Source organism: Mytilus galloprovincialis, chromosome 9 (genome assembly GCF_965363235.1).
Source record: "Mytilus galloprovincialis chromosome 9, xbMytGall1.hap1.1, whole genome shotgun sequence".
NCBI classification, from domain to species: domain Eukaryota; kingdom Metazoa; phylum Mollusca; class Bivalvia; order Mytilida; family Mytilidae; genus Mytilus; species Mytilus galloprovincialis.
Genome location: NC_134846.1, coordinates 89,141,348 through 89,199,966, shown reverse-complemented (window position 1 = coordinate 89,199,966; position 58,619 = coordinate 89,141,348). Strand labels below are relative to the sequence as shown.

Here is a 58,619-nt window from a genome sequence, read left to right as displayed (position 1 = left end):
TTAGGGATGTCAACACGGCGAACACTAACTTATCTAGTTATAATCTAGTTGTAACGAGTGATACTCGAGTATTCGCACGGGAATATCTAGTTATAATCTAGTTGTAACGAGTGATACTCGAGTATTCGCACGGGAATATCTAGTTATAATCTAGTTGTAACGAGTGATACTCGAGTATTCGCAAGGGAACACTAACTTATCTAGTTATAATCTAGTTGTAACGAGTGATACTCGAGTATTCGTACGGGAACACTAACTTATCTAGTTATAATCTAGTTGTAACGAGTGATACTCGAGTATTCGCACGGGAATATCTAGTTATAATCTAGTTGTAACGAGTGATACTCGAGTATTCGCACGGGAATATCTATTTATAATCTAGTTGTAACGAGTGATACTCGAGTATTCGCCCCTAACTTATCTATTTATAATTTAGTTGTAACGAGTGATACTCGAGTATTCGCCCCTAACTTATCTAGTTATAATCCAGTTGTAACGAGTGATACTCGAGTATTCGCCCCTAACTTATCTAGTTATAATCTAGTTGTAACGAGTGATACTCGAGTATTCGCCCCTAACTTATCTAGTTATAATCTAGTTGTAACGAGTGATACTCGAGTATTCGCCCCTAACTTATCTAGTTATAATCTAGTTGTAACGAGTGATACTCGAGTATTCGCCCCTAACTTATCTAGTTATAATCTAGTTGTAACGAGTGATACTCGAGTATCTAGTTATAATCTAGTTGTAACGAGTGATACTCGAGTATCTAGTTATAATCTAGTTGTATATATCGAGTGATACTCGAGTATCTAGTTATAATCTAGTTGTAACGAGTGATACTCGAGTATTCGCACGGGAATATATTTGCAACACGGAAACACAAAATACGTATTTAACATTCTGTAGTTTGTTGTTAACCCATCTATGCCAAGAAAGTACAAACCGTAATTAATAGCTCATTACTTATCATAATTGAGTAAAAAACTATAATTCAATCAACTTAATGATGTACTTAGGTGAGGGTAGGTGAAAATTTAATAAATTAAGAAGTCAAAATTGATACTTTAAGCTGGTAGAGCATCAATTAAGGATAAAAATAAGCTAAAAATATTGATAGGTCATGGACCTCCTTTTCGAGATATTTGAGATTTAAAATATGGCGGGAAAAGGCTGACTCAGAATTTTACCTTATATTTGCATTGGTATTATTAGTCTCAAAACAAAAGAAAGAAAATTAAGAATCTTTTAAAATTTTGGTAAATGACCTTTCATGGGCTATTAAGTCTTATATGAAAAAATAAATGGGTGTAATGGGGCAAAATATTTTACATTGTATTGTATGGAAAAACACCAAGGAGTCCGAACATTTGACACAAATTCCAAAACCTCACCTAAGTACATCCTTAATTTAAAGAACACATATTTGAAAATTATACATAGAAAACCCATATCAAACAATAGTTTTTTTGAAAATTGTAAAAAAATGTTTACAAAAAAGTCAGCATTAGGAGTTTCACTGTTTACTGGGTATCATGAGAGGATGCAACGAATTTATTAAAATTTAAACCATCTTCGTGTCAACTATTATTGGGGACAGTAAGGCTCTATGTTCTTGTTCTCTTAAATTCTTCTTGTCGCTTATTAGTAAGACTGGGGTATCTTTGATAAGTGATAACAGCACAAGATAAACTCATCATAGATACCAGGATTGACATTTTAAATTCGTGCCAGACTCAAGTTTCGTCTGCAAAAGACTCATCAGTGACATTGGAATCCAAAAAGGTTTAAAAAAGCCAAATAAAGTACGAAGTTAAGGACCATGGCATTAAAACAATAAATTTTCGTCAGTGATACTCCATTCGCATCAGAAGCTCCAAATTTATAAAAATGTTATTTGTAATTTCTAGTGCTGCGTCGAAATCGCTTCTTATTGACTGAAAATCCAAGGGACTAGCTTTGGGTATTCAATGTTTTGGTACGGATAAACCCTTAATCAGGCAAATTAACCTCAGGTGGATTTGATTACGTGAATGTTTTTCCCATTTTTACCTTGAAGTTCCTTTAAAGTCCAGACCTGGCTGACATCATCTGAGAAACAAACTTATCTAGAAAAACCTAACTCTAAGTTCAGTATTGTTTTGATTTTACTATGTGTGCCAATGAACTTCATCTATTGCTGATAGTTTCTGGGAAAACTTCAATACATATTCTTTACATTGTCAATACTAAGGATTTTCAACCAAAGTAATAGATCATAGATAACCTGTAGTCGACAAAAAGCTAACTTTTTGAATTCGGGATTGTTAATGCTCTTTGTGTTATTTTGGCCTTTTTTTACTCGAGAGGTTTTGGTGAGTATTTTGAAGAAGAAACGCATGTCTGGAATACAAACTTTTAATCTTACTAATATCTATGATAAGATAAGGTGAACAAATCAAACAGACATAATAGGTATAATGTCACTAATTAGGGTACAGTTATTACATTGTGTTATAATCTTAATCATTATAAAAACAAACAAATAAGTGACAAATAAGCACTAAAAGAAATATAAACAAAAGTATATTATCAACAATGAAAGACACTACTAAGTATTACAAAATTTACAATAGCACAATATTACAATGTATGTATAAGTACATTGCCACGACATATGTTTAAAAGAATACACAAAAGGGCATATAGACAAAGCACATTAAAAAAGAAAGACAAGGAAGACACGAATACAAAAATTATCATAGAACAATAACAAAATGACGGGATGTATAAGGACAACTGTGACTGTTTTACACATTAAGAAACTAAATATTTGCTTAACTGAAACTTATTTATAGTCTTCACCAGTTCATTCTTTTCTCTTTTTCTTTTCTGGGCAGTAAGAGTTATCCTTCGTTCCACATATACAATGTAGGCAACTGACTCTCCTCATAAAAAAAAATAAAAATACATTTGTGTCTGTATTTTTATCTGTATTTTATTTTCCATTTACATGTTGTACTGTTAAATCAATCATCCTTAATCAGAACGATAGTTGTATGTGTGAGTGTATGCGAGTGGGAGAGAAAGGCTTTTTATTTTTACTGTATGTGATTACATACATGCTTGTTAAGGAAGGATAAGGAAATAAAATTTCTTTATCTTTATCTTTATAATACAGAGCCACGCCAAATGGATATCATAAAAAAACAGACTAAACAATAAAAGTTATATTCATAAAGACAAATAAAAGAACAACGCGTTATTTATATCATAAACAACGTCTGTGCCCAGAATTTTTACCATCGTGTATTATTTGTGAAGTAGATACAGAATATTTATCAACAAGGTCTTGGTACCTTCCAATGAACTTTTTTTTAGAAAAAGGTCGAGACGTTCTTTGACATACCCCTGGTTCATCAACTTTTCACTCAGACACTGGTGACGTTAATGCCCGAGTCACACTATCCCGATTTTTACGCCGATGGCAACACGATTATGGAAATTTTCAAAATCGGGACTGATCGTATCCAGATCGGGCTATTCGTAGTGCCATCTTTAACCATCTTTAACCATCGGCCACTTTTTCTAGCCTTCGGGGACAACTTCGGGAAAGGTTCTAAATTTTTTAACATGTTAAAAAATCCCCGAAGGTGCGTCCGATGTTGAGGGTTCGTATTGAGTTCGTATCACCATCGTAATGTCACCGGGAATGCTTCTTTGAACATCGTATTGCATTAGTGTTTTCATCGTTTCCATCGCGCAGTTTTGACATTACGATGTCTACACGAATGAATCACGAAGCTACCCGAAGGTCTTACGATGGCAACTCGACTTCGTGAAGACCTCGTAATCCCGTCGTGTTGCCATCGAATAAAAGTACGAAGACGACAAGATGGAACTACGACGGCAATACATGCAGCTAAATGTAAGTTAATTTTCGCGCTAAAATACATTTTAAGTGCCATGCGCGATATGCACTGGTCAGTCTTATACGACAGTTAAGAAAGACGTTCACAAAACATGGAGCTCATATCATATGATTCTATGAGAACAAGAAAGGTGACAGCGTTGTTTATATTAATTCAAATGGAACAAGAAGAGCAGCTATTACAGGCTCAGGATTTACTTTTACAAGTAAAATATTATTTTTTGTCAATTTGTCATATCAAGTAACATAATGAAAGTCATAAACGCGCCTCGTACACCAACACTGCAGGTACACGTATATAGGGAAACCAATTTTTTCTTTTTTCTTCATTATTCTGATTTTTTATGTATCGTCCGAGTTGTTGTCATACGAATGTTTACTCCATAACAATTTTGTTTTCTATATAAAATTGAGAATGGAAATGGGGAATGTGTCAAAGAGACAACAACCCGACCAAATAAAAAACAACAGCAGAGGGTCACCAACAGGTCTTCAATGTAGCGAGAAATTCCCGCACCCGGAGGCGTCTTTCAGCTGGCCCCTAAACAAATATATACTAGTCCAGTGATAATGAACGCCATACTAATTTCCAAGTTGTACACAAGAAACTAAAATAAAAATAATACAAGACTAACTATATGTCATATTTTGCCGCATTTGTTGCTTTCCCCACATCCTTCCTTTTGTCTATATTATTATGATATTCTCCTGGAAAGAGGTCTTTTTGAATAAAAGGGATCAACGAACCCATTACCTTACCTTTAAGATAGATCAGTAAACATGGCCATAATTATGGGTGATTATTCAGACTAGTGCACACATTTTACTGTTCAAACAAGGCAATGCCGAGCGTTGCATCCCCTCGTATGTAACATATTGGGGACAAATATGGACACTATATTTGTATATGACACATATGCAGAAAATGGTAAATTGAATATGCGTATTTGATACATAAATTTTTTTTTTTAGAAATCAACCAAAATATTCAGTAACTGGAAATGCATCGTAAGCTGTACACGTCTTTTAGACATCGTATGGCCATCGCGCCATCATCGTAATCCATCGTGTAGCCTTCGTAATCCATCGTGTAGCCTTCATGATCTATCGTGTAGGCTTCGGCTGAGATATGAAGCTTAAATACCCGTCTTCGGTTAACCTTCGTATGTCCATCTTTTGCTATCGTATATAATTTCGGCACCATCGTATAGACTTCGTTATTCATCAGACTTGCTTCGGTCACTTTTTGGTATTTTAACGAGATCGGGACCAACTTCGTACGAACTTACAATTTTCGCATTCGGGTATCCATCGTATATAAAAATCGGGACAGTGTGACGCGGGCATTAACAAAGTCTGATTAGGAGCTGCAAGCTCGTAAATATCGAATAAGTTGGGAAATGTATATCCCGCATGCAAGCATATTGATAATTTCAAAATTGAAATCGTCTTCTTATGATCCTGGTACCTTTGATAACAATTTACACCACTGTGTCGATGCCACTGCTGGTGAACGTTTCGTCCCCGAGGGTATCACCAGACCAGTAGTCACCACTTCGGCGTTAACATGTATATCAATTATATGGTCATTTTAATAAATTTCCTGTTACAACACTTTGGACTTTTCGAAATACTAAGGATCTTCTTAACGTAGGAACAGATTACCTTAGTCGAATTTTGCACTTTTTGGAATTTTGAGTCCTCAATTCTCTTCAACTTTGTATTTGTTTGGCTATACACATATTTGTGATCTGAGCATCACTGATGAGTCTTATGTAGACGAAACGCGCGTCTGGCGTTTTTTTTTAATCAATTTTAAATTATAATCCTGGCACCTTTGATAACAATTGTCATAGATTCTGGTACTGCGATGATAGTGTATGTCCATTTGGATGTATACTTCTAAAAATGAAGTGGAGGAAGTCGTGTCTGTTGTTTCTTTAATTTCTAGTTCTGGAGATATTTATGGAACCCAATCAGAAAAGTTTGGATTGTAAATGGTAAGATCATCATCAATATATCTGCCTACATGTTCGTGTGATTACAGGACAATAGTGATAACAGTTGTTTTCCTGTATTTTGACGTGAGAGGAAATATGTTTGGATGGGATTGTTTTCGAATGAAGAGGATAGCTAAAATGTTTTGAGTTGTTCTAGTGTATGCCGTGTGTTTGTATTTTAAGTAACGTCTGTATAATACATTTATCTTGTACAAAGATGGTCTTAGTTTGTTATGAATAAGAAACGCTTTGAATTCTACGTTTACAACAATATCTGAATGTGAAATTAAATGACCTGGCTTCTTAGATCTTCTTGTTTTTGACAAGTGTCATTAGGAACTCCGATTCATATAAAAATAAAAAGAAGTCTTCCTCCAAATTCACCAAATATGTTGTTAATAAGAAACTCCAGCATACTGATTACTTGTTCTTCTGTGCAGCATGTTTTACATTTTTGTTCAGTATTAACAAAATATGAAGTACAGGTTTCAAAAGGAATAAATTTATAGCGTATCCTACCATTTTTATGTTGAAAAGCACTGTGGATTATTTTTTTCACTCTGAGCTATGTGTTATTTATATATGGAATTTGATGAGACTATCATCAAAGTGAGAGGGTTAGTGCTATAAAACCAGGTTTAATCCACCATTTTCTACATTTGAAAATGCTTGTACCAAGTCAGGAATATAACAGTTCTTGTCCATTCGTTTTTGATGTGTTTTGTTATTTGATTTTGCCATGTGATTATGGACTTTCCGAATTGATTTTCCTCTAAGTTCAGTATTTTTGTGATTTTACTTTTTGTCCCATGTAGTTATACTGTTTAACCAAAGCAAAACAGAATTATAGCAACACCAAAACCAAATTATAAAAGTCAAAACAATAAGTCTTTGGTCAGCTTAGCTTTTCGATGAATCAAAGCAATACTTCTTTGGTAAGCTTGACAAAACAATAACTATGTGGTCATCTTAACAAAACAATAAGTCTCTAGTCAGCTTGAAAGATATTTAATGCAGTAACAAGTATTTTGACAAAATATAAATATATATTCATATAAATTATAAATTATCACAGTTATTATTCATACATTTTTTCATAGAACATGCAAAATATTACAAAATAGATACAATATAAAATATAACAATATTAATTCTCTAGAAAATAGACGAAGAGATTGTACCTCAGAAAGTATAACTCTCAAATGTTCTATTAATATGATTAACAACTACTTTTGATTGTTGGTTAAAAGTGTTTGTTATAATCTTCCTTACAACTCAAATTATTTCCGAATTTCATCTTTAATATATAAAAAAAAAAACAACTCCCTTAATAACTGAAGGTTAAAAAAATTCAGGGAAATGGGATCATTTGATTTACAACCTGGTGAACAGAGATTGTCAAATATGTTAAAACTTAACCAGAAAGTCAATCTGGTTTAAAACTTGACTTCCCATTACCATGCAGACATACTATAGTTTAGTCCAAACTGTTGTTTCAGCATTTTAGTTGATCCAATTTAATAAAATAGATATATTTACATTCAAACATATAAATTTTCGTTTGTGAAAAAGAACATATCAGCATGTATTTTTTCATTAAATTCTTTCAAATCTAAAGGAATAATGCCACTGATTATCAAATAAAAAACACACACATATTTAAAACAAGTGAGTGCAGATTGAAACAAGATATCATTATCAGTGTTGTATGTTACTGATTACTAGTGCAGTGATCAAAACTATAACTAAACCTAATTCACAAATATTTCCAAATGTTTCTTTATCCTTTAAATTAGTTCAAAATGTAAAATTTCAATAAAATAAAAAATAATATTTGTGATTTTTCATTCATTTTTAAAGGTATGATAAAATCATATTGTTTTGTTTCCCATGAATATTAAGTTCAGTTAAAATTATTCACATGAATGTAGAATTCTACTAAGGGGAGATAACCTATAACTTTGTGCACACCTAGCACCATATGGAAAGTGTTTTAATAAATACTGTCTACAGAACAATGTTTGCTTGCTTGTTATGTCAAGAGTAGGAAAATATATGCACTACTATCTACCTTCATGTTCTACCTAGGTTTAACATTCAAAATTCAGTTTATTGAATGTATTCCAGATTGACTGAGGAAACTGTCAAAATAGAATAATCATGTTTTTTAGAATAACAGGGGTTCAGCATGACCTAAGAAAAATCAAAGAGATCACTGATTGATATTTATAGGTAAATATAAAATGCATGGTGGACCACTGGTTTTAATCCATGTATCTTACTAAACGGAAGTAATTGTTCATAAAGTTTTGGACAACATTTAACCAGATGCTCCGCAGGGCGTAGCTTTATACGACCGCAGAGGTTGAACCCTGAACGGTTAGGGCAAGTATGGACACAACATTCAAGCTGGATTCAGCTCTAAATTTGGATTGTGATTAAATAGTTGACACAGCATAGGTTTCTGACACAGAATGAATGTGTTCTAATGAACTTAAAATTTTTGTTTCTCTTAGAGCAATTCACTATGCTGTTGAATATTAATCCTCTCAAAAAAATGTTTGAAGAAATTTTCTTTTTTATTTATGAAATTTCAAATGAGAAAAATTGAACCCAATTTTTTTAATCACATCCCCCTTTCCCTTATTCCAAAACTAATCTCAATTAAAATTTCTAATGGAGTTTGCAACAATAACTACTCGTTTAAATACATCATAAAATATTAAGATGTAAAAAAACTGCTTGTTATCACTGAATGGTAAAGATTATTTTAATTTATCAGTTGGTAGTAAAAAGTGAATATACATTGTATATTGTATATAACAAAGATTTAAGTTGATTCTGGACAAAGAAAGATAACTCCAATTAAAAAAAAATCTTGCTATTGCACAATATTTTGCAATTAGATATTTCTTGCTTACTATTCTGGACAAAGAAAGATAACTCTAATTAAATTTTTTTTTGATATTTCACAATATTGTGCAATTAGATATTTCTTGCCATTGCGCAATACTGTGCAATTGAAAAGACTTGCTATTGCACAATACTTAATATAATAATTTTAGATCCTGATTTGGACCAACTTGAAAACTGGGCCCATAATAAAAAATCTAAGTACATTTTTGGATTCAGCATATCAAAGAACTTCAAGATTTCAATTTTTTTTAAAATCAGACGTAGTTTAATTTTGGACCCTTTGGACTTTAGTGTAGACCAATTTGAAAACAGGACCAAAAATGAAGAATCTACATACACAGTTAGATTTGGTATATCAAAGAACCCCATTTATTCAATTTTTGATGAAATCAAACAAAGTTTAATTTTGGACCCCGATTTGGACCAACTTGAAAACTGGGCCAATAATCAAGAATCTAAGTACATTTTTAGATTCAGCATATCAAAGAACCTAACTGATTCATTTTTTGTCAAAATCAAACTAAGTTTAATTTTGGACCCTTTGGACCTTAATGTAGACCAATTTGAAAACGGGACCAAAAGTTAAGAATCTACATACACAGTCATGACAGTTAGATTCAGCATATCAAAGAACCCCAATTATTCAATTTTGATGAAATCAAACAAAAGTTTAATTTTGGACCCATTGGGCCCCTTATTATGTTTGGACCAAAACTCCCAAAATCAAACCCAACCTTTCTTTTATGGTCATAAACCTTGTGTTTAAATTTCATAGATTTCTATTTACTTATACTAACGTTATGGTGCGAAAACCAAGAAAAATGCTTATTTGGGTCCCTTTTTGGCCCCTAATTCCTAAACTGTTGGGACCTAAACTCCCAAAATCAATACCAACCTTCCTTTTGTAGTCATTAACATTGTGTTTAAATTTCATTGATTTCTATTTACTTAAACTAATGTTATTGTGCGAAAACCAATAATAATGCTTATTTGGGCCCTTTTTTGGCCCCTAATTCCTAAACTGTTGAGACCAAAACTCCCAAAATCAATCCCAACCGTTTTTTTGTGGTCATAAACCTTGTGTCAAAATTTCATAGATTTCTATTAACTTAAACTAAAGTTATAGTGCGAAAACCAAGAAAATGCTTATTTGGGCCCTTTTTGGCCCCTAATTCCTAAAATGTTGGGACCAAAACTCCCAAAATCAATACCAACCTTCCTTTTGTGGTCATAAACCTTGTGTTAAAATTTCATAGATTTCCAATCACTTTTACTAAAGTTAGAGTGCGAAAACTAAAAGTATTCGGACGCCGGACGACGACGACGACGACGACGCCGACGCCGACGCCGACGCCAACGTGATAGCAATATACGACGAAAATTTTTTCAAAATTTGCGGTCGTATAAAAACACTGCTTACCTTTGAAAGTGATGAATATGTATGAAAACATTAATTCATTACATTTCTCAACTATGACCTCTTTGCATTATATATTGTGTCTTTTAAAACAAATAAAAAAGATAGAAAGTAGGAACTCATTATGTAAAAAGAAAGTGGGTTTAGGCACACAGAACTGGTTAAACCACACCACATTTCATACCTGTACTTAGTAAGGTTTTCTAGACTGTCTTGCTAACTTTCTTTTTCTTTAATTGTTCACTGTTCGTGGCTTGGTTTCAAATTTCACTCTAATTCTGATTATTTATGATAGTCAGTGAGGTGCAAAAACCCTACTTCCTAAACCCAGTTTACATGTATATACAGTTTTATTGTAAGGAGCCTCATATAACTGTGTCTATTATTTGGAAAACAAACTTAAACTGCACACCACAATAAACAAAGGGTGATTAAGGATGTACTTAGGTGAGGTTAGGTGAAAATTAATAAATTAAGAAGTTAAAATTGATACTATAAGCTGGTAGAGCATCAATTAAGCATAAAGATAAGCTAAAAATATTGATAGGTCATGGACCTCCTTTTTGAGATATTTGAGATTTAAAATATGGCGGGAAAAGGCTGACTCAGACTTTTACCTTATATTTGCATTGGTATTATTAGGTCTCAAAAAAAAATAAAAAAAAATTAAGAATCTTCTAAAATTTTGGTAAATGACCTTTCATGAGCTATTAATTATATATAAATCTTATATGAAACAAGAGGCTCTCAAGAGCCTGAATCGCTCACCTTAATTCTTTTGGTTAAATCTCTCATCAATGATTATTTTGGCTTTTCAATTTATTTAAATGATTTTTGGATCGTCCTATTTTCTTCAAAAGCCAAAAAAAATAATCATTTTCTCCTATGTTCTATCTTAGCCATAGGAGCTATGTTTCTTGACATACAAGGAAATAAAATATAAAATTTATACTAGATACTCTGAAACTCATTTAGCCTTAGTTTGGCTGAAATTGATACAGCAGTTTCAAAGGAGTAGATTTTTTAAAGTAAGTCAACATGATGAACAAATTGTGAAAAAAGTCTTTAAAGGGCAATAACTCCTTAAGTGGTCAATTGACAATTTTGGTCAATTTGACTTAATTGAAGATCTTACTTTGCTGAACATTATTGCTGTTTACAGTTTATTTCTATCTATAATTATATTCAAGATAATAAACAAAAACAGCAAAATTTCCTTAAAATTATCAATTCAGGGGCAGCAACCCAACAACAGGTTGTCTGATTTATCTGAAAATTTCAGGGCAGATAGATCTTGACCTGATAAACAATATATACCCAACGTCAGATTTGCTCTAAATGCTTTGGTTTTTGAGTTATAAGCCAAAAACTGCATTTGACCCCTATGTTCTATTTTTAGCAATGACGACCATGTTTGTTGATAGATCATAACTTCGGATACAATTTACAAACTAGATACCCTAAGGAACATTCAGTTAAAGTTTGGAAGTATTTGGCCCAGTAGTTTCAGAGGAGAAGATTTTTGTAAAAGATTACTAAGATTTACGAAAAATGGTTAAAAATTTACTATAAAGGGCAATAACTCCTAAAGGGGTCAACTGACCATTTCTGTCATGTTGACTTATTTGTAAATCTTACTTTGCTGAACATTATTGCTGTTTACAGTTTATCTCTATCTATAATAATATTCAAGATAATAACCAAAAACAGCAAAATTTCTTAAAAAATTACCAATTCAGGGGCAGTAACCCAACAACAGGTTGTCTGATTCATCTGAAAATTTCAGGGCAGATAGATCTTGACCTGATAAACAATATTACCCCTTGTCAGATTTGCTCTAAATGCTTTGGTTTTTGAGTTATAAGCCAAAAAATGCATTTGACCCCTATGTTCTATTTTTAGCAATGGCGACCATGTTTGTTGATAGATCAAAACTTCGGATACAATTTATAAATTAGATACCCTAAGGAACATTCAGTTAAAGTTTGAAAGTGTTTGGCCCAGTAGTTTCAGAGGAGAAGATTCTTGAAATAGTTTACGACGACGACAGACGACGGACGACGACGGACGCCAAGTGATGGCATAAGCTCACTTGTCCCTTCGGGACAGGTGAGCTAAAAATAAATGGGTGTTATGGGGCAAAATATTTTACATTGTATTGTATGGAAAAACACTAAGGAGTCCGAATATTTGACAAATTCCAAAACCTCACCTAAGTACATCCTTAAGTTCATTTCACATGATATATATATACTGATGATTTTTTATGATATAACTCCCAAGTGTTTGACACTTAATGCACCGTTAGTGGTTTTGTTTGTCACAACATAAGTTGATCATGGTTTGTATAATATTTTCACATGTTTCATTAGTCAATTAAGTTTTCTATTTAATTTTTCATAACATTATCTATCTAACTTTCATAGATACCACAAAGATATCCACCTTATATTGTCCACTCAAAAGGTCTTTTTAAAAACACTATCATAGGATTGCATCCTTCCATGGAAACACAATACTTTCTTTCAGTCATATACAGTAATACTCAATACAATACTCAAGCAAACACATGCAATAGCAAAACATAATTTCCTATGTGACAAAAATTGATGAATATTTTACAGATGACAAAAAGGAATGTTAACACAGATGTTTACATAATTAATGATGGCTTTTATTTGCTTGAAAGGTCATGAAATATGCAAGCTTTATCCTTGATAAACATTTCTTCACCCAAATAAATCAAGGTTGGATAACAACACATGCATCAAAGTTTTATAACCAAACTTGTTTTTTTAAAGTTATTTTATCAGAAATATTTTTTGTTCCTTAGATTTAACCATTGATACAGATCTCATCCTTATGCTCATTGAAGTTCATTCAAGCAAATTGAAAAAATGTTCCTTTATGAAACCGGATTTCTTAACAGTATTTTTGTATACCTGTAATGCCTAAAATTCTTTGAAGACCAAACACAATGTAGAGATCATAGGTGCCTTACAAATTATCTATATGAACACAACAGCTACATAATTTTACATATGCAATGATTTTGAGGGAATCATCATCTGCTCATTTAGAGTTCACCTGAGAAACATCATTATACTTTGATTGACTCACCATTCAAGGAACCTTTTTACCATGTAATGGGTAGTTAAGATAATAAACAAATAAAACACTAAAAAAGGGAAATAACTCCTCCTAAGTTCTACTTTACAAGCATTCAAGTATTCAGAGAATGACCCTTTAAAACAGATTTAGTAAAAGTCTTTATGAAACAAAAAAATTGACCAGTAAATTTTTTTTTAAAATACAGTACAACAGCTGTCAAATGCAGAGAAACAAAAATCAGATCTAATGTGGGTTATTATACCGTTAATATTGGTATATACTTTTGTCAGGGTATCAACAAATGGCAGTGCAAATCAAACTTTCTTAGTCTAAAAGTTTCTTTTGAAGAAAACAAGAAGTTATTTCTTTATTTGAGACAGGTGCATGTTAAGAGGTTGACTAGGTTATTTAAAATGTTATACCTTTTTCTTAATGCCTTTTGAATAAAAATGTCAGAGATATTTGAAGCATGTTAAGAATTCTTCTTGTACAAAACAAAATACACCTCTTAAAAAAACTTAGTGCAAGTCAAAATAAAAAGCTACACATACATTTGACATAGTGTTGACCTGAAAACATTAAGGCACTCTCACAAATTTGCACATTTCTGGTAAAAAATATAAAACTACATCTCAAGCAGAGATTGTAAATGTTTTATCAAGTTTTGTAATCCAAATATATAATTCTCATCTCGGTCTTCTGACGGAAACACATGGGTAAAATCAATCATGCGTACATCTACAAAACTTCGTTCTGGATTGCTATGGTTACAAGATGTATTTTCAGTTTCATCACTTCCTTCCTCACTAAGCCGATCGTCAGTTTTATTAATGTCTGATTCGCTCTCTTTGTCTATTGATTTGTCTTCCATACTGTCCAGCTTTTCTTCCTTTCCTTCAGAACACAACACTATATCTTGTCCTTCAGTACCGTCTACAGATGCATTGTAAACAAACAGCAATGAACTGGCGTAAAATGCATACTTTTTCTGATTTAAAAACCAGGTTTCTATCGATTTTAATTTGTCAATAACTGTTTGAATATAGTCTTTTCTGTAATGTTTTCCTTGACGAAAAAATTCACCTAATCCTAAAAAAGAAATATCTATATTACTAAATATTAAGAATGGTGGACATTGGTATGACTTAATAAGTCAGATGCATACACAATATTATAAAACATCAGCTTTTTTTAAGATGGATTTTTGTTTGTTTAATTTCCAGTTCAAAATACTTCAGACTATGACTAGAGAAATTTTAAACATAAACCATTCCCAATTTGATCTAAAGTTCCTGAATATAACACACTTTGAATGATAGATGACTGATCACTTATGTAGTACTGATACTCAAGTTTTAGTTCTAATTTTATAACTTAATCCAATTTGAGCACCACTGTAAGATAGTGTTGTCATTTAGCTATATTTTTAGCATTGTCATATAACAGAGAGGTTTGGCTAGCCATAAAACTAGGTCCAACCCACCATTTTTCTTAAAATGTGTTGTACCAAGTCAGGAATATTGCAGTTGTTATTAAATACTTCATTTCTATGTATGATAGCGGTTTGTTTTTGTTGCACTTCAATATTCTTTTTGTTCCTTTTTACCTTTTATATGTGTTTCCCTCAGTTTTAGTTTGTAACTGGGATTTGTTTTCTCTCAATCAATTTATGACTGTTGAACACCGATCTGCTACTGCCTTTATTCAAAGATGAGGGTTGAGATTCAGTATGTCTAATCCCACCCACATGTGCCGTTCCCAACTCAGAAGCCTCAGAGGGTGTTGGTTGCTGTATTTCCTATTGGTTTTTGATATCATTTGTATTGTATTATTATCATCCTTTTGGTTTATTGGTTTGAACTGTGTTATTTTTTGTTATGTCTAAGCCTTCGTGTTTTACAATTTTCAGCAAGGCAAGAGGATATCAAATGTAACATCCATAGTTGTACAGAATATTTCAAAATTAAAAACCAAATCAGGAGACAGCTTAAGTATCTGGGTCCTAAAACTGACTTTGTATAGGAATAGTCTGCCTTTAACTAAGACCAGAAAATAGTAGATCCAGCACATGCAGATACCTATATGTATACATCTCACTCAATCTGCCTCATTTCCCTTCATGGCAACATATAAAACAAGAGTAAACCACTCACCTTCAACAGTCATTGTTTTCTCTGTTAACTTTTTACAGAAATATTTATCATATTTCACCATTTTGTTTTTGTCTATATCAAATTTCTGAAAAATGTAAATATGCTTTTCTTAATAGGTTTTATGATTTTTTTGTCTTTTACAGTAAATTAGGATCAAATTTAAAAGTTTTCTTTAAATACAAGGAATGGATCTCCTCTTTTGTAATGTAAGTTCAACTTGTAGATAGAGTCAGTAATATTCTAATGTCCTTTTGGGTACTTGATATACAAATGAAAATAACGCTTTATAATTCATTTTCACCTGAGGCGACATCCTGGATTTACTTTCATTTTGAACAATCAAACCCAAACATTTGTAGGAAAGGGATGTATCAATATGTAGTAACACTGGGAGCTTAATGACCAAACATTTGTAGGAAAGGGATGTATCAATATGTAGAAACACTGGGAGCTTAATGACCAAACATTTGTAGGAAAGGGACGTATCAATATGTAGAAACACTGGGAGCTTAATGACCAAACATTTGTAGGAAAGGGATGTATCAATATGTAGAAACGCTGGGAGTTTAATGACCAAACATTTGTAGGAAAGGGATGTATCAATATGTAGAAACACTGGGAGCTTAATGACCAAACATTTGTAGGAAAGGGACGTATCAATATGTAGAAACACTGGGAGCTTAATGACCAAACATTTGTAGGAAAGGGACGTATCAATATGTAGTAACGCTGGGAGCTTAATGACCAAACATTTGTAGGAAAGGGATGTATCAATATGTAGAAACGCTGGGAGCTTAATGACCAAACATTTGTAGGAAAGGGATGTATCAATATGTAGAAACACTGGGAGCTTAATGACCAAACATTTGTAGGAAAGGGATGTATCAATATGTAGAAACACTGAGAGCTTAATGACCAAACATTTGTAGGAAAGGGATGTATCAATATGTAGAAACGCTGGGAGCTTAATGACCAAACATTTGTAGGAAAGGGATGTATCAATATGTAGTAACACTGGGAGCTTAATGACCAAACATTTGTAGGAAATGGATGTATCAATATGTAGAAACACTGGGAGCTTAATGACCAAACATTTGTAGGAAAGGGATGTATCAATATGTAGTAACGCTGGGAGCTTAATAACCAAACATTTGTAGGAAAGGGATGTATCAATATGTAGAAACGCTGGGAGCTTAATGACCAAACATTTGTAGGAAAGGGATGTATCAATATGTAGAAACGCTGGGAGCTTAATGACCAAACATTTGTAGGAAAGGGATGTATCAATATGTAGAAACACTGGGAGCTTAATGACCAAACATTTGTAGGAAAGGGATGTATCAATATGTAGAGACACTGGGAGCTTAATGACCAAACATTTGTAGGAAAGGGATGTATCAATATGTAGTAAGGCTGGGAGCTTAATGACCAAACATTTGTAGGAAAGGGATGTATCAATATGTAGAAAGGCTGGGAGCTTAATGACCAAACATTTGTAGGAAAGGGATGTATCAATATGTAGTAACGCTGGGAGCTTAATGACCAAACATTTGTAGGAAAGGGATGTATCAATATGTAGAAACACTGGGAGCTTAATGACCAAACATTTGTAGGAAAGGGATGTATCAATATGTAGAAACACTGGGAGCTTAATGACCAAACATTTGTAGGAAAGGGATGTATCAATATGTAGAAACACTGGGAGCTTAATGACCAAACATTTGTAGGAAAGGGGTGTATCAATATGTAGAAACACTGGGAGCTTAATGACCAAACATTTGTAGGAAAGGGATGTATCAATATGTAGAAACGCTGGGAGCTTAATGACCAAACATTTGTAGGAAAGGGATGTATCAATATGTAGTAACACTGGGAGCTTAATGACCAAACATTTGTAGGAAAGGGATGTATCAATATGTAGAAACGCTGGGAGCTTAATGACCAAACATTTGTAGGAAAGGGATGTATCAATATGTAGAAACGCTGGGAGCTTAATGACCAAACATTTGTAGGAAAGGGATGTATCAATATGTAGAAACGCTGGGAGCTTAATGACCAAACATTTGTAGGAAAGGGATGTATCAATATGTAGAAACACTGGGAGCTTAATGACCAAACATTTGTAGGAAAGGGATGTATCAATATGTAGAAACACTGGGAGCTTAATGACCAAACATTTGTAGGAAAGGGATGTATCAATATGTAGAAACGCTGGGAGCTTAATGACCAAATATTTGTAGGAAAGGGATGTATCAATATGTAGAAACACTGGGAGCTTAATGACCAAACATTTGTAGGAAAGGGATGTATCAATATGTAGTAACGCTGGGAGCTTAATAACCAAACATTTGTAGTAAAGGGATGTATCAATATGTAGAAACGCTGGGAGCTTAATGACCAAACATTTGTAGGAAAGGGATGTATCAATATGTAGAAACACTGAGAGCTTAATGACCAAACATTTGTAGGAAAGGGATGTATCAATATGTAGTAACGCTGGGAGCTTAATAACCAAACATTTGTAGTAAAGGGATGTATCAATATGTAGAAACGCTGGGAGCTTAATGACCAAACATTTGTAGGAAAGGGATGTATCAATATGTAGAAACACTGGGAGCTTAATGACCAAACATTTGTAGGAAAGGGGTGTATCAATATGTAGTAACACTGGGAGCTTAATGACCAAACATTTGTAGGAAAGGGATGTATCAATATGTAGTAACGCTGGGAGCTTAATGACCAAACATTTGTAGGAAAGGGATGTATCAATATGTAGAAACACTGAGAGCTTAATGACCAAACATTTGTAGGAAAGGGATGTATCAATATGTAGTAACGCTGGGAGCTTAATGACCAAACATTTGTAGGAAAGGGGTGTATCAATATGTAGTAACACTGGGAGCTTAATGACCAAACATTTGTAGGAAAGGGATGTATCAATATGTAGTAACGCTGGGAGCTTAATGACCAAACATTTGTAGAAAAGGGATGTATCAATATGTAGAAACACTGAGAGCTTAATGACCAAACATTTGTAGGAAAGGGATGTATCAATATGTAGAAACACTGAGAGCTTAATGACCAAACATTTGTAGGAAAGGGATGTATCAATATGTAGAAACACTGGGAGCTTAATGACCAAACATTTGTAGGAAAGGGATGTATCAATATGTAGAAACACTGCGAGCTTAATGACCAAACATTTGTAGGAAAGGGATGTATCAATATGTAGTAACGCTGGGAGCTTAATGACCAAACATTTGTAGGAAAGGGATGTATCAATATGTAGAAACGCTGGGAGCTTAATGACCAAACATTTGTAGGAAAGGGATGTATCAATATGTAGAAACACTGGGAGCTTAATGACCAAACATTTGTAGGAAAGGGACGTATCAATATGTAGTAACACTGGGAGCTTAATGACCAAACATTTGTAGGAAAGGGATGTATCAATATGTAGTAACACTGGGAGCTTAATGACCAAACATTTGTAGGAAAGGGATGTATCAATATGTAGTAACACTGGGAGCTTAATGACCAAACATTTGTAGGAAAGGGATGTATCAATATGTAGAAACACTGGGAGCTTAATGACCAAACATTTGTAGGAAAGGGATGTATCAATATGTAGAAACACTGGGAGCTTAATGACCAAACATTTGTAGGAAAGGGATGTATCAATATGTAGAAACGCTGGGAGCTTAATGACCAAACATTTGTAGGAAAGGGATGTATCAATATGTAGTAACGCTGGGAGCTTAATGACCAAACATTTGTAGGAAAGGGATGTATCAATATGTAGAAACACTGCGAGCTTAATGACCAAACATTTGTAGGAAAGGGATGTATCAATATGTAGTAACGCTGGGAGCTTAATGACCAAACATTTGTAGGAAAGGGATGTATCAATATGTAGAAACGCTGGGAGCTTAATGACCAAACATTTGTAGGAAAGGGATGTATCAATATGTAGAAACACTGGGAGCTTAATGACCAAACATTTGTAGGAAAGGGACGTATCAATATGTAGTAACACTGGGAGCTTAATGACCAAACATTTGTAGGAAAGGGATGTATCAATATGTAGTAACACTGGGAGCTTAATGACCAAACATTTGTAGGAAAGGGATGTATCAATATGTAGTAACACTGGGAGCTTAATGACCAAACATTTGTAGGAAAGGGATGTATCAATATGTAGAAACACTGGGAGCTTAATGACCAAACATTTGTAGGAAAGGGATGTATCAATATGTAGAAACACTGGGAGCTTAATGACCAAACATTTGTAGGAAAGGGATGTATCAATATGTAGAAACGCTGGGAGCTTAATGACCAAACATTTGTAGGAAATGGATGTATCAATATGTAGTAACGCTGGGAGCTTAATGACCAAACATTTGTAGGAAAGGGATGTATCAATATGTAGAAACACTGGGAGCTTAATGACCAAACATTTGTAGGAAAGGGATGTATCAATATGTAGAAACACTGGGAGCTTAATGACCAAACATTTGTAGGAAAGGGATGTATCAATATGTAGTAACGCTGGGAGCTTAATGACCAAACATTTGTAGGAAAGGGATGTATCAATATGTAGTAACACTGGGAGCTTAATGACCAAACATTTGTAGGAAAGGGATGTATCAATATGTAGAAACGCTGGGAGCTTAATGACCAAACATTTGTAGGAAAGGGATGTATCAATATGTAGAAACACTGGGAGCTTAATGACCAAACATTTGTAGGAAATGGATGTATCAATATGTAGAAACACTGGGAGCTTAATGACCAAACATTTGTAGGAAAGGGATGTATCAATATGTAGAAAGGCTGGGAGCTTAATGACCAAACATTTGTAGGAAAGGGATGTATCAATATGTAGTAACACTGGGAGCTTAATGACCAAACATTTGTAGGAAAGGGATGTATCAATATGTAGAAACACTGGGAGCTTAATGACCAAACATTTGTAGGAAAGGGATGTATCAATATGTAGTAACACTGGGAGCTTAATGACCAAACATTTGTAGGAAAGGGATGTATCAATATGTAGAAACACTGGGAGCTTAATGACCAAACATTTGTAGGAAAGGGATGTATCAATATGTAGAAACACTGAGAGCTTAATGACCAAACATTTGTAGGAAAGGGATGTATCAATATGTAGAAAGGCTGGGAGCTTAATGACCAAACATTTGTAGGAAAGGGATGTATCAATATGTAGAAACACTGAGAGCTTAATGACCAAACATTTGTAGGAAGGGATGTATCAATATGTAGAAAGGCTGGGAGCTTAATGACCAAACATTTGTAGGAAAGGGATGTATCAATATGTAGAAACACTGGGAGCTTAATGACCAAACATTTGTAGGAAAGGGATGTATCAATATGTAGAAACGCTGGGAGCTTAATGACCAAACATTTGTAGGGAAGGGATGTATCAATATGTAGAAACACTGGGAGCTTAATGACCAAATATTTGTAGTAAAGGGATGTATCAATATGTAGTAACGCTGGAGCTTAATGACCAAACATTTGTAGGAAATGGATGTATCAATATGTAGAAACACTGGGAGCTTAATGACCAAACATTTGTAGGAAAGGGATGTATCAATATGTAGAAACACTGGGAGCTTAATGACCAAACATTTGTAGGAAAGGGATGTATCAATATGTAGAAACGCTGGGAGCTTAATGACCAAATATTTGTAGGAAAGGGATGTATCAATATGTAGTAACGCTGGAGCTTAATGACCAAACATTTGTAGGAAAGGGATGTATCAATATGTAGAAACGCTGGGAGCTTAATGACCAAACATTTGTAGGAAAGGGATGTACCAATATGTAGAAAGGCTGGGAGCTTAATGACCAAACATTTGTAGGAAAGGGATGTATCAATATGTAGAAACACTGGGAGCTTAATGACCAAACATTTGTAGGAAAGGGATGTATCAATATGTAGAAACACTGGGAGCTTAATGACCAAACATTTGTAGGAAAGGGATGTATCAATATGTAGTAACACTGGGAGCTTAATGACCAAACATTTGTAGGAAAGGGATGTATCAATATGTAGAAACGCTGGGAGCTTAATGACCAAACATTTGTAGGAAAGGGATGTATCAATATGTAGTAACACTGGGAGCTTAATGACCAAACATTTGTAGGAAATGGATGTATCAATATGTAGAAACACTGGGAGCTTAATGACCAAACATTTGTAGGAAAGGGATGTATCAATATGTAGTAACACTGGGAGCTTAATGACCAAACATTTGTAGGAAAGGGATGTATCAATACGTAGAAAGGCTGGGAGCTTAATGACCAAACATTTGTAGGAAAGGGATGTATCAATATGTAGAAACACTGAGAGCTTAATGACCAAACATTTGTAGGAAAGGGATGTATCAATATGTAGAAACACTGGGAGCTTAATGACCAAACATTTGTAGGAAAGGGATGTATCAATATGTAGAAACACTGGGAGCTTAATGACCAAACATTTGTAGGAAAGGAATGTATCAATATGTAGAAACACTGGGAGCTTAATGACCAAACATTTGTAGGAAAGGGATGTATCAATATGTAGAAACACTGGGAGCTTAATGACCAAACATTTGTAGGAAAGGGACGTATCAATATGTAGTAACACTGGGAGCTTAATGACCAAACATTTGTAGGAAAGGGATGTATCAATATGTAGAAACACTGGGAGCTTAATGACCAAACATTTGTAGGAAAGGGATGTATCAATATGTAGAAACGCTGGGAGCTTAATGACCAAACATTTGTAGGAAAGGGATGTATCAATACGTAGAAACGCTGGGAGCTTAATGACCAAACATTTGTAGGAAAGGGATGTATCAATATGTAGAAACACTGAGAGCTTAATGACCAAACATTTGTAGGAAAGGGATGTATCAATATGTAGAAACACTGGGAGCTTAATGACCAAACATTTGTAGGAAAGGGATGTATCAATATGTAGAAACACTGGGAGCTTAATGACCAAACATTTGTAGGAAATGGATGTATCAATATGTAGAAACACTGGGAGCTTAATGACCAAACATTTGTAGGAAAGGGATGTATCAATATGTAGAAAGGCTGGGAGCTTAATGACCAAACATTTGTAGGAAAGGGATGTATCAATATGTAGAAACACTGAGAGCTTAATGACCAAACATTTGTAGGAAAGGGATGTATCAATATGTAGTAACACTGAGAGCTTAATGACCAAACATTTGTAGGAAAGGGATGTATCAATATGTAGAAACACTGAGAGCTTAATGACCAAACATTTGTAGGAAAGGGATGTATCAATATGTAGAAACACTGGGAGCTTAATGACCAAACATTTGTAGGAAAGGGATGTATCAATACGTAGAAACGCTGCGAGCTTAATGACCAAACATTTGTAGGAAAGGGATGTATCAATATGTAGAAACACTGAGAGCTTAATGACCAAACATTTGTAGGAAAGGGATGTATCAATATGTAGTAACGCTGGGAGCTTAATGACCAAACATTTGTAGGAAAGGGATGTATCAATATGTAGAAACACTGGGAGCTTAATGACCAAACATTTGTAGGAAAGGGATGTATCAATATGTAGAAACACTGGGAGCTTAATGACCAAACATTTGTAGGAAAGGGATGTATCAATATGTAGTAACACTGGGAGCTTAATGACCAAACATTTGTAGGAAAGGGATGTATCAATATGTAGAAAGGCTGGGAGCTTAATGACCAAACATTTGTAGGAAAGGGATGTATCAATATGTAGTAACGCTGGGAGCTTAATGACCAAACATTTGTAGGAAAGGGATGTATCAATATGTAGAAAGGCTGGGAGCTTAATGACCAAACATTTGTAGGAAAGGGATGTATCAATATGTAGTAACGCTGGGAGCTTAATGACCAAACATTTGTAGTAAAGGGACGTATCAATATGTAGAAACACTGGGAGCTTAATGACCAAACATTTGTAGGGAAGGGATGTATCAATATGTAGAAACACTGGGAGCTTAATGACCAAACATTTGTAGGAAAGGGATGTATCAATATGTAGAAACACTGGGAGCTTAATGACCAAACATTTGTAGGAAAGGGATGTATCAATATGTAGAAACGCTGGGAGCTTAATGACCAAACATTTGTAGGAAAGGGATGTATCAATATGTAGTAACGCTGGGAGCTTAATGACCAAACATTTGTAGGAAAGGGACGTATCAATATGTAGAAACGCTGGGAGCTTAATGACCAAACATTTGTAGGAAAGGGATGTATCAATATGTAGAAACACTGGGAGCTTAATGACCAAACATTTGTAGGAAATGGATGTATCAATATGTAGAAACACTGGGAGCTTAATGACCAAACATTTGTAGGAAAGGGATGTATCAATATGTAGAAACACTGGGAGCTTAATGACCAAACATTTGTAGGAAAGGGATGTATCAATATGTAGAAACACTGCGAGCTTAATGACCAAACATTTGTAGGAAAGGGATGTATCAATATGTAGAAACACTGGGAGCTTTATGACCAAACATTTGTAGGAAGGGATGTATCAATATGTAGAAAGGCTGGGAGCTTAATGACCAAACATTTGTAGGAAAGGGATGTATCAATATGTAGAAACACTGGGAGCTTAATGACCAAACATTTGTAGTAAAGGGATGTATCAATATGTAGAAACGCTGGGAGCTTAATGACCAAACATTTGTAGGAAAGGGATGTATCAATATGTAGAAACACTGGGAGCTTAATGACCAAACATTTGTAGGAAAGGGATGTATCAATATGTAGAAACGCTGGGAGCTTAATGACCAAACATTTGTAGGAAGGGATGTATCAATATGTAGAAACACTGGGAGCTTAATGACCAAACATTTGTAGGAAAGGGATGTATCAATATGTAGAAACACTGGGAGCTTAATGACCAAACATTTGTAGGAAAGGGATGTATCAATATGTAGAAACACTGGGAGCTTAATGACCAAACATTTGTAGGAAAGGGATGTATTAATATGTAGAAACACTGGGAGCTTAATGACCAAACATTTGTAGGAAGGGATGTATCAATATGTAGAAAGGCTGGGAGCTTAATGACCAAACATTTGTAGGAAAGGGATGTATCAATACGTAGAAACGCTGGGAGCTTAATGACCAAACATTTGTAGGAAAGGGACGTATCAATATGTAGAAACACTGGGAGCTTAATGACCAAAAATTTGTAGGAAGGGATGTATCAATATGTAGAAACACTGGGAGCTTAATGACCAAACATTTGTAGGAAGGGATGTATCAATATGTAGAAACACTGAGAGCTTAATGACCAAACATTTGTAGGAAAGGGATGTATCAATATGTAGAAACGCTGGGAGCTTAATGACCAAACATTTGTAGGAAAGGGATGTATCAATATGTAGAAACACTGAGAGCTTAATGACCAAACATTTGTAGGAAAGGGATGTATCAATACGTAGAAACACTGGGCGCTTAATGACCAAACATTTGTAGGAAAGGGATGTATCAATATGTAGAAAGGCTGGGAGCTTAATGACCAAACATTTGTAGGAAAGGGATGCATCAATATGTAGAAACACTGAGAGCTTAATGACCAAACATTTGTAGGAAAGGGATGTATCAATATGTAGAAACACTGAGAGCTTAATGACCAAACATTTGTAGGAAAGGGATGTATCAATACGTAGAAACGCTGGGAGCTTAATGACCAAACATTTGTAGGAAAGGGATGTATCAATATGTAGAAACACTGGGAGCTTAATGACCAAACATTTGTAGGAAAGGGATGTATCAATATGTAGAAACACTGAGAGCTTAATGACCAAACATTTGTAGGAAAGGGATGTATCAATACGTAGAAACACTGGGAGCTTAATGACCAAACATTTGTAGGAAAGGGATGTATCAGTATGTAGAAACACTGAGAGCTTAATGACCAAACATTTGTAGGAAAGGGATGTATCAATATGTAGAAAGGCTGGGAGCTTAATGACCAAACATTTGTAGGAAAGGGATGTATCAATATGTAGAAACACTGAGAGCTTAATGACCAAACATTTGTAGGAAAGGGATGTATCAATACGTAGAAACGCTGGGAGCTTAATGACCAAACATTTGTAGAAAAGGGATGTATCAATACGTAGAAACACTGGGAGCTTAATGACCAAACATTTGTAGGAAAGGGATGTATCAATATGTAGAAACACTGGGAGCTTAATGACCAAACATTTGTAGGAAAGGGATGTATCAATATGTAGAAATGCTGGGAGCTTAATGACCAAACATTTGTAGGAAAGGGATGTATCAATATGTAGAAACGCTGGGAGCTTAATGACCAAACATTTGTAGGAAAGGGATGTATCAATATGTAGAAACACTGGGAGCTTAATGACCAAACATTTGTAGGAAAGGGATGTATCAATATGTAGAAACGCTGAGAGCTTAATGACCAAACATTTGTAGGAAAGGGATGTATCAATATGTAGAAACACTGAGAGCTTAATGACCAAACATTTGTAGGAAAGGGATGTATCAATACGTAGAAACGCTGGGAGCTTAATGACCAAACATTTGTAGGAAAGGGATGTATCAATATGTAGAAACACTGGGAGCTTAATGACCAAACATTTGTAGGAAAGGGATGTATCAATATGTAGAAACACTGAGAGCTTAATGACCAAACATTTGTAGGAAAGGGATGTATCAATACGTAGAAACACTGGGAGCTTAATGACCAAACATTTGTAGGAAAGGGATGTATCAATATGTAGTAACACTGGGAGCTTAATGACCAAACATTTGTAGGAAAGGGATGTATCAATATGTAGAAACGCTGGGAGCTTAATGACCAAACATTTGTAGGAAAGGGATGTATCAATATGTAGAAACACTGGGAGCTTAATGACCAAACATTTGTAGGAAAGGGATGTATCAATATGTAGAAACACTGGGAGCTTAATGACCAAACATTTGTAGGAAAGGGATGTATCAATATGTAGTAACACTGGGAGCTTAATGACCAAACATTTGTAGGAAAGGGATGTATCAATATGTAGAAACACTGGGAGCTTAATGACCAAACATTTGTAGGAAAGGGATGTATCAATATATAGAAACACTGAGAGCTTAATGACCAAACATTTGTAGGAAAGGGATGTATCAATATGTAGAAACGCTGGGAGCTTAATGACCAAACATTTGTAGGAAAGGGATGTACCAATATGTAGAGACACTGGGAGCTTAATGACCAAACATTTGTAGGAAAGGGATGTATCAATATGTAGTAACGCTGGAGCTTAATGACCAAACATTTGTAGGAAAGGGATGTATCAATATGTAGAAACGCTGGGAGCTTAATGACCAAACATTTGTAGGAAAGGGATGTATCAATATGTAGAGACACTGGGAGCTTAATGACCAAACATTTGTAGGAAAGGGATGTATCAATATGTAGAAACACTGGGAGCTTAATGACCAAACATTTGTAGGAAAGGGATGTATCAATATGTAGAAACGCTGGGAGCTTAATGACCAAACATTTGTAGGAAAGGGATGTATCAATATGTAGAAACACTGGGAGCTTAATGACCAAACATTTGTAGTAAAGGGACGTATCAATATGTAGTAACACTGGGAGCTTAATGACCAAACATTTGTAGGAAAGGGATGTATCAATATGTAGAAACACTGGGAGCTTAATAACCAAACATTTGTAGTAAAGGGATGTATCAATATGTAGAAACACTGGGAGCTTAATAACCAAACATTTGTAGGAAAGGGATGTATCAATATGTAGAAACGCTGGGAGCTTAATGACCAAACATTTGTAGGAAAGGGATGTATCAATATGTAGAAACACTGGGAGCTTAATGACCAAACATTTGTAGGAAAGGGATGTATCAATATGTAGAAACACTGGGAGCTTAATGACCAAACATTTGTAGGAAAGGGATGTATCAATATGTAGAAACACTGGGAGCTTAATGACCAAACATTTGTAGGAAAGGGATGTATCAATATGTAGAAACGCTGGGAGCTTAATGACCAAACATTTGTAGGAAAGGGATGTATCAATATGTAGAAACACTGAGAGCTTAATGACCAAACATTTGTAGGAAAGGGATGTATCAATATGTAGAAACGCTGGGAGCTTAATGACCAAACATTTGTAGGAAAGGGATGTATCAATACGTAGAAACACTGGGAGCTTAATGACCAAAATCTCAAAAGGTCAACTTTATATATAGTAATTTCTAAATTTATCCATGTGAAAGTTTTTGATTATATGTTTTATATCATGTAGGTATTGAAGCCCTGACTACTGAGCTGATGATATATAATTATACAGTCAATGGTATTTTACCAGCATTCCTGAGAACTGATAGCCAAGCTGCATAACAGGAGGGAATTTGGCTATTTCTAAAGCTACTTTCTCTGGTGAAGCTTCAGGGTCATAGGTCTTCCTCCCCATCTTTATGTCCAAAACACATGGCTTAGAAAGCTTCTTTATCAAGTTCTCTAACTTCAAGTACTGGTCTGAAATATAAAGATAAAGACTTATTTCCCAATTATTACATAAAAAATAAAAGAATTTCAAAATACATTAATTCACTGATGCTTGGCACACTTGCAAAGTCTTTATAACAGTAAGTTTATGTAACAAGAAAGTTTATCTCATCAGTCTACTTAGGGACAAGAAATCCAATAGCTTATGTTAAGTGCTATCTATGGGAGCACAATTTTTTATGACCCCTTTCTGGTGTTGGGATAAATTACAAACATATCTAATCTACAAAGAAACTGATTGATTGATTGTTATTTGGTTTACATCCAGTGGCAAATATTTCAAGTCTGTTCAGGGCTATATATAGTGTCAAGACCAAAAACAACTCTTGTATTATTCCATTAATAAATTGATGATAAATGATTGGTATGTACTTGCTATTTCCAGTGGCAAATATTTCATGAATGTCAGGAATAGGTTTGATTGTTTTTGTAAGATTGAACATATCTAGAATTTTGTCATTTACATAAGTTGGAAAGATCTTCTTATCTATATCATGATCTACTTTAGATGTCACAGGATATTACCATGGTCAACATTTAACATATCTTACAGTTACCATAATTAACGTCAGTGTAAATGATGAATCTTTTGATATTTACCAAATAAATAATTTTGTTTTTCAAAACCTTTATTCAGGGAGTTAGATCAGAGATGAGATATATAGAACGACCCTAATTTCTGAACCTAAACTGATCAACTTGCGGTAATTGAATTCATTTACAAAGTCGGTATATATCATGTTTAAAACAGACTTTATAATTTAAATGAATTTAAACATGACAGTTATTTAAAACTTATAAGCTTGATAACACATGATAGTCCTTTAACTATGAATTATATATCAATCAAGATTAGTTTAACATACAGAAAACAGATCAAATTATGGTAGCAGAAAAATATTAAATCCTATAACTTTCAGACAAACAAAAAAGGCTGCACAACAGATAATAAAAAAAGGTCTTCTTTCTTACGTTTGGCTACACCACCATTCTTTTCACCATTGATAACACCATGAAATTCTGGTACAAATGGTCTAAGTTCTACCAATGTGTTGTCGTCAGTTGATTTGAAGACTTCATCATAAAAGTCTAATTCTCTCTGACCTTTAGGTGGACGCTGCACATGTTTAAGTATGGTACCATCATCAACCTCTAAACATCCTGAAAAATATAAATTAATATGGTATACAACATGCAAATATCACAGGATTAATAACACTGATTTTCTTTAGTCAAAAACTATAATACAGTGTCAAAACTAGATATGGACAATGCCCCCCTTGTATACTCTGCTGTATGCATGATTATCGCTATTTTGTGCATTTTTCCTATGATTTTTTTTTTTTGTGATAATTTTTCATATCATGCTACTCGCTTGAGATGGAAAATTATCGCTAGAAACTAAGCAGGCATGTGGCGTTGCTAACGAAATTGGCATGTGAAATTGACAACGTCGTCATAGGTAAAACAGCGATAAACTGATTATCATTGATCATCTCAACTCGATTGCCGTTCTCGCTTTCGCCTTCCCGGCTCAAGTGAGAAAATCAATCTCGTTGAGATGATCAATGATAATCTATAATTATAGTTCCACATATTTAGATTTGACAAAGATTGATGTTGACATACAACTTGAAATTGTTACTCTGTCTGTAAGACTTGCGAAGTTTAATAATTATGCCCCCTTAACATTTTTGTCGCAGGTACATTAAAAGATACACAAATTTCTTACAGAGAGAAGGTTTGACTGTAACTCTTACAATAATTTTGGGGGACTCATAAGAGTGATGATAGAATCTTATGTAAACATAAACAAAATGATTACTTTATACCTCTTACAATCAAGGAAATACTTCTTTTGCCATTACAATATGTATACTAAATCTTTCACCATAACCCCTTCAATAACATGTCATTTAATACAATACCACACAAATAAACAAGATATATCAAATGATTTTTAGTTTGACACAATTCAAACAATATACAATGGTGGTTAACCAGACACCTTTAGACATTAAATGATCTGATACTCTTTACAGATACTAAACAAGATTTTAACAATGTTTGTAAAAATTCATTCAAATGAACATTGTAAAACCTATTATTAATTTTTAACAAATTTTGTGAAATCAATGTTTTTATTTCCTGGTCTGTATAATTTCCCAATGCAATTATAGTCCTTTTAAGAAAGTATGCATATGCTATATTTGTTTTGGAAAAAAAAAAGAGAAATTCTATGGCATTTTTTTAAAATGTATCTTGAACAGTTTTTGGAAGATCAATTTGATTTACAAACTATAAGTGTTTGTAAAGATTTGAAACCTATTCCCACAAGTATTCAGTAACTTTTTCATGTAGTCTGTATATGACCATATGTAATGATTTAAAAGTTTTATCAGGTTTCAGCAAAATGTGAACCTTTGCAGCATAAAACAGTCCACTTCAAATGTTTTATTTATACAAAACAAAAAAGACTATGTTTTATCCTTTCAGAGCACTTTCTGAAGGGTTTAATGTTAGTTGAAATTGAATTTGTAACATTGTTTGTACATAGGGGGTGGTATTTGTTTATTATTACTGTATTCACTATAACATGCACCTCACATATTTGATTTCAGTTTTCAAATAACATGCTATTTTATGACCGGTTTACTTTTTTTATTTGAGTGTCACAAGTAAGTTTTATGTAGAAAAAATGTGTGTCTTCCATACAAAATTATAAGCCTTGTGTCTTTGAATTTAATCACACATTTAGTTCTTTTGTTCATAATTTCAACCACCTTGCAGCCCAACTTCAAATACTGCATATAATTAATTTCTAAAACTTTTGATCTATCAAAAAATCAAGTTGTCTCTAATTATACGACCGCAAAAATTGAAAAATTTCTGGTCGTATATTGGTATCGTCCAAAGACATTTGGTTTCGCACTCTAACTTTAGTAAAAGTAAATAGAAATCTATGAAATTTTAACACAAGGTTTATGACCATAAAAGGAAGGTTGGGATTGATTTTGGGTGTTTTGGCCCCAACAGCTTAGGAATTAGGGGCCAAAAAGGGCCCAAATAAGCATTTTTCTTGGTTTTCGCACAATAACTTTAGTATAAGTAAACAGAAATCTATGAAATTTTAACATAAGGTCTATGACTACAAAATGAAGGTTGGGATTGATTTTGGGAGTTTTAGTCCCAACAGTTTAGGAATAAGGGGTAACAAACAGGTCCCAAATAAGCATTTTTCTTGGTTTTTGCACAATATCTTTAGTATTAGTTTATAGAAATCTATGAAATTTTAACACAAGGTTTATGACCACAAAAAGAAGGTTTGGATTGATTTGGAAGTTTTGGTCCCAACGAATTAGGGGCCAAAAGGGTCCAAAATTAAACTTTGTTTGATTTCATCAAAAATGAATTATTGGAGTTCTTTGATATGCCAAATCTAACCGTGTATTCAGATTCTTCAATTTTGGTCCTGTTTTCAAATTGGTCTACATTAAGGTCCAAAGGGTCCAAAATTAAACTTAGCTTGATTTTAATAAAAACTGAATTCTTGGGGTTCTTTGATATGCTGAATCTAAACATGTACTTAGATTTTTGATTATGGGCCCAATATTTGTTGGTTTTTAGTTATATTTATTTTTTCAAAAACTTGACATAATATATTCACTTCAGTATAAACTATATATATATATATAAAAATATTATAAAACAAATATTCATTCAAGTGCTGATTTATTTTTGATTGTTGCCCATGAAGAGGAGCTTAGATCTATAACCAGACAGTTTTATATAAGAGTAAATAATTTGTAGATATATCATGATTTCATTTGACTTTCAGCAAACAAGAAGTAGACTATAAATCTATAAAGCAATTCAGAATGCTCTTTTATTGTGTACAAGAAGTTTTTGATAAAGAAACCTTATCTAAGACAGCTTATAAATAACAATGGCTCTATTTAATGACACCATATAGAGGTATATATTTAGAAGTTAGAGTGATATACATGATCAGTTTTGAAGGGTGTAAAAAATATAACATGGCTTTATTGTAGAGATAACCTATTTAAGACAATGTTTACTGTATGACGTCAATACATTCTGGAGGTTACTACAACCCCCCTGTTAAATAAAATGTTTAGCCCTACAATTCATATCTTTTAAAGAAGACCATCTTAAATGATATCTTCTTCTTAAGAATTCAGAGGTCATAGAAATACGGAAAAAAAGAAAGAATTTGATAAATTTGATAATACAGTTCAAGTCAAAATAATAGGAACTGAATCTGATGTTTTTAGAATATATTTTTTAGAATACTTATTTTAGGTTTAAAAATGTACTTTTACAAGGTCAGAAATGAAAGTTATACACGTACAGTGATAACACTATAATATATTATTTTAGAACATTTAACAATCTACAAAAACTTCATCATGTATTGAGAATAATTTAAAATTAATTTAGTTTATACTCTATTTAATATTGTGCTATTCATTTTAATGCATTTCTAAAGATAACTTCCATGTCATTTAATGGTTCTCATGGAGAATTGTCTCATTGGAAATCATACCCCATCTTATTTTTTATAATAAAAGCCTTGTGAAGGGAATAAACTGTTTCAGGAAGGAAGAATATTTTGTTCTTTTTTAATTAAAAAGTGTCTAGTCCGCAGTTTAAAGATAATATTGAACTTGTGACTGAACATGTAAATTCCTGAATGTACATTAACACATGACTGAATTATTACTGTTGTCATTAGTCCTGAGTTATACATTACAATGTTAAAAATCTGGGATCAGTAATTCTTTTTATCATATTGACTTTTAATGTAAATAATGCAGAAATGCAAGGGACTGCATATCTTATTTTTTGTTTGTTGAGTAAAAACTTTGTTTTGTTGCAAAACAACTGACAAGGCCTTGTCTACAATTATTGTGGTATGAAATTACAAAATTTTTCGCTCATGTGAAAATATTTATTTTTATAAGACTGGAAAATCACAGCATTCTATTGCAACCAATGTTAAGATTTAGATACTTTTTATATTATTTCCATGTATAAATAAAATATATACACTTTTAGTTTATAAGGATATGTAATATAAAAGGTATCTGACAAAGCCTGGTTAAAAATGTATTGCATGTAAATGATGTTAAAAAATTTTTAAATGTGCTGAATATGAAAAAGAAGATGTGGTATGATTGCCAATGAAACCGGGGTCCACAAGAGACCAAAATGACACAGCCATTAACAAATATAGGTCACTGTACGGCCTTCAACAATGAGCAAAGCCCATATACCCCATAGTCAGCTATAAAAGACCTGGATATGACAATGTAAACCAATTCAAACGAGAAAACTAACAGCCTTATCTATATAAGAAAGTGAACGAAAAACAAATATGTAACACATATACAAGCGACAACCACTGAGTAACAGGCTCCTGACTTGGGACAGGCACAGACATAAATAATGAGTGGCAGGTTAAAAATTAAATACTTTCATATTATTTCATGGGATATATATGCAATTTATACTTTTAGGGAATATGAAATATCATTGGTATCTGAGAAACACTGATAAACAAGAATGTGTCCAAAGTACACGGATGCCCCACACGCACTATCATTTTCCATGTTCAATGGACTGTGAAATTGGGTAAAAAATCTAATTTGGCCTTAAAAGTAAAAAGATCACCCAAAAGGGAACATGTGTACTAAGTTTCAAGTTGATTGGACTTCAGCTTCATCAAAAACTACCTTGACCAAAAACTTTAACCTGAAGTGGGATGAACGAACGAACGGACGGACGAACGGACGCACAGACCAGAAAACATAATGCCCCTGTACTATCGTAGGTGGGGCATAAAAATATCCACTTTTCTAATCTGATTAAAGAATTACACATTGTTTTCTTTAGGCCTAAATCTCTTCTGTCTACATGTAGTCAATAACTTTAAACATTTAATCATTTAAATACAACTAATCCAACATTTATGTATAACCGGAAATAAAAAACTATATCAAGATCAGTAAATACTTTAGATTATAATCAAACAATTAAATAACACTCCAATTAAATTTAAATCTTATGATTAATATATGACTAGTAGTGTTTACATTAGTTTCGATAATCATATTTCCTTACAGAGGGATTGGCAAATTTTACATTCTTATTATCCATTTTATTGTAACTTTATTGTAATTTTATTATAAGCTGAGCAAATTGAAAAAGACGGTTGAACCCCAGGGGGTTACTGACTATCGTTTTGGGTATAACTGTGAAGACAGCACTTTCCAAATCATACCCTGTTCTAACCAGAAAATATTGAAAAACATACCCTGTTCTAAACAGAAATAATGAAAAACATAACCTGTTCTAGCTATAGAAAAGCTCAGAAAATGTATAACCTGTTCTAGACCGTATAAAATAGATGCTGTTCTACACCCGGGTTCTAGACTGCATCTTCAACAGTTAAACAAGCCATGCTGTTCTAGACAAATATTTTGTTTAAAAAAGACACTATTCTCACCAGCAGGGCATGAAGAAGCGACCCTGTTCTAACCAGCAGGACATGAAAAAGCGACCCTGTTCTAATCCGCAGGACATTAAAGAGGGACCCTGTTCCAACCAGCAGAGCATGAAAAAGTAACCCTGTTTTGCGGCACACTCTTACCACTAAAAATATAGGAAGTAACCCCTAGGCTTGGACCACCGATAATATCCAATTTAAAGTCAATGTAAAAAAAATATCAACTTTTTGGTATGAGGCTTAGAAACTGTAGGGTGAGGTTTATTAGTTACATAGTGCGCTAGTTACCTAATATGATATATATGGGGTCAGTAAATTTCATGTGGGGTGGAGCGAAGCTCAAATCCCCATATGGAATTTACTGACCCCATATATATTGTATTAGGTCACTAGCACACTATGTAACGAATTTATCTTACCCTCTATCTTTACATGTGATATTTAGACTAGTGGCCTATAAAAGTGATCAAGTCTTCAATATTGTTAGTATTATGAACCAACTTCCATCGGTGTATTCAAAAACAAATACCAACAATAACAACTTGTTAGCTTTAAATGTGTTGTATTGGAATTAATTTCAATTGTTCATTATCCATTTAATCGTCTGTTGAAACCTTTAAGATATTTTTATCACCGCTGTGTTGTTTGTATAAAGGGGCACATCTCCACGCCTAACCTAATATGGAATATACACGGTCTTCATGCGGTTGCTCTTAACCAATCATATTCTTAGAAATGTATAGGAGGTAAGATAATACTAAATCCTTCGTCAGTTTTGTGGGTAACACCTATAGTTGATATTTTTCTCACGTTGACCTAATACTGTTTTTATACAGCAGCTAGTAATAGTTATGACAAAGTTAACACAAAAATAGAAGTTATACTCCATCAGTAAATGAACCCTAAATTCCAAAGAAAAGAGTTTAACACAATATGTAATTGATGTAATTGATACAGCACAAAACTTCACATTCTTACCATGCTTTGTTTCAGACATTATCTTTTAATCATATAAAAGCTTCTGTTAAAATTTCAGAAAATTGTATGAAGGTTTGACGAATAACATGATGTGTAACAAATTTTAACCAAAAAATGAATCTACTTGGTATTACATCTATACTTGATCTAATTATTCTATAAAAAGATTTGTACTTAATGCAGTAAAAACATTTAAGTCTATTTCTCAATAATATGTTATAAATATGTTAATTCTTTTTAATTTTAATATTTTCTTGTGAAATTAATGTGCAGTGTATGGTTCACTGATCAACCATTTTATGTATATCTCAGCTTATCACGGATGCTTCTGTCTAGCAGGATGCTAGACCTTATAAACATACAGGTTGTCTAGTCACTGAATAACTGTCATGTAGTCTAGTCAATTTAGTGAAAAACCTGTTAGGTCACCACACAAGTAATGTTAAGCTTCTAAGATAGATATACATTTAAGATTTTATAACATAAAGTAAGAGGATCAAGATCTATAAACCTAGGGGTCAAGTTTCATTAAGTCTGTCTGTCCCAGAATCAAGGGCCTTTCTAGTTCTAGTTTGTGATCCAAAATCTTTTAATCTAAAAGTAATTGCAGATTTGACCTTTAACTAAAACTAACTTTACACCCACAAGTAATTTAATGGAAAATTCCACCTGGGGTCCTTTAAAAAAATTGGTTATTCTTTTTTTGGTCCTTGAACGAGTTTGGTATAATGAAAGTGTCATCCTGTAGGTATAGGTGCACTGGGAAGGGTTCTAAACACACACTTTACTTTTACAATCTACCCTCTAGATGATCAAAATCGGAGGTCATGCATATAAGTTAAACTGGGTCAACCCTATCACATTCGATGCATGTACCAAATGAGTTTATTTGGACCATGTTTTGTTCGTTGTTGTTTCTATTTGTTTGTTTGTCTGTTTTGTTCTGAGGAGTTACATGTTGTTGTATATACAGTATTTTTGGCTTAGTCGTACTCCTATTACCTTTTTTTTTAATGTATATTAAATTGGCTTAAACATAACAATCAGAATAAAATTACAGCGATTTCAGAGTAAATAATTCACTGATATACATATATTAGGTGGAGTAACTATTGGGAGACATTAATATATAAATGTACATACCTATTTTACCATCACCATACTTGTGTCCTGCTACTTGAGTAGGCAGAGGTTTTGTCCCAGGGGGCAACTGAGGAGAGTTAAGAAACTTAGACATCAGTGCATTTCTTTATTTGTCTGAAAAAGGAGACAAAACATGCAGTGTATATAGAATTTTCCTTAGGACCTGCTAGCAATAAAAGTAGTCTTCATTATCATCTTTTCTGTAAATCATAAAACTGAGCAATGAAAACTTCACCAACAATGCAATGACTATATAAACCTAAATTTTCCTACCTAGTTTTAAATTAACCTTGTTTTTGAGTGTTGGCAAAACAGGTAATGCAATGTGATCACCAAACTTGTCTATAAGAAAACACTCATGTGTCAGTCTGGGTCAATAACTACATTAGAAAATATTTGTTTCATGTATAACCATGTATGTCAATAAGGTATATGTGATTCATGTGTAACAATAAAATTGAGAAAGGAAATGAGGAATGTGTCAAGGAGACAACAACCCAAACATAGAGCAGACAACAGCCGAATGCCACCAATGGGTCTTCAATGTAGCGAGAAACTCCCACACCCGTAGGCGTCCTTCAGCTGGCCCCTTAAAAAATATGTATCCTAGTACAGTGATAATGGACGTCATACTAAACTCTGAATTATACACAAGAAACTAAAATTAAAAATCATACAAGACTAACATAGGCCAGAGGCTCCTGACCAGGGACAGGCGCAAAATTGCAGCAGGGTTAAACATGTTTATGAGATCTCGTGACCCTCCTCTATACCAATGTATGTCAATAACAACATACAGGAACATATATTTCATGTGTAACCATGTATTTCAATAATAACATATAAGAACTGATATATGTTTCTTATATATGTAACTATGTATTTCAATAACAACAAAAAAGAACATATATGTATTTCACGTGAAACAACAAAGGAACATATGTGTGTAACCATGTATTTCATTAACAACATAAAGGATCCAATGTGTTCCAATAGTATTAAAAATATAGTTGTTTAGTGTCACATGTCAATATCAACAAAAAGAAGATTTAAAAAAAAAATTTCAATGATGTCTAGTGATTCCAATAGAGGCTAATAAATAAATGGCCTTTTAGATCAGGTGGGTTAACATGGTTAAAGAAGACTCAATGAAATATTCTATTGTTACAATTCGTTATGTTAAATTTAAGAAACATATTTAATCTAATAGTGCAGCATTAGTTAATAATTCAGATAATAGTCAATAATTGTTGGTTATCAGTAAGGGGATAACTATATGTTATATTAACTTTGATTCCTTGGAACATGGAGATTTTCATTTGAATCTATCAAACAGATTTTTCTCAATTTTGTTAAAGCTATTAATGGAAAGATTCTTCTTTCGATCTAAACAAACGTACTCAAATAATTTGACAGATTCATAACTAAGATTTGTTGGCACTGTAAACTTATCAATGTAAAATTATATCCCAAATCAGTTATTTTTATAATCCATTAATTTTAGTGATTAGTTCCAGTCTTTTGATTGTTTCACAAATACAATTAAGCAGTAATTTTACTGTATAAAACTTTTATCCTTTTCTATTAGCAGTTATAAACTTTTCAAATCCAGTTTCCAAACACCCTACCTTAGAAAGAGTAATTTCCTGTCTCCTTCAGAATACTATTACAGAAGTTATATATAGGAATTATTATTGCTTATTGATTCTACTCTGTATTGTATGATATGAATTAAAACTAATTACCAAAGAGATTTAAAAGTACGTACAAAAACAGAAAACAAATACATATAGTAAAATCGTTTGAACATTCAATAAACCAAAAGACAGTAATTCCCAACCAAGGATTTTTTTTCTATACAATGTCAATAAAATGTGAATCACAATAAAGCATTCATTTTGCTATGAAACAAATATTTTCTTTAAATCTACTTCCAGTTTTGAATGAAACTATGATATAAATACAGCTACAGTAAACATGCTCTATTGACCAAGATCTTACAAAGCTCCATTCTCTAGTTATATCACTCTGCCATTCGTGACAATCCACTTTTAGTAAGAAATCTATCTTTAAAAGAGGGACAAAAGATATGAGAGTCAAACTCATCTATAGATAGAAAATAAACTAACAATGACATGGATAACAGAGATAATCAACTGTATATTGACAAGCTTTGTTGTTTAATAGTTCTCTTCCGTGTCCAAAATAAAACAAATTTATATTTATCAAATGTAAGAACAAAGTTAAACCCAGATCTTATTTGTTAAAACTTATCCTATAGTAAATGAAAAAACAAAAAAACAAAACTCTAGGAAACAAAACATTGAATTCTTATTATCATCGCTCCTGGCTTTACGGTAGTTAAAGACAATCTACAGACATAATTGACCAGTAGTTGCCTTCTCTCTCTATATATATAAAGAAAGTTTAGTCAAATATCTGATATATAAATAGATACTAATTTCCATGGCATGCAATATGTCACAACACTTATCTGTCTTCATGTTTGAGGTGTTAAATTATCATATTTATTCTATTTTATCTGACTACTTGTGTAGCTACAAATTAAAGTAGAGGAAATTAAATTATCTATCAATGCATATTAAGAAATAATTATTACAATGGCATACCATAACAGAGGATAAAAATGTAATACAGTAATCCTGAAGACAAATATTTTTGTATTTAATCAATATTCTTATTGTCCAATCAATAATCAATAATGATAACAGTTCACTGTACCTGTCAGTTCACATTGGAGTTATGCCATGTTTAAATAAGTACTCTGAATTCAGAATTTTTGTGATGTTTTTCTTGTTGCTTATAAAATGAAAATATTTTATATATAAATACTGTACACATTAATTTTCATAGCATTATAGGAGTAGGTCCCGTAATGGCTGATTTTGGCCTCAAACTTCAGGTTCATCTGATGAAAGATTTTGGAAACCTTTATAACACTTAAGTGTCTTCTTCAGTCGATTCAATTAGTTTATGTGAAAGATTTGAACTGATTTAGTCATTAATGACAGCAAAATTCAAGCTGGAATATGAAAAATCTATCAAATATGCCAAAATATGTCACTTTTCAGATGGTTTTTATCAAAAATGAAAGTCGCCGCATCCGTGTTCACCCTCAACCTTTATATATGTTATGTATTATCATCAAATACAACTTACATTTAAATATCAAGAATGATAAAAAATGTGGCGACTTCCATTTAAGACAGAAACCGTTCAAAACTTACAAATGCAAAAGTTGTGAAATTTCAGTAATTTAGCATGACTTAATGATGCTAGTACCCGATACATATGCATTGTATTGTTAAAAACAGTCAATATTTATGTAACAGAAGTATTCTACTTTCCAATAAATAGCTAAAAGTTTACACTTTAACAATTTTGTAAAAACTGCTATATTAATTTGGGGCCAAAAAGGGGTCTTACTGCATGGATCTACTCCTTTATAGTAATGTGGTGTTAGTTCATTGATTACTTTTTTGGATTCTAAAAGCATTATTATGTGGTAGATAGCATTTCCTGAAATGTCCATTAATTCAGATGACAATTTGTGCAGATTAATTTATATTTGCATTTAAAAATGCCAAAATAATTTCTAGATTCTACAATTACATCAATTATTATACAATATTCCACCATTCTAGATAGAATCTAATGGAGTGATTGTTTAATTAAAATTTAAAGGTTCAATATTGGAAAAAATATTGAATTGCAGGAGAAATGGTGTTGGAATCTGTTTCTCTAATGATTTTCGATTTTATGTAGGCAAAATTTGTCTTCCTTTTGCATTAAGATGCAATAATGTTTGTGTCTTACTCAACATGCTCAAGAGACGTCATCTTTTCCAACTTTTAAAGTGTTTCATCAAATGTCTTTGCAAGCTATAAATATTAATCATTTATTATAGGCCTAGATTGTCCTAAATTAAGGTTGTCATAGTGCTAGACTCAAATTAGTAAAACTGATCTGCTATGACTGACAGAGGGTTTTAAACTATATTTTATTCATGTAATAATTAGTTTAAAACCATTTCACCTGGTTTCTGTTTGGTTTACTGGTGCTTCTGTTTATTTCCAGTTACTGGTGACTAGAATAAATTTGTGCTTATATCCTTTACGAAATATTCCTTTAAAAAATACTTTTTTATTAAAATTTCAAAAGAATTGGGCTCCATTCAATCAGAAATCAGAATCAATATTTCTTTAAAAACCTGACTGGAACCAAACTTGAAGAAAGCTCACCAGGTACATTTTGTTCTTGAACTGAAAACATAATTAATCATCACAAACAATAACTGGCTACTCCTAAAAGTACATATTTGTTTACTTGTATTTATACATCTGTTGGCCTCTCAGAGCATTCTTGATGACCTAGTAAAGTGCTTGCAGCAAATTGGAGGATTCATTTAGATAGTCTATAGGCAACATCTACTACGACTTAAACTCAGTGTGTTATTTTTATAATAAATCAATGAATTAAAACTTGAGATTATGAATACCATATCCTAATGCGTCATTAAAATCATTAAAAATTTAAAAAGGGTTGACAACAATAAATCTACATCATGTACATTCAAAACATATTATTTCTATATATAATTTTTTAACAACTAAAATACAGTAAATGTATTAAAGTTATTGAATTTTAAACATGTTAAAACAAACATTTTCTTATGGTAAATTAAATATTTTTTTTTACATTTCAACAGACTCTACTGATCAGTGAGTGTACCTCTTGGTGGATTTGACATGAAGATCAGTTAGTACAGGATATATTTAATAATTGTAATCTTCACAGAGTGCTCCAATCAAGTTCAGCATCTGAGAAACAGACCTTTATGTCAATTATGTTCCTATCCTGAGTCAGGAGACTGTAGTCTGCTTGTCTTAGGGTTATGCTTGTCATATTTTTTTTTAAAGTAAATTGTATTGTGCTGTATTAGGCCATAAGTTTTCTGGTTTGAATTGTTTCACAATGTTTTCATTTCAAGGTCTATTATAACTGACTATCAGTATTGGTTTGTCTCATTTTGAAGATGATCAATAATTGCTTTTATCTTCTGTCATTTGAGCTCTGGTGAATAGTTGTCTTGTTGGCAATTATACCACATTTCCTTTTTTTTTATGTCAAGGACATATGGAAGATGAAAACTTTGTAACATAAAAAGTAAAAACACAAAAATACTGAACTCCGAGGAAAATTCAAAAAGGAAAGTCCAAAATCAAAAGGCAAAATCAAAAGTCCAAACACATCAAACAAATGGATAACAACTGTCATATTCCTGACTTGGTACAGGCATTTTCTAAGGCATTACAGTACAAGATGTGAATGACATCTAGGTTTTTCTACTGTCTAAAATATATACTTTATACAATAAGTTTACACTGCTGTCAGTGCCAAATGATAGTAATCTCTGTCCAGCATTGTCACAAGGGAGAATAAACCACATATAACTCCATTTTTGCTTCCAGTTTTTCTATTCAATTTCTTTAATAATCTAGCAACAATTTGACAGGAAACACTCATTCAATACTGGACCTTAACTATAGGAGTGATAAGATTAACAAACTTGTCAAAAAAACTTATTTCACCCTGTACATAATAATACATGCAGTGTTTTTATGCACCCCCATATTTATAAGTAGTTATTAATATTCATATGGAAGATGAGGCATTGGGCTAATGTCAAATATTTCCGTATTGAAAGTTCATTGATATTTTTTCCCCAAATCTTAAATTAGACAAGTCAGATGCACATGATATAGTTTTCAATATATTTTACAATATCAATCAACAAACAGGATTTCACTTTGTCATGAAATGTATCTATAATTAAATAAACATCCTATAAACATGTAAAATAAATTTTAAAGTTTGTTTTGGCTTAGGGGCAATGAACAATTTCGATCTATCTTTTATTTTTGACAGATTGTTTAATCACTTGATAATTATATTGTAGTACAGTCCCAAAACAAAACTATTTGTTTCTAATTCCTTATATGACAAAGAATTAAAGTCTTCAACTTTTTTCATTCCAATGAAGGAAGCTAAGAACCTTTAACCCAGATTATACAAGCAAATGCCAGGTTATCTTTCCACTAGCAAAATCATTGTTTCAAAGTATAGCATATTGCCCAATCATTATATTACAATAAATTACAACTTTCTAGAGTCAGCTAATTTCTTCTGTTTCCATTATTATATAGTCCATAATATAAACTAAATCAAAGTCAACAATTTCTTACAAGCTTAAATATCATCATGATCATTAGCATGAAATCTGATTATAATTTATCTCTTACACTCTAGTCTTAGTGCAAACCAAACAATTTATATGCAATTTATTAAGGACAATAAAATAAAGTACCCCCTAAACCCAAACTATTTATTGGACTTTACTTAGGCTTTTACTTACTTCACTGAGTGTACATAGTCCATACAATAATAATATACATATATATGTTGTGCTAAGTAGAAGGCAATAATATCAAATCAATAGCACTTTATACAATTTCATAGTTCAAATCAATATTTCATTGGATAGAATTATAAACATCTGATAAAGTATCACAATCTTATTCCTTCATTTAAAGGAAGTATTTTCTCTTCTTTTAATTGATATAAAAAGTGTTATCCCCCATTCAAAGTTTCCTGATTAACCAACAGTAAATGTAAAGAGATTAACATGTATTATTTATTGTGATGAGACCCACTAAAGGGATCATGGATACATTGTCAATGACTTTGTCATCTTATCAATCATTGATTGATTATTCATTGCTTAACATCAGCTCTCTTATCAAGCCATGAAATTTTAACTTAGACATAGATCCTCTACACTATCATAACCTGCAATCGCCTGTTTTACTATTCTTCTCTACAAATAAAGGTGAATAAATAAACCTAAGCTATATTTGTTTAGGTATTTCAAAATGAGCAAAATGTATTACAGTATTCCAATTATTTAGCTAACAGTTCCATTTTCATACAATGCCATTTGCTTTGGATTGATTAATAGTTGGTTGCTTAACATCCCATTTTCTATGGAGAAGGAAAGACTTTAAATCAAACCATACACAAAACTTTAATTCACAAAGTCGACAAATAACTAATACATGTATATATATATATATATCTCCTTGTTATATATATATTCAAAAACCTTCAGAAAATATAGAATAAACAACTTCTAAGGGGGTGTTAATGTCCTTGACTACCCAAGAGGGGCTAGCACGGTCAGAATGATAAATTGATAAATATAACTACTAGGGGGTGTTTACCATCTTCGACTACCAAGAGGGGCTAGCACGGTCAAAATGATAAATTGATAAATATAACTAACTAGGGGGTGTTTACCATCCTTGACTAACTGAGCTTTTTTCACCTTTAAAATGATAAATCATAACTACAAAGGGGATGTTTTATGACAATTACTGTGTGTGAGGGTCTAGAAAAAATATATTAGTAACAGCTATTGAAACAGAAGACAAGATTCCAGCTATCAAACTCATGAAAATTATTTTTTTTTATTCTTAGACAATGTAAACCAAACATGTTAAACATTAATTATATCACCTAAATTAGGCTAATAATTTTTAAAATTCCAACATTTATGCATTTTAAAATTTTGAATCTGCAAATTGTAGACCAGTGTTGTAAAATAGACACTGTGAGTGAGGCCAAAAGCCTTACAGTTTTAAGTCCAGTAGTAAACTGTTATACATAATTAACAATGGTTAAGAAATATATATTTTCTTCTTTGCAAAATTTTACTGTATAAATTGCCACTTTTTTCTGGACTATTGTGTTATAATTTTGTAAGATATTACCTCTTATATATGTATAAATATTAAAATCCCTGTGTAATGTGTAAACCACTTACGAACAATGAAAAATAATCAGTTATTTAAAATTGTGTTACCTAAAAGTTGACCTGGTGACAGCCAAATAAACAGAGTATTTTCACCTGTAGAATATTATACTTTGATTGACTAATATAACTATGTAATACACAAATCAAGTGGAAATATTATTTGGAACATAAAGTGAATCTTCATTTATTCATTTTACCTTAATTATGTAAAGTTGAGATTAATATCATTATACATATTTACTTACATAAAATGTATCTATAAATACTAATATAGTATCCTGGTGTTCTATCACACATGTAGTTCCTGGTTTATTTTAACACATCTATGGGAATTTTATCAACAAAGTGCAAATCAGTTGACTTTAAATTGGTTTTTATAAGGAAACTTTAATTTGAACTATATGCTTCAAATTCTGTAAAACATGACTGTAATCTAAAAGTTTTTTTCAATATAATATGTGATGTACTTCGTATGTAGTACAATTACAATATATATATATTTATTATCCTCTCACAGTAGTACATTTATTACAAGACAAACTTTATTGAAGGAAATCTAAAATTAAAGTTAGTGTAGAAAGAATAAAAAAGGGAAGGTGATAAATATTGTAAATAACAATAAGATTGAATGCAGATAAACAATATAACAACTATATTGTAAACCTACTTATTTCAGGGAGATATATACTTCCATTGTACCATCACAAGATTATTGTTTTTCTGTGATTCATAACATATTTGATAAATTCATTTAGCATGTTTAAGAAAAAATACAATTTTGACATAATTAATCAACTTATAAACATTTTGTATTAATTGTTTACCGCAAATGATTCACACATAAGCTATTTGATTTAAAGTATCCAAAGTCTATCGTAAATACTTTTCTTATAACATATATACAAGGCACACCAAACAAAATTTAGACACCTTAACGAAAAAAGAACCTTCGCCTTTAGTTTTTTTTCCTGATCAAAATTTCTTTATTGTTAATTTCACTGCTAGTCATAACGATCCTGTTCCTGTTTTTTGTAAGTAAAAACTAAATTAGACAACCTACATGTATATATAAAATTATGAAACTTAGTAACAATTTACATTCTTCAAATACTTCACATAGCTTCTTTTATAAATATTGATTTCGTATAACATATATTATAAACAATTGTTTAGGATGTTATAAACATAATTTGACATACCTGTTATTATCCTACAAATGACTCTACAATTACATTGGTACTCCCACACCTGTTGAAATATACATATAGCTAATTAATTAGTGACAAGTCTATCTGATGGACCCTATATACCCCACTGACAGGCTGATTAAACAAGACAACCTTCTACCTTCAAGTTTATAAGATTATGATTAATTCTGTCACAGAAACAAACATCACAAAGAGTTCTAGAACAGATAACTTAATGTTACATGAAGTATCTTCCTAGGCTTGCTTTCTTTTCAACTTTACACTAGCATGAAAAAACATGACCAATAATGACACATTAATTATCAAAAGGAAATAATATTAAAAAAAAGTTACCTCTGGACCTTCAAGTATGAGGCCAGAATTAGTCAATCCTAATTAGTATATGTGTGTCAATATAATTAACTATGATGACCTGCTAGTATGACAATGCATAATTTGTGACTTACAGGGATAAGTCGTGATGCATACACCCAGACACCCCTATTCCTTACGGGATAAATCATGATACATACACCCCTCATCATTACAGAAAAACATAGAGTTGTTTACATTACATGCATATCTCCTGGTCAAATATGACTGTACATCGACTTTCATTTATCCATTATTTTTTATTTATTTCATCATGACATGTACATAAAAACAGTAAAGTAATTCATTATACATGTTATAGATGTAATTTTTTCTTGTGTAGTTTTAAATTTCATTTCAATTTGTCTTTTTTATCCACAAGTTAATTTTAGTGGAGTTCTGACTAACGATTTCTCCTTTTGAGTTCTGCAATACTTATTGAATTACATAAAGTCTAACACTCAAAACTAATTGTAAATATTATTCTTTATGTTTATGATGAAATTACTTTTAAGCTTTCATATCCTTCTTTACTAATTTCGAAATGACAAGGTACATTTAATGTTAGTTTATTTTATATACATTGATATAATTTCCCTTACATGAAAGAGATTATCAGACCAAATAAGTTATAATATTCATTGCTTTATAAATTTGTTTGAGGTAAAATCTTTAAATGAGCTGCGTCGGATAGAAATCGACCTTATGCAAGTGGACGTACACATGTTCATGTTTAAGACTTTGGTCGATTTTGGAATAATTTTAGATATAAAAGCTGCATTTTGGTCCGTTTTAAAGGGTTGTCTTCTTCTGCAAATCTACCTTTGGAACAATTACAGACTTTCCGTAAAAATTATTTCAACCCAAAATAGGTTAACAGAGGTATTGATTTTCGTTTGCATAAGGTCGATTTCTATCCGACGCAGCTCAAATCAAATTCAAAACATGAAACAAAGTCTGTACAATAAAAACCTCTAAAACTTAACAACAACAAAACTTTATTTTAAGAGGGTTACACAGTCAGCTATAAAACTAATCTTCCCTGAGGCCCTTATCATGAGAAATCAAACAAAATGCAAACATATACATTGCATACATTAGTATAAAAAAAAATTTTGGGGTCGTATAAAAAATCAAGTATGATAATAATGTTCAGTACAACTTGATAAAATGTGATGAAAAAAATAAACATGATGACATAATCAGTTTTTAATATTCATGATATTATTTATACAGCTAGGTTGATTTCAAAAATGATCTGTTATTTTGTATTTGAAAGAATTAACATTTGTAATATTTCTTAACGGTATTGGCAAATTATTCCACAAGAATGGTCCAGAATACATAAAAAGATTTTTTGAACAATTCAGTTTTTGGTTTAGGGAGTATGAGGTTTCCTTGAACAGCATTTCTCAAGGGGTATGGATTTCTGTCTGAAACATAATGAAACTTGTTAGTAAGATATGATGGGGCATCATTTTTAATGCACTTAAATGTCATCACAAGCTTGTGATATTTTATTCTCTGTTCAACTGTCATCCAGTTTAAGTGTTTGAATAAGGGCGCAGAAGGAGCGAAAGGGTCTGTTTCCAGTATTTATCTAGCAGCTCTCTTTAAAACTTTTGTTTAAACTACATGTATTTAAAAAAAGTTGAAAACTGAGCCAAAAACCAGTCCAGATCTGATTTCCCTTTTTTGATTAATTGTTTAATATGTTTAAAGTCATAAGAAACGAGTGACCGGTGAAAAATAATGTTCTTCCAATTCTTGAACCAATGCATACAAACATCATAAACTTGGTCTTCTGTGCACAAATTTATCATTTTTTTCGTGTAAATTTCGTATAATCGTCCATTTTTTTTCAATCGGTCAGTGTGAAAATATGGCAGGTAATTAAAGTTCGTGTTTTGAAGCAGAAGTTTAACGATTGTCACCGGATTTTTACGAGATGGGTCACACTGAGGTCACTTTGCATACGGAAAATATGTAGGGGGAATTGCTTCCTGGAAGGAAGCAATTAAAATAAAGTAAACTATTTTCTAAATATGAATAAATTAAAGAATTTTCTTCAGAAAAAAGTATATGTACATAAGTTTTATAATGAAAACTATCCATTGAGTTTTAAAAAAAACATATGCATTATTTTTTTTGATTTGAGGTTTCTTATGAATTTAAAGAATTCCCAAGAAGTCTTACAGACTCTTTAGGTGATCGCTTATAATTTTACCGAAATAATGTTTGGTTAATTAGCAAAGTATTAGGCAATTATTCATTTTTTTTAATTTTGTTTTGCCTTGGCATGGTGAGTTCCTTTCCGACAAAAGAGTTTGAAAATCCTTTTGGTATCTTCCGCCAATCTTTTATAATCATGATAATTTGACCTGAGGATATTTTTTAGGAATTATAGACAAAAACTAAACTTTAAAGGAAATAATTCATTGAAGATACATTGTTATATTTTGCCTTGGCTTCTGAAATAAATATGATAAATGTCTCTGAAACTAAGAAAATTATCAAAGGACAAATGTTTGTCTCATAACTGAAATATTGGTAATCCATGTACAGTTTCCTTAGACAAAAACCTTTTCAAAAGTAACTTCTTAACTCAGGATTTATGACCAAAATATTGTGAATCAATATCAGCATTTGACCACAGAGCAAGTTAGAAGGAACAGTGATACATGTACCTGCCAAATAACATGCACACTATGCAATCATCATTCCATACACCAAAAATAATTGACTTATCGATCACTTACAAGACTTACCATGCTTACAGAGCTAAAAAAAAAAAAAACAACCATCAAAACCTAAAATTGACCTATGAGCCATGAAAAAGAGGTAAATGTCAGATGTCAGATGAAACCTAGTACCAGACAGACAAGAACATTTAACATTAAATTGACACATATATTATATGAGGGTAGTGATGGGGTACCTTCATGTGGAATAATGGTAAAAATTCTTGCCAAATGAAGTTAACGGTGATTTTTAATGCATGACGATAAAATTAACACTTTCTTTTAGATGGTATAAAAATCAGCTGAATTTGACAAATCATGCCATCTTTTCCCCGAAAATTAACGGTAACGATAATTATTTGAGACATCTGACAAATCACATAAGGATATTTTGATGAATCACGGTAAAATTTTAACCAATTTGAAGCTAACGGTAGCCGAAAATTACCATTAAAGGGCATTACCACCCTTTTATTTTTTACCTATTGCTTATATTATATTACAGTATCAGAGATAGGGACTTCACCACAAAAACTTTTTAAAACTCTGATCACTGATCAATGAAATAAGGACTAGATCAGGTGAACCCTGTCTGAAGAACATGAAGACTTGCAAGGAACCCTTCCTTATCAGGGTTCTCACTAAGGATTTTAAATGTTTGTCAAAATTCTAAAAAAATGCACATAACATTTCATTGCATAAATGTATGACAAGAGTGCACACGCTGAAATGTCTCGCCTTCTATACTAATCATTGATATTATGTTGATAGTCCTAAGTATAAAGCTAAGCTTTATTACAACTGTCACATAAACTTAACATTAACCAAGATAACTAAACAAAGACCAATGAACCTTGAAAATGAGGTCAAGGTCAGAGAACCATGCCAGGCAGACATGTACAGCTTACAATGCTTTTATACAACATATATAGTTGACTCATTACTTATAGTTAAAGAAAAATAGACCAAAACACAAAAACTTAACACTGTGCAATGAACCGTGAAAATGAGGTCACGGTCAAATAAAACCTGCGCGACTGACATAAAGATCATAAAATATTTCCATACACCAAATATAGTTGACCTATGGCATGTAGTAATAGATAAAAAGACCAAAACTCAAAAACTTAACTTTGACCACTGAACCATAAAAATGAGGTCAAGGTCACATGACATCTGCCCGCTAGACATGTACACCTTACAATCATTCCATACAACAAATATAGTAGACCTATTGCATATAGTATGAGAAAAACAGACCAAAACACATGAAATGAGGTCGAGGTCAAGTGAAAACTGTCTGACAGACATGAGGACCTTGCAAGGTATGCACATATCAAATATAGTTATCCTATTACTTATAATAAGAGAGAATTCAACATTACAAAAAAATTGAACTTTTTTTTCAAGTGGTCACTGAACCATGAAAATGAGGTCAAGGACATTGGACATGTGACTGACGGAAACTTCGTAACATGAAGCATCTATATACAAAGTATGAAGCATCCAGGTCTTCCACCTTCTAAAATATAAAGCTTTTAAGAAGTGAGCTAATGCCGCCGCCGCCGGATCACTATCCCTATGTCGAGCTTTCTGCAACAAAAGTTGCAGGCTCGACAAAAATAACCATCACTGGAAGTTAACCAATCAAATTTCTACTGTTATTTTATCTGTGTACAAGGTTTAGTCACCATGTAATCTCAAGATTACAAAATATTCTATAGTAATCCCAAATAAACTAGAGGCTCTAAAGAGCCTGTGTCGCTCACCTTGGTCTATGTGCATATTAAACAAAGGACACAAATGGATTCATGACAAAATTGTATTTTGGTGATGGTGATGTGTTTGAAGTTCTTACTTTACTGAACGATTTTGCTTCTTACAATTATATCTATAATGAACTTTGCCCATTAGTAACAGAGAACTATATTTGGTAAAAATTTACATATATTTACCAAATTAATGAAAATTGTTAAAAATTGACTATAAAGGGCAATAACTCCTTAAGGGGTCAATTGACCATTTAGGTCATGTTGACTTATTTGTAGATCTTACTTTGCTGAACATTATTGCTGTTTACAGTTTATCGCTATCTATAATAGTATTCAAGATAACCAAAAACGGCAAAATTTCTTTAAAAATAACCAATTGGAGGGCAGCAACCCAACAACCAGTTGTCCAATTCATCTGAAAAATTCAGGGCAGATAGATATTGACTTGATTAACAATTTAACTTCTTGTCAGATTTGCTCTAGATGCTTTGAATTCATAGTTATAAGCCAAAAACTGCATTTTACCCCTATGTTCTATTTTTAGCGGTGGCGGCCATCTTGGTTGGTTGACCAGGTCACGCCACACATTTTTTAAACTAGATACCCCAAAGATGATTGTGGCCAAGTTTGGTTTGATTTGGCCCAGTAGTTTCAGAGGAGAAGATTTTTGTAAAAGTTAACGACGACGGACGGATAGAAGGCCACTGTATGTGCCTAATATGTATAGCTGTTTTTGTCGCGTTTTTTAATTTTCGGATCTGCGCAGAAATCTACTTCCGTTTCCGGTCTTGTTTGCATGAGACTTTGAATAAAATGTATATTTATCAGTCTAAGAAAGGAACTCAATAAAAATTCATTTTCAAAAATTGTTTGTTATAAAAAAGACGTTACCTAAGTTTGATTAAAAAAAAAAATATACAGGCTTCTGGAGTGTCCCTGCTATGAGAAAGAACGTGAAGATATGTTAAATCAAATATCCATAGAGGTTGGGGTGAGAAACCTCAATTTAGCTACTCTGCTAACGAGACTGGACGGCGAGAACACAGAAGAGACAAAAGCCAAACTACAAACAGTGGCACATTACATTGACTTTAATTAAATTTAGATTTAATACTGCTGTTCCTCAATCTCAATCTTAACCAGGGCATACCAATTTAAAGCACAAAGAAGAAAATAAGTAGAGGAAAATGCACCAGAGAGGAAATCCGCACATCGGAACAATTTGTGCAAACAGGCCTTAAGATTGAGGATTGAGGATTCGTCCCCATTCACAGGTAATGCCTGCCTCATATTAGTCTTTCAAGACGTCATGATTATTTGGACACAATAGGAAGTTTAAACATTTACTGCCGGAGATCGGGAACATAGATACTGTTCACAGCAGAGATCTATATTATCTTGGAACAGTATATCTAACTAGTTAATATATATGTTCCTGATATTATATAAAAAAAATCGGATGAAGATTTATATTAAACTATTATAACAGCTTGTGAAGTAATAATGGAACATTTAGAAACCAAAGTGAAATTCATTATATCGTCAAAAAGATCTTCGAAATGTAGCCTAAACCAGAAAAAAAAGGATAGGAAAAACAGGGATACGAAAAACAGTTCTCACTACAGATCTGACTGTCTGATTTCCTCGATTGACTACCTTAAGGCAAGAGCTGAAGTGCTACAGTTGTGCATAATATTCAACTACTTTTGTTGACCTTTCAACCTATTAAATAGGATACATGTATATAAATAAATTTAATAAAGCGCACACATTAAGAAAATGCTTGCTTACCAACGGGAACATAGGACATGGGAAGTAACTCATGATCTGACCAATAACCGGTGGTTTAATAAAGGCAACAGTAGTATACCGCTGTTCAAAACTCATAAATCCATGGACAAAAAACAAAATCGGGGTAACAAACCAAAACCGAGCGAAACGCATTAAATATAAGAGGAGAACAACGACACAACATCGAAACGCAACACACACAGAAACAGACCAATCATCAGACAAAACACCACGAGAATAACAAATGTAACATGAAAACCAAATACATGAATTTGGGATAGACAAGTACCGTGCCACGTCTTATCTCAATATCTCAAAAATAAGAGAAAACACAAACGACTCAACGTTAAAATGCAACACAAAGAGAAACGAACAATATATAACAATGACCATCTTCCTGACTTGGTACAGGACACTTTTAAAGGGGAATAAAAGTGGTGGGTTGAACCTGGTTTTAAGGCATGCCAAACCTCGCACTTTAATGGCAAAGTTAAATATAACATTGAAATGACAACATAATATTACAGGACTACAATACAAATAAATAGGAGAACATATTAGACACAGAAAAACATGATTAATAGATAACAAAAAGTATCAGGTTTAAAATTCAATACGCCAAAAACGCGCCTTTCCCACACAAGACTCACCAGTGACGCCCAGATATAAAAGATTGAAAGTGAAAAAAGTACAAAGTTGTACAGCACTGAAGATCAAAAGTTGAAAAGGTTTCGCAAAATACGGCATTGTTTTTATGCCCGGGATAAGAACATTCTTACTATATAGAACAATTCATGCTATTGCAAACAGTAAATTTTATCAAATGAATATGAAAGAGATATACACAAAGAAACTAAAGTATAAACTAATTACAGAAAACTAAACCTGAATACATAACGCCTAGATATAAAAGATCGAACGTGAAAAAGGTACAAAGTTGTACAGCACTGAAGATTAAAAGTTGAAAAGGTTTTGACAAATACGGCATTGTTTTTATGCACGGGATAAGAACATCCTTATTATATAGAATACTTAATGCTATTGCAAACAGTAAATGTTAACAAATGAATATGAAAGAGATATACATAATGAAACTGAAATATTAACTAATTACAGAAAACTAAACCCAAGTTTATCACAAAATAGACACACAGGTTTGTCTTAGTTTAAATTGCAAGGGCATGGTCCGTTTTTGTTTTTTTTTTTATCATAAGTAGTTTTTAATCTTGATTTTGTTTAGTTTTATTTGGGAGGTGTGGAAGTCGGGATTTGTGTCACTTAAATTTATTTGCAACTTTGTTTTACACTCTGAGGTAATTTAGAAACGGGATATTATGTTCTAGTCCGTATTATGGCCTGCGACATTGTTAATTTATAAATAGCTAACAAAGACTAAACAATTACCGAGTGGTCTCATCTACTCTGGGAAAAGCAAACATTATGTCCCAGATCTACTGTATGACTGTCAATAGCCTATCCACAAGTGAGGTTGTGAGTTAGCTTCCCGCACGTGACAGGTGCGCTCGACTCAATCTTACAGATAAGATAAGATATTAAGATTTATTAGCACTGATGCATCAGTGGCGGATCCAGAGGGGGGGGGTTCCGGGGGTGCGCACCCCCCCTTTATTTTTGCCGATCAATGCATTTGTATCGGGACATATGTTTTGCACCCCCCCTGCACCCCCCCCTTTTGCCCTGGGTTAGCACCCCCCCCTTTCGAAAATTCCTGCATCCGCCCCTGTGCATTGACAATAAATGGTTATAGCAACAAATTAAAGACAAACTACAATAACATATATACAATGAAGGAGTGACAGTGGATAATTATGAGAGAAATATATAAAAATAAAAGAGAAGCATATACATTATTATAGAAATCAAGTACCTTTTAATATCGGAGTTTCCCACCAACAAGCATTCATTCAAATAGTTGACAACAATTTTTAATATTGTTTGGGAATTACTATTTAAAATTAATATAAGCACGTTGTAACATGACTGACTAGCCTATAATTGTTGGAGGCCGTAGAGTGACATATAGTTGTTAGTTTCTGTGTCATTCGTAGAGAGTTGTCTCATTGGCAATCATATCACATCTTCTTTTTTTTTTATAATGTCTATAATTAATTACTGATTAAAGTGCCTTATCGGTTCAGTGCGTACTTGAACTTTGGTGGATAGTTGTCTCATTGGCAGTCATACCACAAATCCCTAAAAGGCTATTTCTATATAGAATTGGTTTCAATCGAATTGTTTGGCTCAAGGAACTCCGGTTGTCTCCTTCATCATTGTCAGTGATACGGCCTATCCGATGCAATGGTGATAAACCAAGAGACGGTGCCACAGAATATACGAATTCTTAGCTACAAATATTGTATTATAGAACTCGTCATGGATCATTAAAAGAAAAAAAAATTATATAAAATACAATGTTACATGTATTCAAAAAATTGTGATTAAGAAATAATTAAGAGCAACTAGTGCTCTTATATAAATCTTTCAAGTTTCAAACATTAATTCTCATGCTCAGTAGCAGCAATCTTAACAAGATAGATAAACACCCAATGTGTGCGATTTTTTTATGTATAATCCTGTCAATATAAAAAAAGAAGATGTGGTATGATTGCGAATGAGACAACTCTTCACAAGAGACCAAAATGACACACAAATTAACAACTATAGGTCACCATACGGCCTTCAACAATGAGCAAAGTCCATACCGCATAGTCAGCTATAAAAGGCCCCGGAAGGACAATGTAAAACAATTCAAACGACAAAACTGACGGCCTTATTTATGTATGTAGTGACATTAATATAAACAGTTACATTCGCTGATAATTGATACTGTGACTTGGCAGTTTCTATGTTTCTATCATTTCGACCACACACGGGTTCATCATCTGCACATAGTTTAATAAGGCTTTTATTAGGATTATAATCATTCTGTAACTGTAGTTCGATCGTTTGAGTTGTATAATTAATATTAGTATTTACTTGGATTCTACTTATATATATATATATATATATATATATATATATATATATATATATATATATGTAGCATAAGATGCCACAATGTACAAAAAAAAAGAACGAAAAACAAAAAGTTAACACATAAACAAACGACAACCACTGAATTTCAGAAAGCCTGACCTTAGCCTTATATCCCACACTTTATCATTGGATTGCTATACCATGTCGTAGTATAGAATCGAACAAACCGAAGCTTCCCATCACAAAACCCGTTAAGTTCTAAAAACGATCAGGTTTATTGAAGCAAAAAAGCAGATATGAAATTTCATATTCTATGAATTTGTGAAAAGAGACAACAAAACAACTTTCATGGCAAAATCCAACTCTAAAAAAAGATGTTTTTCTTTTCAATGCCGATAACGTTGCTGTGTAACATAATATACTAATCACACAACACACCGAATGGACATACCATTTATTTTGGAAACTGTTACATTATAAGTCAAAATGAGATGTGGCAGCAAATCTAAAAATTACTTATTCAAACTGTAGAATAGCTTTGTAAAAACCTTCTCTATTTGTTTGGATTTAAACAGAGTAAATTCAGTGTATAATTCTAATACATCTTCAGCTATTGAAATTCGCAAGTCTATGTTTTCACATAAGGTATACATTTCCGAGTGGAAGGCGAGTGTATATCTTTTGTTCAGATCTTTTAACCTCTCGTCCATTACTGACACTTGTTCCAAGGCCTTTCTAAAATGTCGTTGATGTTTCCTCAATTCTGCAAATTGTTCTGTTCTGGTATTCATTATGCTATAATCAGAGAATTTTTTTGAAGTTCAACATGGATATGTATAATGTGATTACCTGACCCCCATGTTACAATTAAATACTTCTAAGGTGGTCGAGTTAATCATCGAGTAATATGACTGAGTATTGAGTTTTGACAGATATTGAGTACTATCTTACTATTTCTTTTACAAGTCATTATCAGGGCTATTGTGATGATAAAATGCTAATTAATTTTCTGGACAAACAACTGCTGCCCCTCTTTATTTTTTAATCAAATTAAAAATCTTGATTTACTTTGAACATTACCGTTCCTCAGTATGAGCATTTACAGTAAATATATATAAATAACAAAAGAACGTCACAAGTTAAACGTTTACAATACAGATCTTTGTTTACTAAAAATGATCTGTTTGGACGAAAGATACCAGAGGGACATTCAAACTCACAAGTCGAAAACAAACTGACAGCAGGCCCGCCATGGCTAGAAATGAAAAAAGACAAACACACACATTACATTTTCTTTCCTAGATTAGTTATAGTTTTCTCTTTGTAAGTATGTATTTGTTTTAACGCAAACACTATTTCTGCTCCATTGTGCAAGAGACGTATGCACATTCAGTCACACATAAATCATAAAAACCTACAATATAAAAAAGAAGATTTGGTATGACAACTCTCCACAATGTCTATCAATACAATTATCTGACTGTCTAGTTTCAAAATCAAATTTTGCGAGAGGACAAACGAATCCTATTGATGCATTTGCCAAAAAAAGTACAAAAATATATTTCTTAAAAACTCTGTTATAACTATATTTCGAAGTAACTTCATATGTAACTCTTCTATAAAAATTAGAAGATGTGGTATGAGACAACTATAGTAGAACCATATAGGATGTGGTATGAGACAACTATTAACCAGATTTCAAACGAGAAATCTATCGGCCTGTTTTATGTACAAAATGATTAGCAAATATGATATGTAAGTATTAACAACTGAATTACAGGCTCCTGACTTAGCCTGACAAGCACTATAATATATATGCCGGGTATGGTTTTTTCTCATTGCTGAAGTTCGTACAGTTGTCTATAATTGCTTTCATCTACATCAATTGAAACTTGGTGGACAGTAACTGTTTTCTCATTGGCAATCTATGGAAAGCCTCAGTGAACCCCCCGATTATTATTATTTTTCCTTAAAAAATACACAGATACAAATAAATCTTCTGCTCTAACATTTTGAAAAGCTGTAGATTTTTGAAAGGCTGAAGATCTTGAAAGCATAGGTAACAGTTCATTCGCTCAAATAATTATTCTGCTTTTATAGTCTAAATTACACATGGCTACTGGAGCCGAGCGTTGTTCGTTATGGCATTGAACTAGTTCAAAAAGTTGTCCTTGGTGTCTGTGATTTGATGATGTAGACATTAAAGTCTGCGGAAAAACAATGTCAGATAATGGAAAACTATCACTTTGCTGATGTGACCTTGACCTGTGATAAATTGGCTTCAAAATCAAGAAGGGTTTTCCCATTCATAGACCAATTATCCACCAAAGATTTTTTAAAGCTCAGCAGATCCTGCCTGGAAACGAAACTTTTCCCATAATGTCACCAATAGAAAAAGTGCAAGCAAAAGGTTGGTCAATGGTTCACGCTATCTTAGGAAAATCAAGTTCCCTCTCAATTGGTCTGTTATATATATATAATTGCAGACATGCGACCAAGTAATCGTAAATGCAATGTTATTAATTTTTTCGCTCATAAGTCCAATTGTCCAACTGAGATTGGTCAAGATCTGATTTATACTTATAGCTCAAATAATCTCGTCTGGAAACAAAACTTCTATGCACCATACGTGACCTTAATACTGTTAGTATTCTGTTCTTTCTATTACTAAGATATTTTCAAGGTAAATTTGATGAAGATTTAACATAAAGTTCAACAGGAATTATCTAGAAACCAAACTCTTGACCTCCTTTCGAGGTTTGAATTGCTGGTGTGACCTTGACCTTTGACTTTGTGACCTTAAGATCAAATGAAGACTTCTTCATTCCATAGCCTATAGTCATACTAAGTTTGGAATTAGATGAACATATGGTTCAAAAAATGGTATTTAGAAAGGGTTTTGTTTTATCAAATTTCATTCTGCTGTGACCTTTACCCCATATTAGCCAACATGTAAATTTAAAACTATTTTTTATTAAGTTGAACTTGTATAAACAGTGACTATGAAATTGAGTTGTTGTGACTTGGTTCCATGGACATGTTGTAACCTTACAATCACTATTTAATACAGTTGACCTATTACTTAATACTTTCATAAAGACATAACTG

General features: G+C 32.7%; 1 protein-coding gene across 4 annotated transcripts; it reads right to left on the bottom strand.

Annotated features, from left to right (window-relative positions):
• Nucleotides 1-13,644: 13,644 nt before the first annotated feature.
• On the bottom strand, nt 13,645-54,000 carry LOC143046301 (inositol polyphosphate multikinase-like). 4 transcript variants are annotated; one of them, XM_076219401.1, is made up of 7 exons: nt 53,919-54,000; nt 45,851-45,899; nt 36,758-36,871; nt 29,080-29,268; nt 27,905-28,077; nt 15,508-15,592; nt 13,645-14,443 (listed from the first exon to the last, which is right to left on the bottom strand). In XM_076219401.1, exons 3-7 carry the CDS (start codon nt 36,849-36,851, stop codon nt 13,980-13,982), a joined length of 1,005 nt encoding a protein of 334 aa, XP_076075516.1. In that variant the 5' UTR covers nt 36,852-36,871; nt 45,851-45,899; nt 53,919-54,000; the 3' UTR covers nt 13,645-13,979. The 4 variants fall into 4 exon arrangements, with proteins under 4 accessions (XP_076075516.1, XP_076075517.1, XP_076075518.1 ...); XM_076219402.1 differs by lacking the exon at nt 53,919-54,000 and adding an exon at nt 52,515-52,537; XM_076219403.1 differs by lacking the exons at nt 45,851-45,899; nt 53,919-54,000 and adding an exon at nt 44,608-44,703.
• Nucleotides 54,001-58,619: the final 4,619 nt, after the last annotated feature.

Excerpts from the sequence above, each read along its gene's own strand:
- LOC143046301 (XM_076219401.1), bottom strand. The coding sequence starts at position 36,851 with ATGTCTAAGTTTCTTAACTCTCCTCAGTTGCCCCCTGGGACAAAACCT. Across the intron at positions 15,593-27,904 it reads ATCAGTTCTCAGGAATGCTG|AAATTTGATATAGACAAAAA; the intron begins GTAAAATACCAT and ends TACATTTTTCAG. Across the intron at positions 14,444-15,507 it reads GAAAACAATGACTGTTGAAG|GATTAGGTGAATTTTTTCGT; the intron begins GTGAGTGGTTTA and ends TTTCTTTTTTAG.